This window comes from Caretta caretta, chromosome 10 (assembly GCF_965140235.1).
Source record: "Caretta caretta isolate rCarCar2 chromosome 10, rCarCar1.hap1, whole genome shotgun sequence".
NCBI lineage: Eukaryota > Metazoa > Chordata > Testudines > Cheloniidae > Caretta > Caretta caretta.
The window spans coordinates 40,330,162-40,402,250 of NC_134215.1; the positions used below are offsets into that span (position 1 = coordinate 40,330,162).

Sequence of the window (72,089 nt, forward strand, 5' to 3'; positions counted from 1 at the left end):
AATACACCCATCACTGCTACTCAGATAAAGAAGGCAACTCGCGTTAATGGACCTGGTGATGCATGGAAAATCGCGACCAACCTCTTCTGTCTCACCCGACCTGATTACCTACATGTCCAGGAGGATGGAGTTATCGATCCAGTCTGGTTGTTTGTTGTGGGGAGACATGTCATTATCCCACCACCACTGAGATCACAGATGTCCGGTCACTGTGGAATAGTGCACACGAAGGAAATTGCACGAAGCTATTTTTGGTGGCCTGGATTGGACAGTGCTATAGAAGAGAAGGCAGGAGCTTGTATGTCATGCCAGGGTGTCAGGAATGCACCCCAGTGGGCGCCCCTACACCCATGGGACTGGCCTGAAAACCCATGTCAACGTATTCATGTTGACTTCACTGGTCCCCTTGAAGGAAGCATGTTCTTGGCGGTGGTAGATGCCCATTCTAAATGGCCAGAAGTCTCTATTATCCAAAAACTACGGGGACTCTTTAGTTGTTTTGGTCTGCCAGAACAACTTGTGAGCGACAACGGACCACAGTTTGTCTCTCAGGCGTTTCAAAATTTTATGAAGGCAAATGGGATACACCACATCACTTCACCACCATATGCACCATCCACCAATGGATTAGCTGAAAGATTTTTGTAGACAATGAAACAAGCTTTGAAATCAGCAAGGGGACAACACTCCATTCAAAAGCGTCTGGACACCTTACTTTCCTACAGAAACACACCTCATGCTACGACCAAGGCATCCCCAGCCTTTCTAATGCTGGGACGACAGCTGCACACTTTGATCTGCTGAAACCTTCTGAACCCAGACAAATTGTGCAACATCAGCAGCAATATCAAGTCAGCAGACGTGCACCCAGAGCAAAAGACCGAACCTTTAGCTCGGGATAGCCAGTTTTGACTTGGAATTATACTTCTGGAGCTAAATGGGTCCTTGCCATGATCATCGGTCAAATAGGACCTGTTTTCTACACAGTCCGGACTGCAGAGACTCTCACCTGGAGGTGACATGTGTATCAGCTGTTGCCAGGTCATGCCAGTCCTCAGGACACATCTTTCGTTGAGTTGTCTGACTTCACCTCTTCTGGCGAGGCACCAAATCAAGAATCACCCTGTTCCTGACTGTTCTGCTCCATTGCTGCCGGCGGCTGAGATACCCCCTTGCCCGGAACAAGCTGTTACCACCTCCTCACCCGTTCGTGCTACAAACCCTGAGCCCATCGTCAGGCCTGCGCCCAAGGTACTTTTGGGTGCAACAACACCAGAAGTTCGCCGTAATCCACCTAGAGGCAGAAGACTTCCTCAATGGCTGGATCTTTAGCTTGGGTGAACCTGCAGTTATGGGGCAAAATAATCCCCGGGGTTTAGCCCGGAATGGAGGCAGGCTACCCTCCTTCTCTAGTTTAGTGTTTGTTTTATTTAGGGGATGTTCTTATTCGGGGGGAGGAATATGTTGTGTATTTGGTTGTCGTGGTAATAGCATCTTGTTGTTGCTATGGCAACTGAGTTAGATTATTAGGGGATAGCTCAGCCAGTTTTGGCTGGTTTGCTTAGTTCAGTGTGTGGAAATATGTGGCTGCTTTTATGGCTCAGCTCTCTGTGTCTCAAGTGATTTCTTCCTAAAACTGTTGCCCGCAAGGATATACCACTTGGGGGGTCCATATTTAAATGCAAGTAGACTAATGAGTAGCAAATACTCTTGTTTGCACCTGGTTAATTTTCTGACTACATGTCTTGGGATGAAAAACAGCCAGTTCCTTAAAAAAACAAGCAATCATGAATGAAATAGCAAGATGTAGGCATGGTGGGTGCAAACTGCTCTTTGGAATTCATACCAATGTTCACCAAGACTGTTTTGCAGGGTTCAATTAGCTCTACTTAAAAGGATTTGCTATAAGTTCTATCCCCACTGCCCTGCCCAAGCTGCACTGGTCTGCTTTGAGATGGATGCAGCAGTTTCTGGGTAGGGTTTTGTGTGTGTTTGTTGAGTGGGCAGCTTTGAGGCTGTGTTCCCATTGCCATGGCAATGTACACTGGGTAGCAAGACAGTGGACATGCTGCAAGCTCCGTGCCCCCTGTCTAAGCCAAGAGTAGAATTCCAGTATGACCCACACCAGCCTTCTTTATGAGGCAATTCATGTAACTTTGCTGTCCAGGGTGGGCCCTAAAGGTTTCTTAGATGGAACCTAAAGTAACAATAGGCCCCAAGCCTTACCCAACACTTAACCCAACTTTTTTGAACTTGAGGTTTTACATTTTCCTTTTTACATTTCCTCCAGGCCCCTGCGCATCCTGCTTTCTGGCGGGGATCGAAAGCAAAATGAGGACTCTGCTCAACAGATTTACGGCCTAGTGGAAACCACATCTTGGGAGAGATTCTCAGCATATTTCTAGACTGCAGTGGTTCTGCTGTACTTGTGGCTGTTTACTCATATCAGCCCTCTCAAGCTTTGCCTATCTCTGCTCTGCAGGCACGCTGAGACCAGGGGGATTGGTACCAGCTGCTCATGCTCAAATAAATTGGTTCGTCTCTAAGGTGCCACAAGTACTCCTTTTCTTTTTGCGAATACAGACTAACACGGCTGTTACTCTGAAACATGTGCACAGTGTGTCTGTGTACCACTGCCCTCTAGTGGATGGCATCAGAACTGCTTTGAGTGAGTATTATCATGGCTCTGCCTAGTGGCTGGAGGCACAGATCTGATGAAAGCCCTACTATAGCAAATGAAGAGTCTCCTTTAGTTTAGGGAGTAGAGGCCTGTGTATATTGTGCAGGAGAAGCTGAGTCCTCTCACTGCTTATGGTTGTGAAGTCCAGGCATCCATGGGGTACGTCAGAGGTGACAGACTTTTGGCTGGAGGAAAGAAGAGAGGTTGACTGCACCAGTGCCGCCCAGAGGATTCAGGGAGCCTGGAGCAAAGCATTTTCAGGGGCTCCATCCATAAAAAAAGTTAGTTTTGCCACCCCGAGCGGCGAAGAAAAAAAAAAGAAAAACCCAAGTCATGCCACCGAAGAAAGAAGAGGACAGGAGTACCCACCGCTGAATTGCCACAGAAGACTGAAGCGGAGCGATCGAGCTGCTGCCAAAGTGCCGCCGACGAGGAAGAGAGGGACTGAAAGACCCGCTGCTGAATTGCTGCCGAAATTGCGCCTGACCTGTCTGCGGGGCCCGGGGCTTGGAGCAAATTGCCCCACTTGCCCCCACCCTGGGTGGCCCTGGACTGCGCCCAATGATCCATGGAGAGAGCAAAAATGAAGAAGAGTGGGGTCTCCTGATACCTTTACCCCACTCCCCTCCTCGGGAAACGAAGCTAAGATTTCTCCCTCCTGTGTTCTGCCTAGGAGGGGAGATGGAGGAAGTGGAGAGCGCTGGGGCATGGGTGGAAACAGGAGGAGCAGCAGGATGAATTATGGGGCAATCTCTTTTTTCCAGGTTGGGGATTAATTTAGGTCTGGGGGAGGGTGCGGGGGGAGGGATGGGCATGGCCGGATTGGAGCCTGTTGAGATTGCACTGGGTCTGTGCAACATCTCCAGAGTGGTCCTAGAGCCATGCAAGATGCATGGTGGCACAAAGCATCCATCAGGTGACTCTGCTGCGGAAGCAGCATGGAGATCAAGCTCACATGATGCCAGCAATCAATTCCTTCTGGCTCCAGTGCTGACAGCAACATGCAGCTCCCAGGTGGCTCTGTTCCAGTTCTCACTACTTTGCTCAAGACTACCCGGAGACAGGCCCAAAACAAAACCCAGAGCCAAACTCTCCTGAACTTTGGGAAGGTTGAGACCTGGAGCCAAACATTGCTGCTTGAGCCTACCTCTAAACGTAATGCAGAGGAGCCTCTCCAGAGTCACTGATAAGTGGATTCCTCATTTTCATTCCTGATCCAGCACGGAGGGGAAGGGGGGAGTGTGGAAGCGGGGGCCATCCATGTCACATCAGGCAGATGGTTAAGAACTCAGCCCAGGGTAGCTCTAGTCCTTTAACAGCTCTGCTAGTCATTGCCATATATTATAGTATCAGATACAATGGCAAAGAGCGCTTGGTACGTCAATAATAATGCTAATTTCCTGCATCATAGTGATTGAAAAAGGATTTTATTTCATTGGTTGGCTCACAAATATAGCTGCACTGTATAACCTGTAATAGCTTTAAACCTTTCACTGATCACATATGGGTTCATTAGGCTACTCAATACTGTTGTGGCGCAAGACCAGAAGCCTCGGTCCTGATTCACAAAGCCTGGGTTCAGATCCAAAGTTCAGGGGGGACAGGGTATTATTTGGCTCCGAGGCTTCGTTCTGAGGCCCACCCTCTCCTCCGTTATGGAGCCTGGGGAACTATAACAGCATATGCAGCTGCAGCTGTCCCTGCAATAGTATTACTTAGGGTGTATCTACACTGCAAGAGCTGTGCACAGCCTAGCATAACCTACCTAGCTCGAATCCAGTGCAGGTAACAACAACCAGAAAGACAGTGCAGCGTGGGCTAGGAAGCTGAGTACATACCCAGGGCTCATGCTGGGGCTGTACACCTGCCCTGTGCTGTTTTCATTGCTATTGTTAGCCATTCTAGCTGGATTCATGCTAACCCCGTAGACTGGCCCTGCACAGCTTTTGTGGTATAGACATATCCTGGGGGTACTTAATGTAGTACCCCTTAGCGTAGTCACACTGAATTTACTCACGCCAGCCTTGGAGTGGGAAGGACCTAGCTGCCTGGGAGCACAGGGTACCTGAAGCAGAGCAATGCTGGGGAAGGGCAACAGGAGCTGGAGAGCTCCAGTTGCGGCCTTGTTAAAGGTGTAGCCGGGGATAGGCAGAGGCAGATGGTCCAACCCCCTTGCCAATGATGAGTGGCCATTACAGACTGAAGTTTGTCCCAGAGAAAGGGGGCTAAATGACGACTGGCAGTAGTCACTGAGGCAAGGTGGGCATAGAGGGAGGGGGTTCCCCTGGGAGGGGAGACCCAGAGTGTGGGGGCACTGCTGCAGGGCAGCACTGCAAGGAAAGGGGCACCGGGGACTGGGAGGGACATGGGGCCTGGGGCAGGAGGGACACTGGCCAGCAGGAGGCACTCTGAGTGCTGGAATTGAGCTAATTCCCGGGTGACCAGCAGGAGGTGCCACGCTGGTGAGTCAGCGACTTGCTACAGGATTACTCTGGAAAACACGCACAGCCAGCCTTTCAGGTACAACAATGAAGAAGTCAGACGGGGCTGATGACCCATCAGCAAAAAAATGGACTGTGGAATGTTTAATCTTCCTGTAGGCATTTTGACCAGCCTGTAAGCAATGGCTGCTATAACACTGCAAGGTCATGTGACCAGACTACATGTCTCTGGACTCCAGATGTTAGTATTTTTCCACAGATTGGGCTGGGAACCAAGTTTTAAAACAAAGGGTTCCCACCATATGCGAAAGCTATATAAGGCAATGGAGTGACCTCATCTCATATGCGAAAGCTATATAAGGCAATGGAGTGACTTCCCACACGAGAAGACTCCTGGAAACATCCGAGGAACAAAAACTGAACTGGAGGAAGTGCTGGACCCAGGCTAAAGGGATTTCTAGCCTGTGTATGAAGACCTGAGAAACCCAAGATGTAAAGCTAATGCAGCTTGTGCCTTAAGAATCTACAAGTCTGTACCATCAGTTAGGGTGAGAATCTGCTATTCATATCCAATCTCTCTAGGATAATAAGTTTAGGTTGCATTTTTGTTTATTTGCTAGATCCACTGTGATCTGTTTGCTATCCCTTATAATCAGTTAAAATCTATCTTTTGTAATTAATAAATTTATTTTACGTTTTAATCTAAACCAGTGAGTTTGGAATGAAGTGCATAGGAATTTTAGCTCAGATAGGCTGTTGTATATTCCTCTCCACATTGAGGGGGAAGTGGAGAAATCTATGAGCTTATGCTGTAGTTCCCTGTGCAGCGCAAGACAGTATAATTTTGGGTTTATGCTCCAGAGGGGGGTGGTGACTGGGGAGCTGAGAGTTACTTTGGTTTTAGCCTTTCTACTGTTGGTTTGTGCAGTGGCTAGTCAGAGACCCTGCATGTAACTGCAGCTGGGTGTGTTCCTACCTCTGTATATGCTGGTGGAAATGTAAGACCAGGAGCATATCTGCAGCTTGTCACAGCAGTACAGTGTGAGAGAGAGCCCAGGCTTGTGGGTCAGAAGGCTCAGTGGTACCCCAGTTCCAGGTGGCACCCTGTGGGAAGCCTGTCACAATCCCCCTGTCCTGTTGGTGTTTGGATTCACAACGCTGTAGGGGAAAGTTTAACACTAATTTTTAAAAAATTATAAAACAACCTGATGTGATTATTATTTTTCTTTTAAATTATAAACTAAGATATTTCCAGTCATATTAGGTATTTTTTAATCCCTTCCGGCTTTTTAAACAAAATATAAATATTCAGTTGACAGCATCCCTTTAAACTGAATAAAAATTAAAACTCCCTGACAGATTCTGATCTCACGTTCACCAGTGTAAATCAGGAGTAACCCCTCTGACTGTTTTATATGGCTAAATGCAGTGCCCTCTGACTGTGATGTCAGTACTGAGTGACGTTGCATTGCTTTACTTAAGTTGTAAATTCTTTGGACAGGGACCAGTTTGTTGTTCTGTATCTGAACAGCACCTAGCACAATGGGGCCTGGGTCAATGACTTGTAACATTACAGGTACTGAAAGAAGATTTTAGCCCTAGAGATTTGGCTAAACGTTGGGTGTCCTAAAACAGAACAATTTGGGCTTGATTTCAGAAGCCCTGAATACCCACTATTCCAGCTGAAGGCAATGGGAACTGCAGGTGCTCAGTACCTCTGACAATCAGATCCTAGAAGTCTTAGACTGGGCACTCAGGAACGTAGACAAAACCAGAGGTCGCATTTGAAACTTTTCACCTTAATTCCTATTTGGAGTGTGTTGGTGTCAGATTATACAAAATAAAATACACCCAGATTACAGCTGTATTCTTACTGTGAGGCTGGGGGCTAGGATTTGTAATGTCACTAGCAAACCTGCACAAAAATACAGCCCCATATTGTACAGCAGGGCACAGTTTAGACTATAGAGCTATCTACCGATATAGCATGTAATCTACAGATATTGGTAGTGCCTAGTACAGTAATAACCCTTGTTTTATTTCACCTAAATCATCAGCAAACTCCACGTGGAAACAGAGAAAAGCCCCAAAGATTGAAGAAAAGTTAAGTATAAAAATATTTAAAATAATCACTCTCATTTCCCTCATGTTCTTAAAATTGAGAAATACTTTTTTTGTCTCCAGGGGCTGCTGGAATGGACAAACGTCTGATGCCCCACTGTATCATGCACCTCAGAAGCTGACATCTCAAATGCCATCTTGAAAGCATTGAATTTGGATTGGGAGGTGGGGGTCAGGTGTCATGCACCCCTCCCTGTGTGGATCACGACCTGCAAGAGGAAAATAAGAGCACTCAGCAGGCAGACTGGTTGGAAAATGCTCATTATTTTTAGGAAGGGGAAAAAAAAAAGTCCTGTGTCATCTCTGTCCCCCGACCCCTTATTATGGCAAACATGCATTTGGTAAAAATTTTCAATCTTTGAAAACCAAAAACTAAACTGAAAAACTAAAATGTTTACTGAAAGTGTGCACAGAAAATCTGCAATAATAATGACCAAAATGAATATTTTAATTTTTGGTCAAAAAGCTAATTTCCACTAAAAAAAGTTTCAGTGGAAAAATGGTAGTAACTTTATTGTGGCTTGTTATGTGAAGGGAGGGGTAGCCCAGCTAAGGTTCAGCTGCCAACTAGCACACCCACCATGGCCCAGATCCTGAGAGGGAGTTAGGCACCAGAAAGCTACAGAGCAATCTGGAAATCCCAGATCCCATACAATACAGCCTGGTCTTCCCTGGGATCTGGAGGACCTATGGATGAAACTCTGGCCCCCCCTAAAATCAATGGCAAAGCTCCTATTGATGTTAATGGGGCAAGGATTTCAGCCTGTGAGTTTAATTGAGATTCACAACTCATAGAATGCCGGCAAGGCATCCTGTCCCACTGTGGCATGGAGCACTGACGAGGGAAACAGCTCCCAGGACCCGTAGCAGTGCCTGGCAGGAATCCCGCAGACATCTCACGGGAATGGTGTTGATGAGACCACAGCCTAACACTGAATAAGGGAGCAGAGCAAGTTGTTTTTTGTTCTGTGGCAAAGGGCTGCTTGGGGAGCAGATTATTCTGAAGGTGGCAGCTGGACACAGAACAACTCCATTTCAGGTGCCAACTGTTGCTCCACTGGACCAGGGATTCTCAAACTGTGGCTTGGGACCCCATTTTAATGGGGTCGCCAAGACTGGTGTTGGCCCTAGGCCCCAGCAAGTCTGAAGGACAAGCCCCACCACCCAGGGCTAAGGTTACATGTTCCCTGCCCAGGGCAGAAGCCATTGAGTTTCAGCTTTGCCCCCGCAACGGGGGGCAATGGGGCTCAGGCGGCAGGGCTCGGGTGGGCTCAGTCTTCGGTCCCCCCTCCTGGGGTCATGTAGTAATTTTTGTTGTCAGAAGGGGGTCATGATGCAATGAAGTTTGAGAACTGCTGCACTAGACCCTCAGGTCTAGTTCTGGAAAGACCCTTTCCCCACCCCTGATTCAAGTACCATTTCTGCATTTCCCATGTCCCTCCCCAACAGCAGCTCCCTGGCAGCTCCATCCTTACATTTCCCTTTTGATCTGTAAGTCTACACCACCAAGAAGTGATGGAGGCAGAAAAAGAAAGAGGTGAGATGCCTGGATACCACAGCAATGGAAGAACCCAGGCAAACACACAAGGAGTGGGAGAGTTTCACCAGTGCTCTTACTGGGCAATTTTGCAGTTTGTAGTGGCAACGTAGCGTCCAGTATAGTGAATATTGCACCTCACAACATTGTTGGTGAAGTCAGACTCCAGCACCAGGTACTTGGGGTTCACTTGAACCTGAGAAAACAAGACAAAGACCACATCAGGAAACAGTTCCTCTGATAGTCAGTGGAGAGAGAGAGAGCGAGCGAGAGAGATGTAATTGTGTGTTAGACCCCTTGTGTCTAACTTGTCTATTTAGCTTGTAAATCAGGACAAGGACTAGCTACTACTCTGTGGCTGTACAGCACCTAGTGCAATGGGGCCCAGTTCTTGGCGAGTCCCTGGGCTTTACTGTAAACACATGATAATGTACAACTAGAATTTTTTTCAATGAAAAATGCACATTATTTACGGGGTTGGTGTGGGTGTTATTCCTTTTAGGGAACTAAACTATCATGGGCAGTTTTGCTATTCTACTTTTATGGTTTCTTCTACAGGTAAAACACCTCCACTTTCTTCCAAGAAAACAGTTTGTTATCCTGATGCAACCATCTTGCTTCACTGTAGCAAATGGTCAAAAAAAGAAAGCTGTAAACAAAGAGAGTCAAATTCAGCGCTGGTGTAATTGGGCTTAGCTTCCCTTGAACCGAATGGCATTGTGCCCACTCGTAGCAGGGCTTAATTTGGTCCTAAAAATGTGTTTGAGTATGAGTACACAATGGCTTTCTTTCCATCTGTTCTTGGGGTTACCAGCTATTGTTTCATTTTCATACCTCTCCCCCACTCCCACTGTTACTTCTAATTGCCAATGTGTAGCTTGTGACTGGGCCCTCCGTGCAGCTGCTTCTGTCCTCAAACAAATGTCTGATCAGCCATATTATTCACATGCTTTGAGGATGGATGTTCACAACCAAGGGGACTAGCAATGGGGCCGTGGACACACACAAACCAAAATCCAGCACTAAATTCACCATGGATTTCACGAGTAACTGCCTAGCTCTATCCATGGCAATGGCTCGTACAGAGAAGCTCTACATACAGGGAAACCAACCTTTAGGATGTAATTTCCAGGCTGAACGTCTGTTATGTCAATCCACTGGCAATCAATGTCGGCATTGTAGGTGTCATAGCAACCGGGACTCAAGCCCTGACAAAAGGAAAGAGCAGTGCTCACAATTCATAGGGCCCACACGGAGCCATCAGTTCATCTAGTCTGACCTCCTGCATAACACAGGGTATGGACTTTGCTTTTTATCTTTAGCATTTCTCATTTTTCCTTTTCTGTTGTTCCCTCTCTTTCTTTATATAGAAATATGTTCAGGAATTACCCACACTGCTCAATTCTGTGCAGGTGGCCTGTCTAGTCTGCAACTTTTACTATTGCAAAACACATGTTTTTCTCCCAGGAGCTGTATTGCAGAGTCCATTCCATGTGGGCAAAGGAATCTAGTTCAGGTTTTTCTCCTTCCCAAGGTCTGCATGCAGAGTCCATTCCTGGTGGACACAATCATCCAGTTCAGGCATTTTGAATGCGAAGGGAACAAGCAGTCTGAGGACTGTCCAGCAAATGTAATGCCTGTGATGGCTATATGAAAATACTGGAGTGGATTGCTGTGCCCATCTGGAATAACTATTTTACTTCATTTCAGGAAAAATTGGTGCATCTGTGTTTTGCTCAGCCCTATATATCTGAGCATCAGAAAGATTCAAGCGTGGAGTGCAGACTAATCCTATATAGATATATACATACAAAAGCACTACCGAATGCTCAGCCAAAGATGTTGCTGCCCTGGGTGCCTCTCCTTTCCCTGCGCTGGGCAAGCCCAGGAAACAGAGGAGCCAGAACCGGGGAAGTGGGGCCTGGCTGGTACACTTTTCACCGGGGTGGACTCCGACCCTTCCCCTCCTCTCCCCCCCAAGCCAGCCCCCCCACAGCCAGGCTAGCGTGGAGGGAGCCCACCTAGGGAGCCCAGGCAGCAGCTGTGCGGAGACTGGGTCCCTCCACCTGCTCGGAGTGTGGGGGGCTGCTGAGGGCATCCCTGGCCCGTGTCCCCCGCCCAGGGCAGGTGGAGGGACCCAGGCTCCGCACAGCTGCCCGCCTGGCTCTTATTATGGCTGGGCTACGATTCCGAGCCCCCCTCCCTCCTGGGCTGGAGCCAGGTTGGGGAGAGCTGCATGGGCAGCTGTGGGGAGTGTGGGTCCCTCTACCTGCCCCGGGCGGGGAGCCCGGGACACAGGCAGGGGGCTGCTTTCGCTCCCCGGCGCCCCTCTGGCTTCGCAGGGGGTGGGATCGACCTCCCCGCCCTTTGGGGAGGGCTCCAGTGCCTGTGCCAGGAAATCAATAGGACATGCCCACCTGAGCCTGCTTGATATTCCAGAGGGAGGTGTAACCCCTGCACTGGCATGATGCCCTGAGTGAGGGAGATTCCTGACCAGGTCCAGACACTCACTAATCCCTTCCGCAGCTCCCATAGGTGACTCTTCCTGCCCACTCACAGCTGGGTGTCCTGGGAGACTGGGATGGTCGGGGAAGAAAGCCCTGCACTAAATTGCAGCCAGACGGTAGAGTGGCCCTGAATTCGTTGGACACATCTCCTCCTCCTCTCACCTGGGTATGTGAAGTGCAGGCATAGCGCTTCAGGTTCCCAAAGTCGCAGGTGGTGTCCTCCAGGCAGAAGCTAGCCTTGTGGCCCTCGGCCACCTTTCTCCCTGTGGCCGCATCCAGCAGGTCGTAGTGGCTGAACTCGTCCATGCTGTGGTAGTGCCTGGGGGAAACCCAGGGCAGAAGCATGTACCACAGCGATATTCACAGATATATGCTGGGTGGGTGCAGGGGCACCAGAGCAGCCCAGGAGTGCGCGGGGGCAGGGAAAGTGGCAGGATCCCAGATCCTCCCCACCCCACATTTAGAAAATGCTGGGGCTCTGAGCGATGGAGTGTGCGGCTTCTTGAAAGCCACCTGCTCCCACAATGCATAGGTCACAACATTAGAAGCCCAAACTTCTCTTTGCCCGTGGCACTCAGTTCAGGGGTCCGTGATGATGTGGCCTGACCCTTTGGGATCAGCACAGGATACTCACTCTGAGCAGCATGGAGACAGGAGGAGGAGCTGGCAGGGAAATGGTTTTGGGTTTGTGGGGTGGGATAAATAAATATTGCAGAGAAAGGATGAAAGAAAAGAGGAGCAGAGGAAAAAAGAAAGAAAAAAAGGATTGGAGTGAGGGAATGAGAAAATGGAGAGAGGAAAGTAAGGTGGGAATGGAGGAGGCAAGTCCATTGATCTATAGCCAGGGGTGGCTCTAATCCTCAGCATATTGACCTAGATCCCAGTTCAGCAAAACGCTGAAGCATGTACTCAAGCTACTTTACTGAACCGAGCCTCACCCTGAACCAGCCTGGGTGGCTCCCCACGGCTGGATACCAGCCTCTGCCCACCAAAGGAGGGTCCCCTTGGCAAGGCCCTGTCACCCAGAGATGGACTAGTAAGTTGCTGAGGAGTGCCAAGTTCTCCTCAACTTACTGGTGGCAGCTGTGCCACTCCCAGTTGTGGCGGGGGCGGTTGGGCAGGAAGTCTGCTGTGCCCTGGTTCTTCACCCGCTGCGGGAACCTCAGCAGCACCCGGATGTCGTAGTCGGTGGCCTCGGGGGTGTAGGCAGTGCTGAAGGGGTTAAAAGGAAGGAAATGGGGGAGATGGGTGAAAGTCACTTCACCCTGAAAACAGCTGGTGACATCTGAGCACTGGATGGGCTGAGGGATGGAGCTTCTACTTGGAGCAGAGGGAATTTTTTTCAGTGAATAGATTTTTTTGCTGAAAAATGCATTTTATTTTATTTTTTAGCTCAGAAACTGTTCCTGAATTCGGGTTAAAGCTGATGTATCCCTTCTGGGTTTGATTTTAAGTCAAAACTTTTCGTTTCAGCTATTCAGTTTGAAGCAGCATTTTCTTTTCCAATGTGGCTGGTTAAAAAAAACAAAGGGGTGGTGGTGGTGAAAACACACGAAGTTGGCTGAATCAGAACACAAAACTTGAAAGCAGATTACCGGTAATTTCAAAACAACTGCAACATTCCAAAATTAGATTTTCCAAGTTTTTGATTTAATGAAATGTTTTGAAAAACATGGTTTTTGTTTTAATTGAACCCGTCTTTTCTTCAGCCAAACAAAAAAATTCATTATTTGCTCAGTTCAGCTTGTCATAACCTGCCCCTGGGAGGGAGGGCAGGGGAGGGGGAGGGAAAGGCTCTGCTACCCCATTGGAGGAGAAGGGTTATACAGAGCGTGACAAGGCTGAGGCATCAATTGCTTAATTGTTGGGTTTAAGTGGTGCTAAGAGTCCAGCTGAGAACAGCTGCCCAGCTCCAAGTGGGCCCTTCACACAAAGTTCATTTTGAGCACAGGAACTGATTGCAATTCTATGTGCGCTCTAAACTTTACAGTGCAGGGAAGCTGAGATGAGTCATTGCAAGGGGAACAAAAATACATCACGTAAAATAACCCAGCCCCTCATTAATATATGAGCCGCATCTGCTAATACTGTGCATTCCAAGGCACATCTGCTTAATTAAGGCCAGATTCTGATACCCTTACTCCTGTCAAACATCACCTTACTACACTGGTGTTAATGGCACTATGTACAGAGTAAGATACTACCCAATGTGACCAGCTGTATCAGAATCTGGTCCTCACCAAGCAAAGGCAATGTTTCATTATATTCAGCACAGCACTGCCTTAAGCAGCTACAGAAATGCCAAGTAAATTCCAGAGACTATTAGTGATGGTGGCATCTATCTATTTATCTATCTATGCATCCAATGAAGTGAGCTGTAGCTCATGAAAGCTTATGTTCAAATAAATTTGTTAGTCTCTAAGGTGCCACAAGTCCTCCTGTTCTTTTTGCGTATACAGACTAACACGGCTGCTACTCTGAAACCTCTAATTTAATAGAATATCAATCACCAATATATTCAGTGTATGAACTAGAAAGAACAGTTACACGAATCTTCACATTCCATTGTATCCACAGTGAATGAAGGTAGATTTTCATGGGCACAAATGATTTTTTTCTATTAAAAATGGTTTTCATTGAAATTTTTTGTCCCTTCTCAGAAATCTGGACATGTGCAGAAAAGGGCTGTACAACAGTAAAACAACAATCCTCAGATTCATTCTCTCCTAGACTTCCTGTTTAGTGCTTTTGCTGGCCAAATTTGCGCACCTCTGAGTTAACACCGGAAGCTTTCCAAATTCAACCAGATTTTTGGCTGGCCCATCATTAATACCAAGGTAGCGACAACAGTATCATGAACTCCAAACATTCAAAAATCATGAGATTGTTTAAAAATCATGAGATTGAAAAAATTGGATTATTTTTCTTTGCCTTCAGGTTTCTGAGCCTTTAAGTTGTCCAGCTTTTCTCTGCAACCACAAGGGTTAGAAACTTCTTTTATATAGGAAAGTTCAGATTCTTCCCTAATCTCCTGACTCCAGGAACTGGGGCTTCAGGGAGAACCCCAAATAGTACAATACTCATGTATAATCACAAGAGTTGGCAACATGGAGTCACGCATCTCCTTACCTGGCGAGGCACTTTTCCTCAGCGGCACAGCGGAGAGAATAGAGGTGAGCTCTCTGGATGTAGGTGGAGGCCTGGACATAGTTTGGATCAGGTACTAAGTCAGGGAGGCCTGTAAAAGATAGAGACGCAGCCTGAGAAAAGCCTGAAAATACATCAGCCACTTAAAGACTAACAGGAGCTGCTCGCGATGTGCGTCTGACACAGCAGTATTCTCAGACTTGGAGGCAGCTGCTCCTAATCTCATTGGGAAAGCTTGCCTTGGTGACTGCCATGTTTTTTTAATTTCAGCTAAAGATGGAAATCCTCTTCACTTCCCCCCTCCCACCTCCGTTTCATTGGCAAATCAAACTTACATTTTCAAAGGCAGCCTGCTTCATCCAGCCTCCTGGAACTGATTAAATGAAAGATTCCATTGGCTGGGTTACCCATCAGATTTGCAGTGGATTGTGGCTTCTTTTTCCTTCCAAACCAGCGGAGATAGCAATTACCTTAGTACCAACCTGGCTGGGAGACAGCACCAGAAATGAGTTCTTCCTATTTAATTATTTATTTTTTAAAGTGAATTTAGTGGGCATGAAAGATTAACAGCCTTGGTAACATGCCAGGGAATCCACAGACAAGTGATAGCACAGAAATCAGTAATGGAAGCTTTTGATCTATTCACTCCTTTTGGCTAGACCACACCACCTCCCTGGGTGAATCTGAAAAGGAAAAGAGGCTGCCAAGAAGCTGTGCATTCTAGATCTGGGTGCTGTGATGGTTACAGGTGGTACTGACAGGGCTTTTCCAGGGAACTAATGCTCTCTGCATTAGACAATCTGATTGCTTAAATTTTCTCTCAATGTTCCACTGAACTCAGAATGTGTCATACTCAGAAAGGGGAGGGCATAATCTTGGCCCCAGGGATTTCACGAGGACATTACAAACACAAGTTTCAGAAATTCTGATCAGGGAAAGGATCTGGGGATAGGCTTGCGGTGAAACACACTTGGGCAATATACAAAACTTGGTGGCAGAATGCTAACATAACTTACACTGATTAAACTTTATAGTGTAGACATGGCCTGTGAAACCAACATCTCACAAACTGGATCCTGGGACTTAGTGAGAGGAGAATGATCATTACAACTCTACAAAAGGGCTAGTCCAGGATGTTGCTGCCTTGCTGGAGTATGGGGCACCGTAACTCTAGTTGAGATATAACGGGAGAGAGATTAATATTTGGCAAAAGTATAGAAGGTGGCAAATAGGGAGCTAATCTAGTTATGAGAAGAGGTGAAGGGCCAATATTTACCTTCCTTCGCACTGAAAGGGGTGTATGATGCAGGTAAGCAACTGATTTCATGTTCTTTCCACAGGTACTAATGCGGAGAGTGAACTAGAGGATACATCTGAGGGAAGGGAACAGAAGGAGACTCCGTCAATTGGAAGGCATGAGATGCACTGTCCTAGGGATGGGGGTTCCATGACCACTGCTCCCAAGAGAAGGAGGCGGGTGGTGGTGATCGGGGAGTCTCTCCTCAGGGGGACTGAGTCATCTATCTGGCACGCCGACCGGGAAAACCGAGAAGTCTGCTGCTTGCCAGGAGCTAGGATTCACGATGTGAGAGAGAGACTGCCGAGACTCATCAAGCCCTCAGATCGCTACCCCTTCCTGCTTCTCCACGTGGGCATCAATGATACTGCCAAGAATGACCTTGAGCAGATCACTGCAGACTACGTGGCTCTGGGAAGAAGGATAAAGGAGTTTGAGGGGCAAGTGGTGTTCTCGTCCATCCTCCCGTGGAAGGAAAAGGCCTGGGTAGAGACCGTTGAATCGTGGAAGTCAACAAATGGCTATGCAGGTGGTGTCAGAGAGAAGGCTTTGGATTCTTTGACCATGGGATGGTGTTCCAAGAAGGAGGAGTGCTAGGCAGAGACGGGCTCCACCTAACGAAGAGAGGGAAGAGAATCTTGGCAAGCAGGCTGGCTAACCTAGTGAGGAGGGTTATAAACTAGGTTCACCAGGAGAAGGAGACCAAAGCCCTGAGGTAAGTGGGGAAGTGGGATACCGGGAGGAAGCATGAGCAGGAGAGTGCGAGAGGGGAGGGCTCCTGCCTCATACTAAGAAAGCAGGACAAACAGCAAGTTATCTCAAGTGCCTATACACAAATGCAAGAAGCCTGGGAAACAAGCAGGGAGAACTGGAAGTCCTGGCACAGTCAAGGAATTATGATGTGATTGGAATAACAGAGACTTGGTGGGATAACTCACATGACTGGAGTACTGTCATGGATGGATATAAACTGTTCAGGAAGGACAGGAAGGGCAGAAAAGGTGGGGGAGTTGCACTGTATGTAAGAGAGCAGTATGACTGCTCAGAACTCCGGTATGAAACTGCAGAAAAACCTGAGAGTCTCTGGATTAAGTATAGAAGTGTGAGCAACAAGGGTGATGTCATGGTGGGAGTCTGCTATAGACCACCGGACCAGGGGGATGAGGTGGACGAGGCTTTCTTCTGGCAACTAACGGAAGTTACTAGATCGCAAGCCCTGGTTCTCATGGGAGACTTCAATCACCCTGATATCTGCTGGGAGAGTAATACAGCGGTGCACAGACAATCCAGGAAGTTTTTGGGAAGTATAGGGGACAATGTCCTGTTGTCAGTGCTGGAGGAACCAACTAGGGGCAGAGCTCTTCTTGACCTGCTGCTCACAAACCGGGAAGAATTAGTAGGGGAAGCAAAAGTGGATGGGAACCTGGGAGGCAGTGACCATGAAATGGTCGAGTTCAGGATCCTGACACAAGGAAGAAAGGAGAGCAGCAGAATACGGACCCTGGACTTCAGAAAAGCAGACTTTGACAACCTCAGGGAATTGATGGGCAGGATCCCCTGGGAGAATAACATGAGGGGGAAAGGAGTCCAGGAGAGCTGGCTGTATTTTAAAGAATCCTTATTGAGGTTAGAGGGACAAACCATCCTGAAGTGTAGAAAGAATAGTAAATATGGCAGTTGACCAGCTTGGCTTCACAGTGAAATCCTTGCTGATCTTAAACATAAAAAAGAAGCTTACGAGAAGTGGAAGATGGGACAGATGACCAGGGAAGAGTATAAAAATATTGCTCGGGCACGCAGGAGTGAAATCAGGAATGCCAAATCACACCTGGAGTTGCAGCTAGCAAGAGATGTTAAGAGTAACAAGAAGGGTTTCTTCAGGTATGTTCGCAACAAGAAGAAAGTCAAGGAAAGTGTGTGTCTTTTACTGAATGAGGGAGGCAACCTAGTGACAGAGGATGTGGAAAAAGTGAATGTACTCAATGCTTTTTTTGCCCCTGTCTTCATGAACAAGGTCAGCTCCCAGACTACTGCACTGGGCAGCACAGCATGGGGAGGAGGTGACCAGCCCTCTGAGAAGAAAGAAGTGGTTCGGGAATATTTAGAAAAGCTGGACGAGCACAAGTCCATGGGGCCGGATGCGCTGCATCCAAGAGTGCTAAAGGAGTTGGCGGATGTGATTGCAGAGCCATTGGCCATTATCTTTGAAAACTCATGGCGATCGGTGGAGGTCCCGGACGACTGGAAAAAGGCTAATGTAGTGCCCATCTTTAAAGAAGGGAAGAAGGAGGATCCGGGGAACTACAGGCCAATCAGCCTCACCTCAGTCCCTGGAAAAATCATGGAGCAGGTCCTCAAGGAATCAATTCTGAAGTGCTTAGAGGAGAGGAAAGTGATCAGGAACAGTCAGCATGGATTCATCAAGGGCAAGTCATGCCTGACTAATCTAATTGCCTTCTATGATGAGATAACTGGCTCTGTGGATGAGGGGAAAGCCGTGGACGTGTTGTTCCTTGACTTTAGCAAAGTTTTTGACATGGTCTCCCACAGTATTCTTGCCAGCAAGTTAAAGAAGTATGGGCTGGATGAATGGACGATAAGGTGGATAGAAAGCTGGCTAGATTGTCGGGCTCAACGGGTAGTGATCAATGGCTCCATGTCTAGTTGGCAGCCGGTATCAAGTGGAGTGCCCCAAGGGTCGGTCCTGGGGCCGGTTTTGTTCAATATCTTCATTAATGATCTGGAGGATGGTGTGGATTGCACCCTCAGCAAGTTTGCAGATGACACTAAACTGGGAGGAGAGGTAGATACGCTGGAGGGAGGGATAGCTCAGTGGTTTGAGCATTGGCCTGCTAAACCCAGTGTTGTGAGTTCAATCCTTGAGGGGGCCATTTAGGGATCTGGGGCAAAAATTGGGGATTGGTTCTGCTTTGAGCAGGGGGTTGGACTAGATAACCTCCTGAGGTCCCTTCCAACCCTGAGATTCTATGATTCTATGAGGGTAGGGATGGGATACAGAGGGACCTAGACAAATTGGAGGATTGGGCCAAAAGAAATCTGATGAGGTTCAACAAGGACAAGTGCAGAGTCCTGCACTTAGGACAGATGAATCCCATGGACCGCTATGGACTAGGGACCGAATGTCTAGGCAGCAGTTCTGCAGAAAAGGACCTAAGGGTTCTAAAAAGAAAAGGAGTACTTGTGGCACCTTAGAGACTAACCAAGTTATTTGAGCGTAAGCTTTCATGAGCTACAGCTCACTTCATCGGATGCATTCTGTTGAAAGTACAGAAGACGTTTTTATACACACAAACCATGAAAAAATGGGTGATTATCACTACCAAAGATTTTCTCTCTCCTCACCCCACTCTCCTGCTGGTAATAGCTTATGTAAAATGATCACTCTCCTTACAATGTGTATGATAATCAAGGTGGGCCATTTCCAGCACAAATCCAGGGTTTAACAAAAACGTCTGGGCGGGGGGGGGGGGGGGAGGAAAAAACAAGGGAAAATAGGTTACCTTGCATAATGACTTAGCCACTCCCAGTCTCTATTCAAGCCTGAGTTAATTGTATCCAATTTCCAAATGAATTCCAATTCAGCAGTCTCTCGCTGGAGTCTGGATTTGAAGTTTTTCTGTTGTAATATCGCAAGTTTCATGTCTGTAATCGCGTAACCAGAGAGATTGAAGTGTTCTCCAACTGGTTTATGAATGTTATAATTCTTGACATCTGATTTGTGTTCATTTATTCTTTTACGTAGAGACTGTCCAGTTTGACCAATGTACACGGCAGAGGGGCATTGCTGGCACATGATGGCATATATCACATTGGTAGATGTGCAGGTGAACGAGCCTCTGATAGTGTGGCTGATGTTATTAGGCCCTGTGATGGTGCCCCCTGAATAGATATGTGGGCACAGTTGACAACGGGCTTTGTTGCAAGGATAGGTTCCTGGATTAGTGGTTCTGTTGTGTGGTATGTGGTTGCTGGTGAGTATTCGCTTCAGGTTGGGGGGCTGTCTGTAGGCAAGGACTGGCCTGTCTCCCAAGATTTGTGAGAGTGATGGGTCATCCTTCACGATAGGTTGTAGATCCTTGATAATGCGTTGGAGGGGTTTTAGTTGGGGGCTGAAGGTGACGGCTAGTGGCGTTCTGTTATTTTCTTTGTTAGGCCTGTCCTGTAGTAGGTGACTTCTGGGAACTCTTCTGGCTCTATCAATCTGTTTCTTCACTTCCGCAGGTGGGTATTGTAGTTGTAAGAATGCTTGATAGAGATCTTGTAGGTGTTTGTCTCTGTCTGAGGGGTTGGAGCAAATGCGGTTGTATCGCAGAACTTGGCTGTAGACAATGGATGGTGTGGTGTGGTCAGGGTGAAGTCTGGAGGCATGTAGGTAGGAATAGCGGTCAGTAGGTTTCCGGTATGGGGTGGTGTTTATGTGACCATCGTTTATTAGCACTGTAGTGTCCAGGAAGTGGATCTCTTGTGTGGACTGGACCAGGCTGAGGTTGATGGTGGGATGGAAATTGTTGAAATCATGGTGGAATTCCTCAAGGGCTCCTTTTCCATGGGTCCAGATGATGAAGATGTCATCAATATAGCGCAAGTAGAGTAGGGGCATTAGGGGATGAGAGCTGAGGAAGCGTTGCGGGTACCCATAGCAGTGCCGCTGATTTGAAGGTATACATTGTCCCCAAATGTAAAATAGTTATGGGCAAGGAGAAAGTCACAAAGTTCAGCCACCAGGTTAGCCGTGACATTATCAGGGATAGTGTTCTTGACGGCTTGTAGTCCATCTTTGTGTGGAATGTTGGTGTAGAGGGCTTCTACATCCATAGTGGCCAGGATGGTGCTATCAGGAAGATCACCGATGGATTGTAGTTTCCTCAGGAAGTCAGTGGTGTCTCGAAGGTAGCTGAGAGTGCTGGTAGCGTAGGGCCTGAGGAGGGAGTCTACATATCCAGACAATCCTGCTGTCAGGGTGCCAATGCCTGAGATGATGGGGCGCCCAGGATTTCCAGGTTTATGGATCTTGGCTATGTAGACTCCCTCCTCAGGCCCTACGCTACCAGCACTTCCCCCCCTTCCCCTCCTTCCTCAGACGTTCTTGTTAAACCCTGGATTTGTGCTGGAAATGGCCCACCTTGATTATCATACACATTGTAAGGAGAGTGATCACTTTACATAAGCTATTACCAGCAGGAGAGTGGGGTGGAGGGAGAGAAAACCTTTTGTAGTGATAATCACCCATTTTTTCATGGTTTGTGTGTATAAAAACGTCTTCTGTACTTTCCACAATATGCATCTGATGAAGTGAGCTGTAGCTCACGAAAGCTTACGCTCAAATAAATTGGTTAGTCTCTGAGGTGCCACAAGTACTCCTTTTCTTTTTGCAAATACAGACTAACACGGCTGTTACTCTGAAACCTAAGGGTTCTAGTGGACGAGAAGCTGGATATGAGTCAACAGTGTGCCATTGTTGCCAAGAAGACCAATGGCATTTTGGGATGTATAAGTCGGGGCATTGCCAGCAGATCGAGGGACGTGATCGTTCCCCTCTATTCGGCATTGGTGAGGCCTCATCTGGAGTACTGTGTCCAGTTTTGGGCCCCACACTACGAAAAGGATGTGGAAAAATTGGAAAGTGTCCAGTGGAGGGCAACAAAAATGATTAGGGGACTGGAACACATGACTTCTGAGGAGAGGCTGAGGGAACTGGGATTGTTTAGTCTGTGGAAGAGAAGAATGAGGGGGGATTTGATAGCTACTTTCAACTAGCTGAAAGGGGGTTCCAAAGAGGATGGATCTAGACTATTCTCAGTGGTAGCAGATGACAGAATGAGGAGTAATGGTCTCAAGTTGCAGTGGGGGAGGTTTAGGTTGGATATTAGGAAAAACTTTTTCACTAGGAGGGTGGTGAAACACTGGAATGCGTTACCTAGGGAGGTGGTGTGTCATAAATATAAAGGGAAGGGTAAACCCCTTTAAAATCCCTCCTGGCCAGAGGAAAAATCCTCTCACCTGTAAAGGGTTAAGAAGCTAGGATAACCTCGCTGACACCTGAACAAAATGACCAATGAGGAGACAAGATACTTTCAAAAGCTGGAAGGAGGGAGAAAAACAAAGGGTCTGTGTCTGTCTGTGTGATGCTTTTGCCGGGGACAGAACAGGAATGGAGTCTTAGAATTTAGTAAGTACTCTAGCTAGATATGCGTTACATTATGATTTCTTTAAATGGCTGAGAAATTAAGCTGTGCTGAATGGAATGGATATTCCTGTCTGTGTGTCTTTTTGTAACCTAAGGTTTTGCATAGAGGGATTCTCTATGTTTTGAATCTAATTACCCTGTGAGGTATTTACCATCCTGATTTTACAGAGGTGATTCTTTTTATTGTTACTTCTTTTTTACTGTTTCTTCTATTAAAATTCTTCTTGTAAGACCTGAATGCTTTTTGTATTGTTCTTAAGATCCAAGGGTTTGGGTCTGTGGTCACCTATGCAAATTGGTGAGGATTTTTATCAAACCTTCCCCAGGAAGTGTGGTGCAAGGGTTGGGAGGATTTTGGGGGGAAAGACGTTTCCAAACAATGCTTTCCTAATAAAATAAACCCCGATAAACATTTGGTGGTGGCAGTGGAAGTCCAAGGGCAAAGGGTAAAACAGTTTGTATCTTGGGGAAGTTTTAACCTAAGCTGGTAAAAGTAAGCTTAGGAGGTTTTCATGCAGGTCCCCACATCTGTACCCTAGAGTTCAGAGTGGGGAAGGAACCTTGACATGGTGGAATCTCCTTCCTTTGAAGTTTTTAAGGTCAGGCTTGACAAAGCCCTGGCTGGGATGATTTAGTTGTGGATTAGTTATGCTCTGAGCAGGGGGTTGGACTAGATGACCTCCTGAGATCCCTTCCAACCCTGATATTCTATGATTCTATGTTTCCACAGCTAAACAGGAAAGAGAAGGTGGTCCATAGGTGCTGACTCCGTGGGTGCTGCAGGGCTGGAGCACCCACGGAAAAAAATTAGTGGATGCTTAGCAGTCAACGGCAGCTAGCTCCTCCCCTTCCCCTCCCACCCAGTGCCTCCTGCGTGCTGAAGATCAGCTGTTCCATGGCATGCAGGAGGTGCTGGGTGGAGCGGGAGGAGCAGGGATGGGAAGAGGCAGTGGTCGGGTGGCAGTGGGGGCATGGGGAAAGGGGTGGAGTGGGGCGGGGCTTGGGGTGGATCAGGGGTTGAGGTGGATCAAGGGTTGAGCACCTCCAGGGCAAGGAGGAAGCCAGAGCCTGTGGGTGGTGCCATCAAAAGGTCAATTGCAGAAATCAGAGCTGCAAAGTCTGTAGGTGGCCAGCCAATGCAGGCTTCTCCTGCATTTTTAAGTATATCAGAAGCAGGAAGTCTGCTAAACAACACATGGGTCCACTGGACGATTGAGATGCTAAAGGAGCACTCAAGGACAATAAGGTCATTGCGGAGAAACTAAATGAATTCTTTGCTTCAGTCTTCATGGCTGAAGATGTGAGGGAGATTCCCAAACCTGAGCCATTCTTTTTAGGTGACAGAGCTGAGGAACTGTTCCATATTGAGGTGTCATTAGAGGAGATTTTGGAAGAAACTGATAAATTAAATAGTAATAAGTCACCAGGACCAGATGGCATTCACCCAAGAGTTCTGAAGGAACTCATATGTGAAATTGCAGAACTTCTAACTGTGGTATGCAAACTTTAAATCATTTAAATCAGCTTCCATACCAAATGACTGGAGGATAGATAATGTGACATTTTTTTAAAAGAGCTCCAGAGGTGATCCCAGCAATTACAGCCTGACTTCAGTACCGGGCAAACTGGTTGAAACTATTGTAAAGAACAGAATTGTCAGCCACATAGATGAACATAATTTGTTGTGGAAGAGTTAACATGGTTTTTGTAAAGGGAAATCATGCCTCACCAATCTACTAGAATTCTTTGAGGGGATCAACAAGTATGTGGACAGGGGGGATCCAGTGGATATAGTTTACTTAGATTTTCAGAAAGTCTTTGACAAGGTCCCTCACCAAAGGCTCTTAAGCAAAGTAAGCTGTCATGGGATAAGAGGGAAGGTCCTCTCATGGAATGGTAACTGGTTAAAAGATAGGAAACAAAGGGTAGGAATAAATAGTTTTCAGAATGGAGAGAGGTAAATAGTAGTGTCCCCCAGGGGTGTGTACTGGGACCAGTCCTATTTAACATATTCATAAATGATCTGGAAAAAGGGGTAAACATTGAAGTGGCAAAATTTGCAGATGATACAAAACTACTCAAGATAGTTAAGCCCAAAGCAGACTGAAAGAGTTACAAAAGGATCTCACAAAACTAGGTGACTGGGCAACAAAATGGCAGATGAAATTCAATGTTGATAAGTGCAAAGTAATTCATGTTGGAAAACATAATCCCAACTATACGTATAAAATGATGGGGGTCTAAATTTGTTGTTACCATTCAAGAAAGAGATCTTGGAGTTACTGTGGATAGTTCTCTAAAATGTGCAGCAGCAGTCAAAAAAGCTAACAGAATGTTGGAAATCATTTAGAAAAGGATAGATAATAAGACAGAAAATATCATATTGCCTCTATATAAATCCATGATGTGCCCACATTTTGAACACTGTGTGCAGATGTGGTCGTCCCATCTCAAAAAAGATATATTGGAATGGAAAAGGTTCAGAAAAAGGCAACAAAAATGATTAGGGGTATGGAACAGCTTCCGTATGAGGAGAGATTAATAAAACTGGGACTTTTCAGCTTGGAAAAGAGATGACTAAGGGGGGATATGATAGGGGTCTATGAAATCATGACTGGTGTGGAGAAAGTAAATAAGGAAGTGTTATTTACTTCTTCTCATAACACAAGAACTAGGGGTCACCAAATGAAATTAATAGGCAGCAGGTTTAAAAACAAACAAAAAGAAGTATTTTTTTACACAACACACAGTCAGCCTGTGGAACTCTGCCAGAGGATGTTGTGATCGCCAAGGCTATAACAGGATTCAAAAAAGAATTAGATAAATTAATGGAGGATAGGTCCATCAATGACTAATAGCCAGAATGGGCAGGGATGGCATCCCAACCCTATTTTTCAGAAGTTGGGAATGGGTGACAAGGAATGGATCACTTGATGATTACCTATTCTATTAATTCCCTCTGGGGCACCTGACATTGGCCACTGTCAGAAGACAGGATACTGAGCTAGATGGACCTTTGGTCTGACATGGTATGGCTGTTCTTATGTTCCTCTAACATAGTCTCCAGTGCTTTGTGCAGCCCCCTTTGCACAGTCCAAGGGCTGGGGGGCCCACTCCTTCCCTTGTGACGTTACATCCCAGCCAAAGATTCTAAAGCAAGGGGATGCAGCTGAAGGGGAGAAAGGCTCCTTTGGGAGAATTGCTTTTACAGAGGGGGCAATTATCCCAGGGAATGGACTTCAACCAGGAGCACAACCAGGGAAAAGGCTCAGAAGACAGTGGGAGAGACACTGAGAGCAGGGCCAAGTTCAGACCATGGGGGGCTCTAGACAAACCCCACATGGTGTCCTTGTGGCCCTATCCCTGATTCATGACCCTCCCTCCCACTCCTTTGGGAGGCTGCAGGAGTCAGAATTAAGATGAATGGGGCAGTCCACACCTCTTGGAACTATAGTTTCAGGCTGTCTGTAGACTCAGGCAGGCATCAATTACATCCAGTTCACCTTGTCAAGCTTTCTTTGCGTCCATGAGGGCTAATCATATTTGTGTTAGCTGAGAGCTCTGCTCTCAGGCTGTGACTCCAGGAGCTGGGACGCTAGGCACGGGCCAGACTGTCCTGAGCCAGACATCAAAACACGTTGCACACGCATTGCAGCTAGTGAGGCAAGTGTACAGAGCAGGAATGGGATGCCTGGGCTGCTTTCCATTCTGGATTGTTGTTATTTTGTCTCCTGGCCCTTCATGCTCCTCCAGCACATTCCCATCAGACTCTCCTGTTTCCAGCTTCCAAAGTGAGGCAAAGAAAGTGCTCAGCGCCAGCCTCCCCAACGTTGCCAAGGGATGTCTTCCCATCTTGCTTTAGAAGAGTAGATTAGCTCACAGAGGCTTAGCATCAGCTTATCCTGATTCTTGTGCCGTATCCCCAGACCAGCCTCATGCCTCAGGAAGGAGGCCCGTGCTGGAAGATGAAGCCTCATAGCAGAAGCAGAAGGAGGCAAGATGTTGACAATGGCCAGGAGAGGGCCAGGTTAGGAAATAGGGCTGGGGGGAGGCTGAGTCATTACAGAGCTCAGCTGGAAGTAGAGCCTCAGTCTTCAGAGCCCCTGAAGGGCAGTGGGAAGAAAATGATGTGATCCCATTACTATGAATGGGGGGGTGAGTTTGGCCTAATGGTTGGACCTGGGGGGAGCTGGGTCTCTTCCATTTGCACCTCTGCCCTCAGTCCCAGTGTGCCAATGACTGGGGAGATTGCTTCACCTTGCTGTGCTGCAGTTCCACTAACCTCCCTCATGAGGCTGGACAAGTTTGCACTTATAAAAGGCTTTTAGATCCTGCTTCAGGGTGACTATGGTCTAGAGGGCTGGGCTTCAGGGGATCTGGGTGCTATTCCTCAGCTCTGCCACTGACTCCCTGTGGGATCTTGGGCAAGTCTCATCTATGTGCTGTGCCTCAGTTTCCCTCTCTGTTGAATGGGGATAATGCTGCACACCCCTGTTTGCGAACCACCATCACCCCTATGGGTGACAAGCTCCAGCTGTTATTTAAATACCTGGGTACACTGTGCTGTACAAGTGGAAGGATTACCACTTATCCCCAGAATCAGCGCTGATGCCCCAGCAGACCAATCCCCAAGCTCTACAGCCCCCGTCTCCCCCTTTCTTCTGTATTTCAGAGTGCAATCAGACCTCATGGTTATGGCATAGTCCTCCTCCTTTGATTACAATTTGTAATGGATCTGCAGCCCAGCTTCCCACAGCAGAGCAGCTCAGGTGAGTTTCAGACAATCTGGGATGCTTGTGCAAAGTGAGCTTTATGTGGCTTACCCTTTGCCTGTGTTGCAACAAGCCTTCCTCTGTGCTGCCAGAGGTTTGCTGAATTCCAGAGACTTCAGCTCTGCTCCAGCTCCCGCTGGAGTCAGTGGGAACCTTTCCATCAGTTTCAACGGGAACTGGATCAGGTCCTGAGTGGTTTTTTTTCTTCCAGAGAACAATGCCTTCTTGTTTCTTGAACTGCTTTCCCTGGAGAAATCACGTCACTAGATTGGATCTTGTTTCCTGCCTCTATGCTTGGTCATTTCTGGTGATGTAATGCACAGGGGGATTTGAACACAAAGACAAGGAGAAGGCGTCAGGGGAAACAACTGTTTTTTCGAAAGAAACTGTTCACTAAAAAGAAAAGAAAAGAAGAACACCCCAGGCTGATCAGCCATGCTTCAGGGAAGGAATTCAGAACTGGGCCCCATCCTTCTTCCTTGATGATTTGTGCCTACATTATAGAAAGGAACATTGCCAGGGGATTGGTCATTATTTATAAAAATGTTTCCTTTTCACTGATGTTTATAATAAATCTTGGGAACTTGAGACAGCAATCAGATTCCTTTACCAACATGGATCTTCCCTTCCCACAAGTTTCTGCACTGCCTTGTTATTGTAGGGCTGCTCAAAAGCACTGGGCGGAGCACAGTGGTTTGTTATTGTAGGGCTGCTTATATGTGCAGGGCTGCACTCCCTGATTTGTTATTCTAATCACTCAATAGTACTGTACTGTGCATGCTGGTTGGCAATCGAAGTGGGGGCTCACTAATTCTGGGTTGCGCATACTGGTTAGTTATTGTAGGGTTGCTTTCAATCGCTGGGTTGCATGACCTGCTCAATCAATGGGAGTTCTGTCTGAGGAAGCACTGAGAAAGAATGGCAAGATTTGGTCTTTATGTCAAGAATCCTCAACATATTTGAATAATAACTGATTATAAAACATTCTTGATTGTGGCTTAAGCAACTATCAAGTGTACCTGCTAAAGAACCACAATTGTGCTTGAGGACAGCATTAATGGATGTACAAGTCTTACAAGTATCATTAAACTAAGTTCTTCTGTTCCTTTCCCATCAAGAAGCTAGGCTTTTTCTTTCTTTCTTTCTTTCTTTCTTTCTTTCTTTCTTTCTTTCTTTCTTTCTTTCTTTCTTTCTTTCTTTCTTAATTCAGTGCTGGTAAAAGGAGGCAGATTGACAGCCTCACCACACGTAGCTCGAAGAAAGTGGAAATATTTCATGAACAATTTATCAACATTTCCCCACCCTTTTTTGAAAACTGAAATTTTGAAAATTCCTCAAAAAACAAACAAAACAATCAAACAAACAGGCCTCCGCTGCCAACCAAACCCAATCTGACCAGCCCCATAGTTAGTTGAAAAATAGGGGAAATTTTTCATCAACATTATCCAGATTTTTTTTGTTTTGAAATTTCACATCAACATCCAAAAAATGTTGACTGAAAAAACTTGTTCTTCGTCCCTTTCCTATGGCTTCATTACAACAATAGATGGAGTTTTACATCGAGATAGTGACAAGAATGCTGTTTGGGGCGCAGAACAGAGGGCTGGGAGTCAGAACCACTGGGTTATGTTTCTGGCTCTTGCCACTGACTTGCTGTATGATAAGTTCCTTTCTTATAGTTTATCCTTCCATAAAATGGGTATGGTGGTTACTGCACAAATGTTGGGAAAGGAGCTGTACAAGTGTAATGTATTATTGCAAGACACCTCTAACAAGTGATGTGTTTGAAATGAAACCTGGCAGAGGACGGAGGGAGGAGACAGCAGAATATGGAACCATTTGCTTTAGATCACAAGTTCAAACCCATTTGTCAGAGGGCAAGTGACTCCATCATCAAACCACCCCTGCAATGTGAGCAGATTATTGCTCTTGTCTCAGGGGAAGGCCAAGAATTGATTGGGCCACACGAGCTGAACTGCACTCTCCCACCTTGAGCCCCAGGTCAGGCCTGAGGTACACAAGGCTGAAGGCAAAGTGAGCTGAGCTTTGCATTTCTGCTGCAGGGGCTGTGGCCAAGGAGAGCCTTAGGTCCCCAGTGGGATCCAAGTGAACTTGAGTAAAACTGAGATCTTGTTGGCGATGCAGCCCCTTCCCCCTTTTAGCTCTATAAGTCGAACCAGCTGGACTCAGGGTTGGAGGCAGCAGAGCTCATTAAGCCTGGAGCTTTATGTTTCTGACATGTAAGTGCTTCAGTGCCGAGATACTACAGTGATGGGCATCCTTTAAGGATCCGATCCATTGCCTACTGAAGGCAGTGGAAAGACTCCAGTTTGCTTCAATAAAAGTTGGCCCTAAATTCTTGATATAAACAGACAGTCGAAAGCCGAAGGAATCAGTGAACCATGAAAGTTGGAAAGAAAGAGAGTAATGGAAAGTGACCTCGCTTCATAAGATAGGAAGGAAGTGGAGATGCAGGATTCTAGTTGGTTAAAAAATCCCAGTGATTTTTGTAGGAATTTTTGGAAAAAAACAAACCCCCTTTTTTCCCCTCCTGAAATTTCCTATGAACATTGCCTGGGGTTTTTTCAACAAGAAGAAACCTCAAACCCCAAAACATTTGTTTTTTGAAAAATCATTTTGGGGTTAAAAATCAGTTTCTGGTAACAATTTTTCATTGCAAAAGGGAATAATTTGATCAGAATTAATATTTTCTGCAAAAATGTTCATTTTTGGCTAAAAAGCCTTTTTGGTTGAAAAAAAATGCCCTGCAGCATCCATGGTCAGCCTCAGCCTCCCAGCAAACTGATCTGCCATGGAATGTTGCTGTTACCAGCAGGCAGGGTGGCCCAAGGAATGGGGACAGTCTCCCTCTCATTCCCTTCCCCTCCAGGTGCCATAAGGTGTGCCATAAGTGCCATCATTAAAAGCCATCTCAGCTGACAAAGGCAAACCGCCTGTTCTCCAGTCACTCCGGCTGCAAAGCCCCGACTTTCCACTTGTTCTTTTCTTCATCTGGGTTCATGACCATGCCCACAAGCCAGGTACCAGTGATGCTTTGATAAGTACTCAGCAGCTAACTTGAACCTTTTGCAACTGGAGCCAATGCCATCCCAAGGGCTAAATGGCTCCAGTCATAATGATCAAAGGTATTCCATGGCTGTAATGTCTGTGCACATCCCAGTCTTTCATACATTTATCCTCACAGCAGCCTGCGGAGGTGGGTTTTGATTTAAAAATAAATCTATTGTTTTTTTCTGGCCAAAACTGCTCACCAAATTCAACCCAAATTTGCATCTAGTTTCAGGCGATCCACAATTGCATTTTTGATGAACAAACTATTAATTCAAAAACCTTCACCCAGCTCTATCAGGCAGTTTAAAACATCAAAAAGTCTGGTTCCACTGGATCAAAGGTTGCCCCAAATATGGCATGTCCTGATCTTTGCCCAGGGATGTCTTGTGTAAGCTCATGGCTACTGGACCTTGTTTCCAACCCATCAAGCCAAGAATTTTTAATAAAAAACAAAGTCTCAGATAATCAAATTAAAAAAAACATGAAAAACATAAGAGGACCCAAAAATGCCACCATGTCTAACCAGCAGAGTAAAAGAGGCTGTGAGAGTTAAAACAGCAACCTTTAAAACTGGAAAGTCAAATCCTACTGAGGAAAATTAAAAGGAGCATAAACTCTGGCCAGTCAAGTGTCAAAGTACAATAAGGCAGACGAAGAAAGATTTGAAGAGCAACAACAAAAAAAACTAACAGATTTTTTTAAAGTACATCAGAAGCAGGAAGCTGCTAAACAATCAGTGGGGCCACTGGACGATAGAAGAGCTACAGGAGCGCTCAAGGAAGAGAAGGCCATTGCAGAGAAGCAAAATGAATTTTTTGCATCAGTCTTCACTGCCAAGGATGTGGGGAACCACCCCCACATGCAAGCCATTCTTGTAGGTGACAAATCCAAGGAACTGTCCCAGACAAAGGTGTCAACAGAGGAGCGTTTGGAACAAACTGATAAATTAAACAGTAATAAGTCACCAAGACCAGATGGTATTCACCCAAGAGTTTTTATATCTATATATTTATATATATAGATATAGATGTATACAGGCAGTCCTTGTACTTATGACACAATATCCTGAAAATTGCGTCTTAAGTTGAAACGTCGTAAGTCAGAACCGCAAGCCACTCCACTGCGAGACCGACCATCATAAAGTTGAAACCAATTGTCATAAGTCTAATCAGGGTGTCAATTCAGAAGTATTGGAAGTGCCGTTCATTGTAAGTCGAATATCATAAATTCAAGGACTGCCTCTGAGTGTGTGTGTGTGTCTGTGTGTGTGTGTGTGTATTAGGGCTGTCGATTAATTGCAGTTAACTCATGAGATTATCTCAAAAAAATTAATTGTGATTAAAAAAACTAATCGCAATTAATTGCAGTTTTAATCGCACTGTTAAAAACAGAACACCAATTGAAATGTATTAAATATTTTGGATGTTTTTCTACATTTTCATATATATTGTATTCTGTGTTGTAATTGAAATCAAAGTGTATATTATTTTTATTACAAATATTTGCACTGTAAAAATGATAAACAAAAGAAATAGTAATGCACAGTGGAAAAAATAATTCCAACTATACATACAAAAATGAGTTTAAATTAGCTGTTAACAGTCAAGAAAGATCGTGGAGTCGTAGACAGTTCTCTGAAAATATTTGCTCAGTGTGCATCTGCAGTCAAAAAAGCTAAGTGAATGTTAGGAACCATTAGGAAAGGGATAGATTATGGGATAGAAAATATCATGCCACTATATTAATACATGCTTTGCCCACACATGGAATAATGTGTGCAGTTCTGGTGGTCCTGTCTCAAAAAAGATAAAACTGGAAAAGGTACAGAGGAGGGCAACAAAAATGATTGGGGTATGGAACAGCTTCTGTATGAGGCAAGAACAGGACTACTCCACTTAGAAAAGAGATGACTAAGATTGGATACGTCAGAAGTCTATAAAATCATGAATGCAGTGGAGAATGCACAGTCAATCTGTGGAAGTCATTCCTAGAGGATGTTGTGAGGTCAAAAGGTGTAACCGAGTTCCAAAAAGAACCAGATAATTGCATAGTCAGAACCTTGCACAAAAGTGTTAGCTCCCTCTGGACAGTGAGGGTCCCCGCAAGACCCACGCACAGCAAGTGCAACTATCACACCGCAGACACCAATCATGAGGGAGGCCTGCTGCGAAACCTGCCCACCAGCTGGCAGACACAGCATGGGGGGAATCAATCTTATCTATTGTGCCCATAGCACACACACAGCAGTGTATTGGTGGGCAGAGTGTGGCTGGGGAGCAGTGTGCATGGAGGCAGCCAGCCATGGGAGGGGTCTCACAGGGTAGCCTGCCGAGCCACATGGATGGTGCTCACTGTGGACCAATAACAGCAGTCCCTTCATACACGCTTCAACTGAAGTTGTGCCTGAATGAGGGCTGCAGGATTGAGCCACCCTACTGATAACTACACATGTCTAGAGCTAGAGACCAGGAAGACTGGGTTCAATTCCCAGCTCTGCCAGTGACCCATGTGTGATGTTGGGCAAGTCCCTTCACCTCCTTGTGCCTCAGTTTCCGCACCTGTAAAGGGGGATAGTGGCAGGGTCAGCCTTTGGGGTGGACCACCCAGGCAACTGCCCAGGGGCGTGATGGTCAAGGGGGTGCTGTGCAGCAGCACAGAGGTTTGCATTGCCAGTGTAAAGTCAGAAACTGCTCCCGGCTGGCAGGGGAGTGCCGTGTGGAAGGGCGCCCAGATTTCTCCCTGCTTCCGCCTGGTGGAGGACAAGCAGAGATGCACAGATACTGCTCACCCCCAACCTCCAACGTTCCTCCATGCACCCCTAGGGGGCTGTGAGTGGGGGAGCAAGGAGCAGCACCAAGTACTTATGCAGCCTAGGTGGGAAAAGTGACCTGGATGCAGGGGGCCCTGATGTCGGGCCTCATTCCCCCCCCCACCCCAATCCCCTAGGGGTGTGCGGAGGAGCAGTGTGGTGGGGGTGGAGAGAGCGAGCAGCAATGCCAGCTGCTCCATGCATCTGGGTCAGTTTCCCGACCTGGGCACAGGAGAGGGGTGCAGGGCTTAGGGGCAAAAGGGGCACATGCAGGAATTGGGGCACAAGAGAGAGGCAGGGGTTGGGGGTGCAGGTGGGAGGGTAGTGCAGGGGTTGGGGACACAGGTGAGGAGCCATGGGGGTCAGGGGCAATGGGAGGCACTGCGCCCACAGGGGTCAGGAGCGCCAAAATGCTAGTTCGCGCAGGGTGCCATTTTCCCTGAGGCCGGCCCTTGATAAGAGTACTGAGCACCTTTGTAAATTGATGTGAGATTACTGATGAAAAGAGCTAGGTATTATTATTAGTTTCCAAAGAGGGAAGGGTTTGGAGGGTTTGGAGCGGGGGACCCCCAGGATTCTATTTTCAGCACTGCTGCCATTTTACTGGGTGACTTTGGGCATGTCACTTACTCTGTCAGTGCCTCAGTTTCCCCACCTATAAAATCGGAATAGTAACATGGACCTACCTCATGCATGGTTTATTCACCAATTTTGCAAACTGCTTTGAGATCCTCACATGGAAAGAAATTTGAAAGTCTATAAGTAATTACACACACACACACAGAGTGGAACACAGGTACTTCTGAACTGGAACATGGCCACTCTTCTCTATTAGGAACACTACCCAACAGTTTATAGGAGGAGACTAACTTCTCTAATTGAAGCTGCTCAGGGACTTTCAGCTCAGCCAGAATGTAATTACTTAGCCTGAAAGCTGGCCAGGACACTGGGGCTAACACCTCCTGTGAAAAGTGTCATAGGAACTTTAATGCCCACAAGTGGTCAGGCCCTGGAGTTTATGGATTAGCAGAAGGACACAGGACCCCCACCTGCTGAGGGAGCAGAGGAGGGAGGGGGCCTGTTATTCCACCGGTACCCTGAACTCATATGTGCTGGTAAATGTGAAGAAAAATCCCAGCCCTCCAAACCAAGCCGCCCACAGAGTGAACACAAATCCCTGTGGGAAACCAAGACAGCTATGCTGGGTTGAGTGGTTGCTAGGTGACCTGAGTACATATATGGAAAGAAACATGAAAATAAATCTAATCAGAGACATGTGGAGGCAAGGGGAGGAAAGTGGTTCTGCTGCAGAAACTGCTCAGAGCAGAATGGCCAGGCCTCTTGGAGACAGCCCTCTCCTTGGAGGGAGCTGAGGAGGCCAGGCAATGGAATGCCCCCTTCAGTACCCCGCCAGGCAGAAGGTAACATCTTCTTTAGATGTTTTATAAGGGGTGGTTGCCCCTTGCCCTATTCTGTTCCCTAACTCAGATGGAGAGATTGGCCAGAGGCACAAAGTTCAGGCCCAAACATATTCAAGCTAGCTTTACTCCAGTTACCATGGTACTGGAGCAGGGCCGTCCTTAGGATTTATGGGCCCCTATGCAGTATTATTAAACTGGTGCCCCTATGCCCAACGGCAGCCCGAGCTTGCAGCCCGGCGGGGTGGATGGGTGGGTAAGTGAGGGGACGAGGCACCAAAGGATAACAAAGACGCCCAGCCGGCCTCACGGTGGTGGAGCATCACAGGTTTTTTGATATGCCCTGAAGTTAGTCAGACATTTATTTGCAAAAACTTTGTAGTAAGGGTGAGTCAGCTGTCTTGCTGAATACAACATTAAATATTATGGAATACATGATGCAGCTCTTCTCTGTTTTACATTTTCTTAATCAGTATTTCTAAGCTGATTTTATATTTTAAATGTATTCTTAAGCCTTCATAAAGTAATCATTCCAGATTACTACATATTTAACTCACTGAAACAAAGACATTATTTTAAATTAATCAGTCACAGAGGTTTAGTGTGTTCATAACAAAGTTCATTGCTTTTAGAAAAAGGGAACACTAATTTGCCTTGTGTGATCTCCATAACAATAGACATGTTTATGAAATTTCACCAACTTTAAAAAATATGTTTCCAAAGATTTTAGGCATAACAAAGGATTTTATATCTTACTAAGGTACTGATTTTGCTGGAGGGTTCTCTTAGTTCACCAGATAGTCAAAAGTAAAGAAAGGGAAACTCTTTGTCCAGCTACCTGGAAGAAAAGGGGTGTTGTCCCTTTAAGGCTCTGTTCAGTGGAGATGGGGGTGGGTGGGTGAAGGGAGAAAGGGATGGACAAAAAGGACAGGAAGACTTTGGAAGCAAGTTTTTTTTAGTATAGTAATTAAAATGTGTATTTTAGATAAGGGTGGTCTTTTGAAGGATTTATTTAAAAAACTGTATGTCTGAAGTGCCAAGTATTTAAGGCTAAAGATGATTGTGCATCTAAAAATCTATGCAAGGATTTTTTAGAGATGTGATTTTACAATCTTCACAAACACACTAATTAAATATTTTTAAAGCAAATTTTAAACTAAGGTCCTGTAGACTGACATGTTCTGAGTAAATATTATAGTAATGCACAACTGTTTTTGTCAGTAAATTCAGAAACTGACAGTATATACCTGGGGTTTGGCAAATGCTTGTTAAATGGCTTCATTACCCCTTGAATGGCTGTTCAACAGTTTCAGTGTTCTGCTAATAGGTCTGGCAGGCTGGAAGGCTTTTTCATTTTTAACTACTAGATCCCCTCCCGAAGAAGCCAGCTGCAGGAACCTGTAGGAAGGGTCAGAACAGGGATAGGAAAGTCAGATGGGTGGACACTAAGACCCAGTGGTGCCCCAAATTTTCAGGTGCCCTATGCAGCTGAGTATGTTGTGTATGCCTCAGGACAGCCCTGTACTGGAGCAGGGAAGCTGCATCAGTTGCACCCAAGTGCTGCTGCAGCTTCGCTGCTCCAATGCCTGACCTAGCTAGCTCAAAACTAGTTCTGGTACACCCACATGAGCTGCAATCACACCCCAGAATCGCACTGCTGATGTACCCTTAGAAGTTGAAATGTAATGGCCCTGGAGCGCTCTGGTCCCAGGTCCCATATGGGAGCAGATGCCAAGCGCCCTGCAAGAACCACAGGGTTTTGTCTACCTGGTTTTGGGGGAAGGAGAAGGGAACTGAGGGAAGATTGGGATTTTGTTTGGCTCATGGAATGGGTGCATCTGTGACATCAAAATCAAACAATCCTGTCACCAGTACAGTCCCCTTGGTTCTCCTGGCCAACCAGTCCACTGACAGAGAGTTTTCCTGGGATGACTAGTATCTTATAAAAAAAATACCCTTGAGAGAGGGGGCAGTGTTGCCAATTCTCACAATTTTATCCCAAGTCTCATGATAATTGGTGTTTGTTTTAAATCTTCTTCTTCTGGAATCATGTGATGATGATGCTTTAATTTTTTTAAAGTAAGTTTCTAGTCCTTGTGGTTGGAGAGAGAAGCCTGAGGACAACCAGAAAGCAAAGCAAAAGAACACCAGATTTATCAAGGATTTTTTTAATCTCGCAAGTTTTAGGGCCTGACTCGCAATTTTTGAACACTCAGGGTTGACCAATGAAGATCCTTGTTATTGTTTCAATTCCCTGAGTCACACGTTCCCTGTGGATCTTTGTCTGGATTGCTTAAGTACAGAAAAGCAAAACATGGAAGTGGGTTTCCAATGAAAAGGTTTTAAACTAGATCAAGAGGAGATAAGAACAGAAGGAGGCAAGAGACAGAGACAAATGGCAGCAGATGGAGCGAAAGAGAGAGAAAGAGAAGACTTAAATATAACAAAATATGCAATGGAGAAAGTGAAGTAAGTGCTGGAAATAAATATTAAGGTAAAAGGAAGGAGAAAGAGAATGGATGGGGAAGAGGAAAGAATTGACGCCAGAGAGCATGTTAACAGCAGAGAGAGAGAGAGAGAGAGAGAAACAAATGGTAGTGTAAATGGAGCAAAGAGCATGGGGGTTGTGTTTATTTTAGAAAGTTCACATGTGTTTAGTATTGCAAGTTGACAAGAATATATACACACTCAGCTCCCCTTTGCTTCTGCAGCCCCTGGAGCCAGGCCAGAAGGAAATGAGGTCAAGCTCATAAAATTAGCCCTTTGTTCAGTGCTGCTTGCATGAAACATGGACTTGGAGGGATCTGATCACAAGCACATGCTCAAGGCCAGCTATGCCCGTGAACGCTGGCACTTTCCAGGCACAGAATCTCAGCTCAGAATTTCTGAGCTGAAGACACCCACTCAAGGTGGAGTTCCAACCAGACAGCCCCACTCCTGCCACCCAGGGAGTTCATGGCATTTTGGGAAGGAGGGAGGGAAAGGTACAGTGGAAAGACTTGCTGGGTCTCCAACACTGATATCCAATCGAATGGTTGGACACCACAGGGGTGCTTAGAAGGTTTCTCAAACATCCATCCAGTTGTTTGCTGGTTGCATTGGGGTCCTTGAATTAAATGTGCTTTGGATCAGGTCCACAGCATTGCAGTATCATCACCTGACATTTGGGCCACATGGCTCCTACTGTTGCATCATGCTGCTGGGCCCCTAAAGCTCTGCCCACAGGCAGAAGGAGATCGGGCTGAAGTTTAGATTCTATAACTTCAATTAACTTTGTAACCAACAGCAGAAGCCAGGCCTGAGCTTCTCAAGTTCAGCTCCTCCTGGAGCCTCTCATCTCTGTCCCAATTCTGCCTCCTCCCTCTGCCCAGTACTGACCACCCAGCTGGACTTTTACAAGTTTACAGTAGGTCCCTGTGGAGATTTTTGGACAACATGATCAGTAGAGCTGGTTGATCGGGCCTCCTGTGACCCTTCCCCTCAGCAGTAGATCACAGGTATGTTTACTCCTCATTGACTTTTGCCTTGAACGTCATGTCCCAATCACTAGAGCTGGACACAATTTATCAGCTGAGACTTTGTTTTATGGCTGAAAAACACATGTTTGTGTTGACCAAAACATTTTTGCAAATTACAGTTGAATTTGCCAAGCTGGTTGTTGGGGGGAAAAAACAGAAAGAAAAAAAAATGCTGAAAAATCCTAAATGTTTTGTTTTGATATTTTTTAAATGAAACATTTTGATTTTTACACTTGGAATTCTGTTTTATTTAGGATTTCACTGCATTTTTATTAATAGGTTAAAAAACCCCAAACCAAAACAAAATGTTTCAGGTCAAATTAAATGTTTTGTTTGATCTAAATTAAGCTTTTATTTTTTTATTTTGTTGTTTCACCGAAAATAATTATTTTGGGTTGACTCAAGGATTTTTTCCCCGATTTTTTGGCTTCGCCACTCATCCAAAAATTCAGTTATTCACACAACTCTACCCTGAAGGGTCAGAGTGAATCTCAGTGACTCAGAGAGATTCACTTGCTTTATAGCTGAACCATAAACTGGCCTGGGCTCACTTGAAATCCAGACTGCATTGACTCCAAAGGTTTTTTAGACTCTCAGTGAATCTGAATGTAGTCATTGCTGTAGGAATGAAACCACAGATTTGCCCCAGTTTCACCTGGTTTCAGAATTCATTGTGAACATTTTGGACATCTCTGGCAATCATGAATGGGAACCTTTCCTGAAACTCTTCTCTTTGAGAGACCCTTGTGTTGACTAATATATGCTGGCTAGCATATAAATATAGGTTTCAGAGTAGCAGCCGTGTTAGTCTGTATTCGCAAAAAGAAAAGGAGTACTTGTGGCACCTTAGAGACTAACAAATTTATTTGAGCATAAGCTTTCGTGAGCTACAGCTTACATTCACAAATGCATCCGATGAAGTGAGTTGTAGCTCACGAAAGCTTATGCTCAAATAAATTTGTTAGTCTCTAAGGTGCCACAAGTATTCCTTTTCTTTATATCCTTTTCTTTAAAATATATCATATTAATAACATCTATTATCCACACCATATATATTAGTATCCATTAAGCACTAGTAACATTAAGCACAGTGATATAACCTAAACTGACCCATACCATAAGCTTGTTTACTTATAAGTATACTAAGTATCCCATAACTGCTTGTATTTGCTGAAGTAAACATATGGCATAAGCAGATAGGAAACTTGTCAAAATCAAGAGACATTCGTTTTATATCTTAGTACACTTAGGAAGTTCCTTCATGGACCGGTACCTGGAATGCTAGTATTCACAACAAAGATAAGGAAGGAACAGAAGAACCAATTAGGGAACTGGGACAACTGATGGGTTGGATTTTAGTGATGCGTAAAGAGATGGTCTGAAGTAAATAGGATGAAATTCAATAAGGACAAATGCAAAGTACTTCACTTAGGAAGGAACAATTAGTTGCACCCATACAAAATGGGAAATGACTGCGTAGGAAGGAGTACTGCGGAAAGAGATCTGGGGGTCATAAGCTAAATATGAGTCAACAGTGTAACACTCTTGCAAAAAAAGCGAACATCATTCTGGGATGTTTTACAGGAGTGTTGTAAGCAAGACACGAGAAGTAATTCTTCTGCTTTACTCCATGCTGATTATGCCTCAACTGGAATATTGTGTCCAGTTCTGGGTGCCACATTTCAGGAAAGATGTGGACAAATCGGAGAAAGTCCAGAGAAGAGCAACAAAAATGATTAAAGGTCTAAAAAACATGACCTATGAGGGAAGATTGAAAAAACTGGGTTTGTTTAGTCTGGAAAAGAGAAGACTGAGAGAGGACATGATAATTGTTTTCAAGTACATAAAAGATTGTTATAAGGAGGAGGGAGAAGAATTTTTTTTCTTAACCTCTGAGGATAGGACAAGAAGCAATGGGCTTAAATTGCAGCAAGGGAGGATTAGGTTGGACATTAGGAAAAAATTCCTAACTGTCAGGGTGCTTAAGCACTGGAATAAATTGCCTAGGGAGGTTGTGGAATCGCCATCATTGGAGACTTTTAAGAGCAGGTTAGACAAACACCTGTCAGGAATGGTCTAGATAATACTTAGTCCAGCCATGAGTGCAGGGGACCGGACTAGATGACCTCTCGAGGTCCTTTCCAGTTCTATGATTCTATGATTCTATGTGTAACTTGTAAAATTATATAAATAATACCAGCTGAAACATGTAACTTGGGGAGCACACCTTCTGTGTTAAGTGACTGTAACATCACTGCATGGGGCAGCTTGGAGACTGGTATTATATAGACAGAACCTTTTTCTCACACCATATTAATAAACCTTACTGACACTGGTTATTTGGTCTTTGTATATACTTCATAATGAACCAAATCATGGTCAAGCCATTGACTACACAACTGATCAGCACTTGTCACCCTACCTTCTTTCACTTCACAGGTAAAACTATTTAGATAAGCTCCTACTTACTTTGTGATTCTAGCCAATCACTTTGCCTCCCTATGACTCAATTTCCATGTCTGTAGGATGGGGCTAATAAAATGTAAACACCTTGGTTAAAGTGAGCTGCTGTGAGATCTCTGGATGAAAAACACTCTTCTATAAGTACCAAAGAGTATTAATTATGAGTTGTATTTGAGCATTGCTAGCTAGAGTGCCATACTAAAGTGGATGCTATTGTGGTATTGCTAGCATGGGACTGTGATTTCCTGATGATGGAGTGAGTCATTAAGGAGTTGATTGCAAAGAGGAAAGGTTCAGTTTACACTTAAATATCTTAGCAATCAACAAGGACTGAAAATAACAGCTGAAAGTTGAATGGTGTTTGGTTTTGGCATGAACAAGTGCCAAAGTGTGGTAGGGACGGGATCACCGAGTCTTGTCAGTTGCCTTTTAAGATGCTTTTGTTGTGTGAGTGGCAGGAGGAAGAGAGGATGTCCATACAGTGCACAAAACTCAGCTCACACAATCTAATGATCTGGCTGCTTCACTAACAGGCGATGTAACCAGCTCAGTTATGGGCTTGGAATTTCGTAAATTCCTTCCAGGCCATGAGCTGCGACTTGGGCAGGTTGACTGAATGTTTAAAGAGATTAGAAATGGCAATTAACATTTGATTCTATTTTAAAGGTGATTTTACCAATTAAGAAACCTGCCTCAATGACTGCCCTGTGGACTAGAGGTCTCTGTTTATAATCAAAGCACAGGGACAGCCTTGGCTCTTGGCTAACTGACCTGAAAGGGCCAGTTATAGGGGAGAAAGAGGAGAGAGCAGCTGGACTGCTAGTCCGGAGACATCAGAGTTTTATCCCGGGTTCCACCACTGAGCTGCTATGTGACCTCAGGTGAATTATTTTTCTTTTCCTCCTAGACTTTTGGGCATGGACTGTCTCTGTGTCCATACAGGACCTAGCTCAGTGGGGCTGGGATCTCAACTGCGGCCTTTGGATCCTACACTAAGATAAATAATAACTATTATTACTATTTCTTTTGACCGATGATCTATATTAAAAAAACACCCAAGCCAGACAGTAAGCACTTTTCCCAGGAACTAAAACACAGCTGCATGGAAGATAAAAACAGCAGTTTCTCTTCTGCTCCAGACCAGAAAACAGCCAACCAGAAATAACCCCAAACCCAAGCAACACCAGCCCCTCACTCCCCCAAGGCCTGGGTAATTGGACGGGTCAGCAGCATGCCCTGAAGGTCAATGGGCTGTTTTGGATCAAGTGGTGGAGATGTTACAAAGTCGAGGGCCCTTCCCCAGAGAACACTCTGCCAGCAGCTCCTTCCCTTGTACAGGGTCCAGTTGAGCCCCTCTGTTTACTGCAGCTGGGGCTCTGACACACAGAGAAAGGGGATTCAGACAGACAGGTCCCAGGCCATCTAGGGTTTTACAGCACCACCAATGCCACCGAGGGAGGCCAACAGGAAGCCAGAGTAGATCACGGAGTACAGGAGTGAAAATGAAGCCCTGTGGGCCTCCAGTGGGAGTTCAAACAGTCACCCAAATCCCCCTTGGGGAGTGCTCAGCAAGGAAAGAACAGACACCAAGAGCAGCCCCCTCCTCTCCTGCTAGAGCTTCCAAATGAACCAGCAACACCTCGTGATCAACGGCACTGATGGCAGCTGACTTGACAGATCGATTGATCTTAGTGTGGACACCTGATCCTCAGCCCTTGTCCAGAGGACTCCATATAATCTTTGGCCTCTCTGCTGAGAATGCCAATGAGAGGGCCAATTAATGCCAATTGTGAGACCAGTTTTCATGAAGGAACTGGACTGAGACCCACCAATTAATTACATATAGTCCCCCAAACCACTACTGATGGCTACAGTTCTTGATCTCTACCATCCATAGCTGGCCCCAAACAGGTGTCCTAGGTTTCTGTAGCCCATTACCAAACTCCTAGATCGTCTGCACTGAGACATCCCAGCCACATCTTGCTGCACTGCCAGCATGGAACCTGTAGCCTTGTGCTGAGCAGCAGCAGCACACACAGAGCCATCATACTCATCCAGCCTACACCAGCATGTAGGGCTCCCCAGGGGAACTGAGCGTGGAGCCTGGAGAGGTGTCTTTGTTCTTGTGTATCAGCCAGCCCATTCTGGACGTGCTTATCTCAGTAACCACTAGGGAGCTGGCCAGGCTAAAGGAGTCACAGGGGTCAGAGGGGTTGGTGAGCCGGGGTTTCCATGGGTTTATCCAAATCATTTTTTTGGGGGGGAGGGGAGTTAAATTCCACAGGTTTCCTGTCACACACGCTAGCCTTTGTTTTGAGTTCCAACTCAAAACAAAAATATGCAAAGCAAACTCAGCCAAAAGCTATAACACTGGCCTATTTTGGGGTCAAAATCATGTGAAACCACTGAGTGTCACTGTTCTGACCTTGATGATGCTCATCACACCAGACCCTCCTGCACAATGCAGTGCTAAACTGTGCAACCTAGCCTGTATCCTATCTCCTGTACAACTGCAGAGCAGTCCACAGTGCAGAATACAGGCAAGAAACGGGACATAATTACAAATCGGTTCGTAGCTGGAGTGCACTGCAAATGATGTCTCACGATGCAGTGCTTCTGAGCCAAGGAGCACAGTGCACATCACCCCCGCGATGCAGTGCTGCTGGACCCCAGGAGCACAGCACAGCTCAGCCCCCGTGATGCAGTGACGCTTGGGCCCAATCTCAGGTTCGCCGCCCAGTTCGCCCTGATCTATATAAGGTGTTAACAGGCATAGGTGCCAACTCCATGGGTGCTCTGGGGCTGGGGAAAAATTGGTGGGTGCAGACTCCCCGCCCTGCCCCCCCTCACCCCAGCTCACCTCCGCCTCCTCCCTAGCTCTCAGTGCTTGCTGCCACAAAACAGCTGTTTCACGGCAGCAAGCACTGGGAGGGAGAGGGGAGGAGGGGGAACGCAGCACGCTCGGGGAAGAGGCGGGGCTGGGGCCGGAATTTGGGGAAGGAATCCAATAGGGGCAGGGAGGGGGCAGAGTTGGGGTGGGGACTTTGGGGAAGGGGTCGGAATGGGGGTGGGGCAGGGGCGGGAGGAGGCGGGGCAGGGTGGAGTCGGGGCGGGGCTGGGGTGAGGGTGGGGGTCGAGCACCCACTGGCACTGGGAAAATTTGTCGCCTATGTTAACAGGGTGTCAATCAACCTAGTGTATAATGGCACCTTCCCCACATATGTCCCCACCCACTACCTGAATACACAGGAATGCCTCCCTCTGTCCATCATCTGGCTCTGCTCAGACCCTGTGGTCCCATCCTCATTACTCAGGCAGCTGAACTGCAGGAGATGCCTTGGGCCGCTGTGAGCAACTGGGCTGCTTTGTGATTCAGGGAACAGAAGGGAGTTGACGCAGGTGTAGGGGAGTCTCTGCTCCCAAAGGGCTCTGCCTTCTGGCGTGTCCCTGAAAAGGCCGTGGGTAAACAGGCCATAGTGTGTGTCTAACTCAGGTACTGTGCAGCACTCCAGCCTCCCCATCCACACACCCATAGCTCCCAGGGCCAAGGACTCACCCCGTCCGTTCTGAGGAGGTCTGTAAACACTGCCCACGCTGACCCGGGCTTGGTTGTCGGATATCACTTGTGGGGCTTCCGGGCTCCTCACAGGGAGGTAGGGTTCAGGTCGCGGAGCCCCATAGGGATCCAAGTTCCGGAAAGGTGGCTGGGGTTCCACGTTGTGGGGTGGGACATAGGGCTCCAGTGGCATGTTACCGTAAGGGGGGTATTGCCCCAATCGTGGGTCAGTTCCATACCCAGGGCTGGCCCCCAAAGGGGACCCCGGGCTGAGCTGTAAATTGTCCATAGTGGGGACCCCTTGTCCCATTGGCTGCTGGTTTCGACTTGCTGAATAAGGATCTTGGAAGCCTTGCTCCGCAGTGGCGCTAGTGTCATGATACAAGCTGTGGGAGTACCTCCTATCCAGGCCATCAGCAGGCTGAGGCTGGGGGGGCACTGCGACATAGGGCCTCTCTGGAGCAGGATAGTAGCCTTGGGCTCGGTAGGGATTCTGGTCCTCCCCATATTCCTCATACCGTGCCCTGGACTGGAAGGGGTATAGGACACCGACACCAGCAGCAGCTGATGCAACAGCGCCCCCTCCGTTTCCTGTGCTGCGGTAGTACAGGTAGCCTTCGTCATAGCCCCGAGACACCTGGGCATCGTAGGGCTCATGCTGGTTCCCAAAAGGGGGCTGGGGGAAGGGGAACTGTGAGTAGGAGGGCTGCCCAAAGGAGGAGTGTGAGAATGAAGAAGAGGCCGCGACGGTGGCAGCGGAGGAGCTGGTCTGTCGTTGCCGGCTGGTGGATGGCCTGATCCTCTGGGAGCTGGTGCTGTCTCCGACAGGACCTTCCCGCCAGTTCTCTGGGACTTGCCCAAAGCCGAATGGGTGCCGTGTCTGGCCCCGGATGGTGTCGGAGCCCACCCTGACTGGCAAGGTGGGTGCTTGCCTCCTGAGGTTCCCCTGCCCCCTTCTGCTTTGACTCCTGGGGGTGTCAGCTAGCAGGACCCTGGTGCTGCCATCCGCCGGCTCCTGGCCGGCGGGCACGTACTCAGACCCTGTATTCAAGAGGCTGTACACCCTGCCATTGTTCTCCCACTGGATCATCTGCCTCCACCGATTGCCGTCTGTGTTGCTGCTCTGTGGCTGCTGCCCATGGACCAGCAGAAAGATCCCGCAGCCCATCACAGCCCACCAGTCGCACAAGCCACAGGCCGTCATTGTGACCAAAGAGGAGCGGATGATTTAATGGCTAGTATTTGCAAAACCAAACCAAAGAGGCAGCCTGGATGGCCTCTGCCAGCTGTTCCTCTCTCCAGAGCCTCTACGCTGCTTCCTGATGTGAACAGCTCTAACTCTGTCCATTCCTGGCCTGTTCTAAACTGCACAGCTCTCCCGCAGGCTGCATGGCCAGGCCAACATATGTGGAATTGACTTGGGAGATGAAAGGAGGAAAAGAGCCGCTTTTGGTCTCAAGGCTTCAGTAAAGTTTGCAGGGCTTCTCCGTGAATGGTTTTCACATTGCTGCTATGTTCCGAGCAGGGATGTTCCTCTCTCTCTCTCTCTCTGGGCTGGATGGATTTACTCCTCCTGATCTCAATGAATAAGCAACAGGCTGTGAAAAGTTTGGAGAGGTTTGAGGACAGCTCGTGTGACGTTCCTCCACTGGGTCCTAGAGCCCATCAGTTTCCAGTAATTCAGCAGCACTTCACAATTTCCCCAAGGCTATTTTATATATGGTGTTTGAGTAAAACAGCCCCAAGATGGAACACTATTTATGAGCAACAAGTGTCCGTACAGTTCAGTGCAACCGTTGTTTCTTCCTGAAACAGCCAGTTTGAATAAAGCTGACTGTTTTAACAGCAATGCGCGCTTTTTGCCCAGAAATCTCAAAGCTCTTTACATCAGAATCCTCCTGTTACTGATGGAGTAAGTGAGATACTCGGCCAGGTAGAGTGACCCAAAGGTCACAAGAATGAGTTAGTGACAGATCTGGAGGCAGACCCTACCTTTCCTGTCTTGCAGGACCCCATTTTTTCCCATGAAATGGGAGAAAAGTTCAGACTGCAAAATTCAGACCTGGCTACTGATACCCAGCAAGTCTGGGGCTGTGTAGATCCAGGGCCCATCTCAAAATGAAATGCATTCCTGGATTTCAGAGGTTTTAAGGCCAGAAAGGAACATTCTGATCTAATCCAACCTCCTGCATAGCCCAGGCCAGAAAACCTCACTCAGTGTTTCCCACATTGAGCCTAGTTGACCATGAGTGTATCTTTTAAGAAGACATCCAATCTTAATTTAATATACATGAAACATCCCTAATATAGATGGAGAATTTACCACAGCCCTTGGTAGTCTGTTCCAATGGTTAGATTCACTAGGATTTTTTACTCCAATCCTTTTCATAGTTTTGACCCTTCAGTTTGATGTCTTCTCTCTGAGACCCCCTGAATTTTTTAACCGCTGTCTTAGCCACAGAGTGTGGGTCATGTTTTCAAACTGGTTTGTATCTCTCAGATTGTGCCTGCAGGTTTTTGCATTAGAGCTGGTTGAACAAACAAAATGTCTGTCCCACAGAAAATTCTATGACATTTGAATTTGGTTTTGTCCTTGTGACGGGATGGACTAGTGTGAGGCCCCCTGCTGGAGGCCTTTTGGCCCTGCCACACCCTGCCCCAGAAAAGGGCAGTAGAGAGGCCCTCTGAGCTGCCTACAATGGCTGTGTGGGATGCAGCCAGTCAGGGCCCAGCAGACTAGTATAAGAAGAGCTGCAGGGCCAGAGTGAGTTCAGTGCCTTACTAGAGCTGGAGGAGTGTGGATAGCTGAGATACCTGCAGGACCTTAGCTAAGGTAATGCTGCCAGAAGCCAGGGAGAGCAAGAAGGAGCCCTGACCTGGTTGTGGGGATTCCATCAGGACAAGGCCCTGAGGTAAGGGTGAAGATGGCACAGGGTTGTGGGGAAGTGGCCCAGGTAGTTGTAGAAGCAGTGCAGTATATTTAAAGCTTAAAGGAACATTGTAGATGGCTGCTATCTATAAGGTCCCTGGGCTGGGACCTGGAGTGGAGGGTAGGCCCAGGTCCCCCCACACCAGCCACTGGGAAAATGGTGTGGTCATTGAAGTACCCCAGTATTAGGGGGCTTATTCCTTCACCCACTTACTTCCCTGGTCCTTCAGGTATTGTTGCTCTCTCTTCATGCAAGAAGTCCAAAGGTGCAAACAATTTGATGTTTATTGGGGTGAACGTCAAGCAAGCATGATTCCAGTTTCCTTCCTTAGTGTCCCCCTTCCCTGCTCTGACACCACAGAGCCTTATCTCTGTCCCTGTTCCCATTCCCCCACTTAGCAAAACATGACTCCAATTTCCCCACCCCCATTCCCTGTTCCCATTCTCCCCACACACATACTCACTCCCTGATTGACTGCAGACTATATAGTAAAACTTGAGTTCTGCTTAGCTATACCTTAACCAAACATTTTACTGAAATTTAACTAACCAATCCTAACATATTGTAACATGATTATGTAACCAATTTTATCCCACCACCTTAATTAGTTTACACCCAGCAAAATTTATTATACAGCAGACAGGAACAATCACAGAACCAGACAGATTATGCAGAAAAACAATAGCAAAGTGGGAACTATAATGACAAAACAATACAGAAGTGAGGATTTCACCTCCCAGCTATTGATAAGTGAGTTCTTGCCAGACAGGATGCTATCAAACTAAGTTTCCTTTTACATCTTCTAGGCACTTCCCTTTCCCTGGAGGTGATCGGCATTATCAGGACAGGATTGTATTCCTAACAGCCCAATTGCACCTTATTTCAATGTGACTAGGTTGGAATGTGAGGATGTGACTGATCACTTCCCAGTTTATGGCTGCCACTGCTGCTTTGCCAAAGGCCTTAGCCTAAGAACAGGGCCTCAGACTGTCACAGTAAGAGAAGGCCCTTACACTGGCAGACAGTGATTTTGATTCTTTTATACCTCTAGAACTAGCCAAGTGATAAGAATACATCTAAATTCTTAAAGTCTAGGCCTGAATATCTATATCCTAACACTCCACCCCTTTTTTTTCTTTTGGGATCCTCCTGCCCAGGTATCCCTGGAAAAGCATAGGACATATGGCGACAGTGGGGTGGGAGGAGGTATTGTTTCATATTCTCTGTGTATATATAAAGTCTGCTGCAGTTTCCACGGTATACATCTGATGAAGTGAGCTGTAGCTCATGAAAGCTCATGCTCAAATAAATTGGTTAGTCTCTAAGGTGCTACAAGTACTCCTTTTCTTATAGCACATATGGCGACACATTTCCTGATAGGGCCAGGCATCAAGGTGGAAGGTATCAATATTCCATTTGTCCCACTGCCCCTTGTGTAGTATAGTACCCTGCACCTTCTCTCGTACGGGCATACCTATTCCAATTAGAAAAGGAGTACTTGTGGCACCTTAGAGACTAAATAAATTGGTTAGTCTCTAAGGTGCCACAAGTACTCCTTTTCTTTTTGCGAATACAGACTAACACGGCTGTTCCTCTGAAACCTATTCCAATTAGTGTTTCAGACTTCCCATTATAGTGGGCCTGAGAAGGTTGGGTCTGGGTTGCCTAGTACACTGTAGGGTTTGGAGGGCTTATTACAGTACTTATAGCATATCTCCATATGCAACATAACACAAGTACAGTTAACAATACAAAATCCACAACAACACTGAGTCCTGACCACTGCAGCATGATCCAACATCCGAGCCACCACAACACTGCCTCCCCTCCTTCGACAGGGTCATGATCTTGTGTCCAGTTGCAACAAGCTTCTCCTACAGGTTTTGTGTGCTTTTGTCCATATCATAAGTCCATTGAAGGTTCACAGAGAAATGGGATATTGTTCAAACCAGCTTGACCACTTGGTATGGAATCAGGCAGTATGCCCTGGTTTGATTATTCACAGCAATAAGATTCACAGATCCATTTGTGCACCAAAGTCCAGATAGCAGCATAGATAGCAGGGGGTTGGACTAGATGACCTCCTGAGGTCCCTTCCAACCCTGATATTCTATGTGTGTAGTTATGGGCCAGTGTAATTGTGCCCCCAGTAGTATGTACATTCCCAGCAAAACACCTTATACACAGTACGCCCAATTGTCCACCCCTTGCATAGGCCATTGATCCTGCTCCTCCATAGTCATAGGAGAGGGGCACATCCCAACATCTTCTGTTGATTTACACTATTTTACACACCCCTCCATTGATTCCCAGTGAGCTCCTGCCCTTCTCATTATTTCCATAGGGCTTGTGGGGACCACCTTAGTTACCATTCCATTTCCAGGTACCACAGTAGCTATTACACAGGTGCTGGCCTCCTAGTTGAGCATTTTGTATTCCCATACACATCTCCCTCCCCACCCCCAAGGTCAGCCTTTTGAAGCCATCCCCCACCCATGTCATGAAGTTTTTTGTTCATTAAAACAACAATGCTAGCAACAAGACACACACCACAGACAAACACAAAACACAGATCCATGGTATTCTGGGTTATTTTTCCTGCTGGCGCCAGCTTGCTTGTAGAGTGTCTGAAAAACAAAAGAAACAACTTCCACCCCCCGGTGGGGACAGATTATTGCTTTAATAATAATACCACTTTCTTTTACAAATTTCCTTCTAATTGCAGGAAAAACAGAAGAATTACCTCAAGGCTGTCCTTATTTTGTTCTATAGTCAGGGTAATGAATTATCCCACTCACGGGTCACTTATGAAATTCATGAGGTGGTGTACCTCAGTTTCCCCTCCTGTACAACACACCAAGTTTGCAATAGTTTCTCTGCTGTACCAAGCATTAAGTTTCTCAGGTAATAGCTGAGACACAGCTTCAGATTTTAGCACTGTACACACACCTTAAGGTTAACCTGTTCCCCTTATTTTCAGGCTTGACTTGTTTTTTCACCTCCATTTCCTGGAGGGCCATAATCTGAGTCTTCTAGTAACTCGTTTGCTGACCCGATGTATTCATTATCTGCAGCTCCTTTGTGCCCATCAGCTAGGTAATTTGCATTTACACAGAGGCTTACTAGCTTGCTTTTGGATCCAAAGCTGTTAGCAGCTCATTAAAAGGGAAACATTTTACTTACACCAGAGTTCTGATTACTTTCCACTTTCATCTCCTGCTCCAAATCACAGATCTGAAAAAGAAAGCACAACCTATTGTGGCTCCTTTTGGAGCCCTAGCAGGGTTTTATTTAAGTACCATGTTTTATTTGCATTTCTTTTACCCCTTCTCCTATATACACTGCACACATCCTGGGAAAATGCACATTCCTTCCATATAGTTTAACTTCCATAACATTATATTAGCCATATTAATTTTACACAAGGTGTAACTGCCTCCCCCATTCCCACAGTTTTCATACACACCCACCAAAGTGACAGTCCGATCCCCCAGAGCCACCCCGAGGCTCAGTGTTCCCATCATTCCTCCCTTTCTCCTTTTCTTATGCACACACAATTCTCTTTTGCCTAACATTTCTTGCACTGCGATTACTCTTTTTCACAACTGTACCTGATTACACTCCCATCTTGTACAACTAGACACAAGTAGGGGCGGCCAAGTTAAGTTCCAATAGAAACCCCTTACATTCCTTTAGTGATTTTGATTACATTACCCAATAGTCAAATTATTTGGATCAGATTCTCTCTCCACCTGCTGCTGTCAGCAGTCCCTTATAGACGATTTCTGTGGAAAAGGGCCCATTTTCCTTCAGACTAGCTGTAAAGGCTTCTGGGGACAGAAGCATAGTGGTGGTAGTAGCCACTCTACCTGACCCCTTTGGATAATTTAATTACCAAGCTTCCATCCAATGTAACTGTATGTGCAACTCTGTGCAGTCACATTTATATAACTGGGTTTTATCATTAAACAAAAACTTCCTTCTTGTAACACCACAACAGTTACCCTTTTAACATCTTCACAACAGTTACCTTTTACCATTTCCACAATTCCCAAATGTTTACTTTCCTGAAAACCCTGTATTATCAATTTTTGCAAAAGCTATTTGTAACTTTTCACTCACTTCTTTAAATCATTTACTCCTACATATAGTTCTTTAAGGTAGTGTAATTTGTCTGTAACAACTTAGCCACCAAGTACAATTATTGCCACACAGCTGCCTTAACCTGTGCTGTCTTTACCTTGAGACTGTTCAAAGAGGCAGTAAAACATTTGTCTCCATGGATGCCCATGGATCTTTTACTCCAAAAATTCTAGTGGAATACAGCAGACCTCAGTCATACTTTATCCAAAATAACCAAAAACATTTCACATAAGTATCCAAAGTACCCGCCATTAAAACTTCAGAAAAACAAAAGTGTGAGGGGGGGAGAGGTGGAAAGAAACCAATTAAGCCTGTCAGGTCAGTTTAAAGTGTAGGCTACCAGCAGCAAGTTAAGTAAACCGAGGAAAAGAAGAAAAGGATATAGTTAGCTCTGAGCCAAGAGTAGGCTCCCTGGGTTGAAACGGTTGGGAACCCTTATCCCCAGGTTCTCATTCTGGTTCTGGGAGAAGAGTGGGGGTTGTTACCTGCTCCTGCAAACCCTGCCATTTTGCACTTTGAAAATTTTTTTTTCTTCCCCTTCTTTCTCTCCACTCCCCCAGGACCAAGTCCCAGCTCCAGTCTCTAAAGGTAGTTTGTTAACTCTGCTTTTGACTTTAAACCCTGTTGTGCCAAATCTTTAACCACCCCTAACTAATTTACAACCCTTCAGCAGCCCTTGTTGAAGCAGCACCAAACTTGAAAGATTACTGGCAGCTTCCCATAATGCTGCCCTTAGTTCAAACCTCTCACAAGCGGACTGTAGTGTCTCCTTTCCCTGGAAGGCATTCCGTCCCCATGGGCAGAGACCTTCTTCCACTACCCATATACCAAGGAGGGTGGGCTCCTCAGCCACCCCCCATTCCTCTGGGTCCCCTAACACTTCCTCCATTTCCTTTTTAATCTCATCCCAGGTTGACCCCTGCACCTGGAATGGGCCCTAGTTCTTCCTTATTCATTTATCCAAAAAATCCTTTACCCTGGCTTGCCAGAACCCACAACTACCATCACAAGAGTTCGCGATACCCCCTCCAAGCAGCTGCACGGACTGTTGGGGAGGGGGACTTACAGGCTGCCACTCACCTATCCGATGCAATGCATCTGATTTACCAGCACCAAGATGTTAGGGTAAGCCCCCTCCTTCACCCACTTACTTCCCTGGTCCTTCTCACATGAACCAAGAGCAAAAATACCTGAAGTCCAAAGGTGCAAACAATTCAATGTTTATTGGGGTGAACTTCCAGCAAGCATGATTCCAGTTTCCTTCCTTAGTGTCCTGCTTCCCACCTCTGACACCACAGAGCCTTACCTGTGTCCCTGTTCCCATTCCCCCCCTTAACAAAACACAATTCCAATTCCCCATCCCTGTTCCCATTCCCGCCCCCCTCACTTCCTGATTGACTGCAGACTATATATTGTTCTGCTTAGCTATACCTTAACCAATCATTTTACTGAAATTTAACTAACCAATCCTAACATTGTAACATGATTATGTAACCAATTATATCCCACCACCTTAATTAGTTTACACCCAGCAAAATTAATTATACAACAGACAGGAACAATCACAGAACCAGACAGATTATGCAGAAAAACAATAGCAAAGTGGGAACTATAATGACAAAACAATACAGAAGTGAGGATTTCACTTCCCAGCTATTGATAAGTGAGTTCTTGCCAGACAGGATGCTATCAAACTAAGTTTCCTTTTACATTTTCTAAGCACTTCCCTTTCTCTGGAGGCGATAGGCACTATCAGGACAGGATTGTATTCCTAACAGCCCGATTGCACCTTATTTCAATGTGACTAGGTTGGAATGTGAGGATGTGACTGGTCACTTCCCAGTTTATGGCTGCCTCTGCTGCTTTGCCAAAGGCCTTAGCCTAAGAACAGGGCCTCAGACTGTCACAGTAAGAGAAGGCCCTTACACCAGCAGACAGTGATTTTGATTCTTTCTTTTATACCTCTAGAATTAGCCAAGTGATAAGAATACACCTAAATTCTTAGAGTATAGGTCTTTACAGTCAGGCCTGAATATTTATATCCTAACACCCAGAAGGGGGACTGAACTCTAGTGGCATAGCTGATGAGGTGGGGCCAGAAAGGCCCGGAGAGGGTGAAGACACTGCCTCTGGGGAAGGAGCCCTGGGGCACTGCTCAATTTTGGAGCAGGGACAAACAGACATCACAGAAGGAACTGAGAGGCCGCTGTTGGACTTATACCCCAAAAGGGATTTGCTTTGTTTTTATCTCAGATTGTATATGACTTGGCTGGAGAGCTGAGTCGGTGAAGACCCACCACAAACAGGTAGAGAGTGCAGGCACTCAGCCAGGGGTGCTTATGAGAGGTTCATAGACTTTAAGGTCAGAAGGGACCATTATGATCATCTAGTCTGACCTCCTGCACAACGCAGCCTACAGAATCTCACCCACCCACTCCTACAATAAACCTCTCATCTATGTCTGAGCTATTGAAATCCTCAAATCATGGTTTAAAGACATCAAGGTGCAGAGAATCCTCCAACAAGTGACCCGTGCCCCACACTGCAGGGGAAGGCAAAAAAGCCACAGTGCCTCTGCCAATCTGCCCTGGAGGAAAAGTCCTTCCTGACCCCAAATATGGCAGTCAGCTGAACCCTGAGCATGTGGGCAAGATTCACCAGCCAGATACCCAGAAAAGAATTCTTTGTAGTAACTCAGCTCCCACCCCATATAACATCCCATCACAGGCCATTAGGCCTATTTACCACTAATAGTCCAAGATCAATTAATTGCCAAAATCATGTTATCCTATTACACCATCTCCTGCATAAACTTATCGAGTTTAATCTTGAAGCCTGATAAGTCTTTTGCCCCCACTGCTTTCCTTGGAAGTCTGTTCCAGAACTTCACTCCTCTGATGGTTAGAAACCTTCTTCTAATGTCAAGTCTAAACTTCCTGATGGCCAGTTTATATCCATTTGTTCTTGTGTTCACATTGGTACTGAGCTTAAATAATTCCTCTCCCTCCCTGGTACCTATCCCTGTGATATATATAAAGAGAGCAATCATATCTCCCCTCAACCTTCTTTTGGTTAGGCTAAACAAGCCAAGCTCCTTGAGTCTCCTTTCAAAGACAGGTTTTCCATTCCTGGGATCATCCTAGTAGCCCTTCTCTGTACCTGTTCCAATTTGAATTCATCCTTCTTAAACATGGGAGACCAGAACTGCACACAATATTCCAGATGAGGTCTCGCCAGTGCCTTGTATAACAGTACGAACACCTCCTTATCTTTACTGGAAATACCTCGCCTGATGCATCCCAAGACTGCATTAGCTTTTTTTATTGCCATATCACATTGGTGGCTCAGTCATCCTGTGGCCAACCAATACTCCAAGGTCCTTCTCCTCCTCTGTTACTTCCAATTGATGCGTCCCCAGTTTATAACTAAAATTTGTGTTAATCCCTAAATGCATGACCTTACACTTCTCACTATTAAATTTCATCCTATTACTATTACTCCAGTTTACAAGGTCGTCCAGATCTTTCTGTATGATATCCAGGTCCTTCTCTGAATTGGCAACACCTCCCAGCTTTGTATCATCTGCAAACTTTATTAGCACACTCCCACTTTTTGTGCCAAGATCAGTAATAAAAAGATTGGTCCCAAAACTGATCCCTGAGGAACTCCACTGGTAACCTCCCTCCAGTCTCACAGTTCACCTTTCAGTGTGACCTGCTGTCGTCTCCCTTTTAACCAATTCCTTATCCACTTTTCAATTTTCCTATTGATCCCCATCTTTTCCAATTTAACTAATAATTCTCCATGTGGCACTGTATCAAACGCCTTACTGAAATCAAGGTAAACTAGATCCACTGTGTTTCCTTTGTCTAAAAAATCTGTTACTTTCTCAAAGAAGGAGATCAGGTTGGTTTGGCACGATCTACCTTTTATAAAACCATGTTGTATTTTGTCCCATTTACCATTGACCTCAATGTCCTTAACTACTTTCTCCTTTGAAAGTATTTCCAAGACCTTGCATGCTACAGATGTCAAACTAACAGGCCTGTTACCCGGATCATTTTTTTCCTTTCTTAAAAATAGGAACTGTTAGCAATTCTCCAATCATACAGTACAAACCCTGAATTTACAGAGTCATTAAAAATTCTTGCTAATGGGCTTGTAATTTAATTTGCTGGTTCCTTTAATATTCTCAGATGAGGATTATCTGGACACCCTGATTTAGTCCCATTAATCTATTGAGGTGAATGTGACCCGTTATAGTCCTAAATCAGGATTAAAAAGTTGAAATCTCAGACTTTTGTTGTGACATTAAATATTCCCGAAATGAAATATTTTGGGAATATTTAATCTTCTTGAAATACTTAGTTTTGATTTTATCATTTCCTCTCTTGTATCTGTAACAAGGTGTTTCAAGCTAATTTTCCTTTAATTTGCCATGGAACGTTCAATGAAATTTAATGTGTTATCAACATTTTGATTGCACTGAATCAGCATTTTTCCATTGGAAAACTAGAGCTCATTTGGAGGTTTTTTAATGAAACTCTTTTGGCCAGAAAATACCAATTCATTGAAATTAAAATCATTTGTAGAAAATTGTTGGCTTTGTCAAATTTTGGAAACGCTAGTTTTGACATTGTCCTGTTTCAGCATTTTCTAAGTTCTGCTTTGTGTCTAAACTACTTTTTTGTTTAGAAACTTAAGCTTATTTATAGTAAAAATGTAAATACAATTTTAAAAAATCAAAACTGAAACATAACATTTGGAAATTATTGAAACAATGTTTCAGTTGATCAATGCTATTTCTTCCCAGATTTTCAATTTGCAAAAACTGTCAAAATTTTGATTTGTCCCAATTCAGGACAGAAAAAAATGCTGAAATCTCAAACTGTCACAGGAGAGGAAAACAATTTCCCATCTAGCTCTATGTAAAACTGTTCCATCAGAACATACTTAACCATACCCTCCCACTCCACACAATTATAAATGCAAGAGGACATTTGTGCGCACAAAGAATGGCCGGCTACAAGAATGTGAAGGTAACTCTCCTCAGATTTTAGCGTCTTTCTCAAAATTTGGACCCACATTTCCCGGAGCTGCTAAAAATGTTCTCTCAAAGTTTCCACGCTGAAAAGTTGTGGGGTTTTGTTTTTGTTTTTTCAAAAAGGAAACTTCACCAAAAATTATTGGCATAATCTAAAATTTTCAGTACAAAACTAGGGTTTCAGGAAATGGAAAAAGTAGAAAACAATTTAGCAATGGATATGAATAAGAATGTAGCAAAGATATTGATTAAAAATCATGCGAAATGGAAAATGGATGTTTGGAACACTGAGAAATGGGAACAACTCTGAAATTTAAAAATTTGTATCAAGATTATTTTCTCTTTTTTTTTTTAACCAGCTCTGTTCCCTAACTACTCCACTTCTGAGGGTGGGCTCAGAAATATTGTCATAACCAACTCTGGGGGATGGTTATGGGGAGGCAGTGGACACCAACACCCAGGAACCCTCCATGATGAATTCATGGCCACCTTCCCTAGTCTTAAGCCACCATTCTATTCTGATGTTCTCAATACTTTTGCCATTCTCTATCACGCCTCTCAACTGCCAACTTTTTGGGGACCCTCTGAAAGGTCTGGCAGCTTCAAGGGTTGCTTAATTTTTGAGGAAATAACCTGAGGTCTTTGGAAACTAAATTTGCAGGCATCTATCATGGAATCGAATGCCCTTCCAAATGGGCTTGTTTGTTGGAAGCTCGTGTGTAGTAATGGGCAGCAGCAGCAGGCCAGTCTCTTGCTGGCAGGCTAATCACAAGACAGGAAACTGAGTATGCTTGCTAGGTCTCAAAGACCTTCTCCCTGTTATGAGTCTTTCTAGTTGCTCCTTGAGGGCCTTCAACCAGGTGTGCAATGGACACCATTAATATTTCAGAGTGTATTGGTCTCGGTGCAACCACAAAGTCTCCTAAATTTCCACTGGACTCAATGGAATTTAAACATTTTTGTGATGAGCTTTGTGGTGAAAAACAGAAAAGCAAATTTGAAGAATGCCCTACTACTGTAGAGGCCAACGACAAACACAATAGACTTTCCTCAGCCAGTGCCCCAGTCAAAGGTATAAGGTAGCGCCTGCTGCAGCCAAAGTCCGAAACAAAGGTCTAAGTTGGCAGTAGCTTTGGCTGAGTTCCAAAAAGGAGGGGGAAATCCCTTGATCCCTGCTTAGCTCCAGCCTTCTACCTAGAAACCCTGATTCAGCCCCCTTGTTCTTATGGTGGTGGGGGGGGGTGAACTCCCTGGCAAATCCTTGCACCCAAGATAGGTACCTGGGCTCCCTTCAGCCAGCCCAAGAGTTAATCCCTTCCCTGCCAAACTGTGGAGAGGGTCAGTGCTCCCTGACACAAAGAATGTGGCTTAGTTTTCAGAGACCCAATCAGAGCTGGCAAGACCAGCAGTTAAGGGAATCTTGGTTTGTCAGTGACATGAGCAAATCTGATCTGGCAGTCAATGATAGAGAATGTATGCAAGACAGACTGAAGTCATTTTTCTCACTATAGCCACACTCCATTGGATTCTTACTTAATGTGTTCCTCTCAGCAACTAAGCTTGGATCCTAATTAAACAGTTTTCAAGAGACACTGTAAATGGAGAAGGTGTACACTGCATGGAAACATTGTACCCTTATTAATAGTACCTTTGATTAAAACAAGGGTGGGTTTACCTAGTGGCTACAGAAGTGTTCTGGGAGTCAGGGTTCCTGAATTCTCATCCCAGAAGTTCTCCCACTGATTTAATGACTATCTGTAAATTTGGGCAAGCCACTTTTAGAGCCCAAATTCTCAACAGAGCTCAGTTTTCATTTAGTCACCAGAATAAGGGGTGGGTTTTTCAAAAGAACTTGGTATGTTGGGTGCTGTGGGAAATCTAGCCCCAAATGTGGGCACTGAGCTGTTGAAAATCCAAACCTGAGTTCTTTTGAAACTCTGGCCTGCAGTCTCTGTGCCTCAGTTTATCCATTTTTAAAATGGGGATAATGCCTTTCCCAAATGGATGGTGTAGTATTGACAGTAATTGGTGCTTACGAGATCCCTTGGGATCCTAGGGAAGAAAGATGATATAAATGGGCAAAGTGTTTCCATTAGTACTGGTCAAACACCTAAAATGCATTGTGAAAATGTTAATTGAAATTCAAAAATATATTGCTCAGCTCTGGTTCCTCAAACAGAAATCCTGTTAAAAACCTCTTTGATTTCATATATGGAATGCAATATATTTTATTGCTAATCTTAAATTAATCTGAGAAGAAGATGGAAATATCTAGGCCATGCGTTAAGAAGGAAGCCAGAGCATCTGCCATGGCAGGCATGCAATTGGGCAGCTCGAGGAACATGCGAAAGAGGGCAAGTGAAAGAATCCCTCCATTGAACTGTACTCTGAGAGGGACAACTTATGGAGCATAACAATGTAGGACATGCACAAAGCATCCCACAATAGAGAAGGATGCAGGGCCAGGCTTTATACCGCAGTGATGAGTGTGGTATATAAGCCTATATAGAACAGAAATGAATTATGCTCTAAGCAACCTCTGGGAGCATGGCAAGGATTCAGAATTCCTCCATTAATTAGCTCTTTAGGTCTCTTTGTTCTGTGTTTGTACAGCACCTAGCACAATGGGGTGCTAGGCCATGCCTGGGGCTGCTGGGCACCAACATACTTCAAATAGTAAATATTATAATAATACCATTTGTTCTCCTTTCACTTGGCTTGGCCACTACTGGCCAGCAGTTCCCAGTGTAACCATAAACGCTGCAAAACTATGCCCAGGGCAAAAGGCCAGGAAAGGACCATTAGATCATCTAGTCTGACCTCCCGGGGCGCGCCGGGGCGGGCCGCTGGAGCAGCCCGGCCCCGGGGCGGGGCGGGCCGCTGGAGCAGCCCGGCCCCGGGGCGGGGCGGGCCCGGGGACAGCCACATTGGCCAGTGCTGGAGTATCTCTACAGCCAGCCCCAGCCCCTCAGGCAGTCCCTGGGCCAGCCACACCAGCTGCTGCTCTGGTGGTCCTGGGCAGCTGGTCTCGGGGACTGCCTGAGCAGCAGCCAATGCAGCTGGTTTAGGGACTCAGCGGTCTTGGAGTGGCCAGAGCAGCCTGGGGACGGCCAGAACAGTGGCAGGTCCCCCGGGACTCCCCCATCCCAGCAGCATCCAGAGAGGTGGCGGGCCCCCTGGGTCTCCCTCCCATTCTCCCCTCCCTGGCATAGCTACAGTGCAGAGCTGGAGGTGTCCTGCCATTGTGCCCACTGTGTTGTAGACAGGGCCTGATGCACACAAGTATCTTTACACAGGTAACCAGTTCCATGGTGCACCCTAAGTACAGATACTGCATGGAGAACACCACAGGCAGGCCACTGAGATTGCATGGACCCCTGTAGACTGTATCATAAACCACTGACACAGCAGCTTCTTTAAGTATTAAATCTCTTTAGTCAGGCAACACACATGTCTGCAGTGGTTCTGTGGTCCTGCATGGTGAGCAGTTGCCAACACCCAACAAGCAAATAGTAGACAGTCACACATTTCCTTTCAGAGTGGTAGCCATGTTAGTCTGTATCGGCAAAAAGAATGAGGAGTACTTGTGGCACCTTAGAGACTAATCAGTTTATTTGAGCATAAGCTTTTGTGGGCTAAAGCCCACTTCATCAGATGCATGTAGTGGAAAATACAGTAGGAAGATAGATTTATAGTACTCATTCTCTTTACACATTTCCTTGTTTAACAATCTGCCCACTCCATCTAGTGGATGATTTATTGTACTTGTAACATCTTCTCCCCCCCCACCACCCCCTTAGGTATTCACTTTACAATGTACAAAACCCGGCAATAGTAATTAGCAATGCATTTCAAATTACAAATAATAAAACAGGCACTCTGTCCCTATTACACTGTATAATCGTTCAAATATCTAGATGGATGTTTCTCCTGTATAGAATTTGCAAAAGGAAATTCTACAAGAATGGCCATACTGGGTCCATCTAGCCCAGTATCCTGTCTTCTGACAGTGGCCAGTGCTAGGTGACCCAGAGGGAATGAAGAGAACAGGTAATCAAGTGATCCATCCCCTGTCGTTCATTCCCAGCTTCTGGGAAACAGAGGCTAGGGACACCATTCCTGGCCAATAGCCATTGATGGACCTATCCTCCATGAATTTATCTAGTTCTTTTTTGAACCCTGTTAGGATGTTGTGAAGGCCAAAACCGTCTGGCATGGAGTTCCACAGGTTGACTGTGCATTGTGTGAAAATGACATGGATTTATATAGAGGCAATATGATATATTCTGTCTTATTATCTTTCCCTTTGTTAATGACTCCTAACATGCTGTTCACTTTTTTGACTGTTGCTGCACATTTAGTGGATGTTTTCAGAGAACTGTCCACAATGACTCCAAGATCTTTCTTGAGTGGTAACAGCTAATTTAGGCCCCATCATTTTATATGTATAGTTGGGATTGTTTTCTAATGTGCATTATTTTGCATTTATCAAACATTGAATTTCATCTGCCACTTTGTTGCCCAGTCACCCAGTTTTCAGAGATCCTTTTGTAGCTCTTCGTAGTCTGCCTGAGTAGTTTTGTATCTTCTGCAAATTTTTCACCTCACTGTTTACCCCTTTTTCCAGATCATTTATGAATGTTAAATAGTACTGGTCCCAGTTCAGACCCCTTGGGGACACTACTCTCCATTCTGAAAACTGACCATTTATTCCTACCCTTTGTCTCCTATCTTTTAACCAGTTACTGATCCATGAAAGGACCTTCCCTCTTATCCCATGACTACTTACTTTGCTTAAGAGCCTTTGGTGAGGGACCTTGTTGAAGACTTTCTGAAAATCTAAATACACTACATCCACTGGATCCTCCTTGTCCACATGCTTGTTGACTCCCTCAAAGAATTCTAGTAGATTGGTGAGGCAAGATTTTCCCTTTACAAAAACCATGTTGACTATTCCCCAATAAACTATGTTCATCTGTGTCTGACAGTTTTGTTCATTACTATAGTTTCAACCAGTTTGCTCAGTACTGAAGTCAGGCTTACCAGCCTGTAATTGCCAGGGTCACCTCTGGAGCCCTTTTTAGAAATTGGTGTTACATTATCTATCCTCCAGTCATTTGGTACAGAAGCTGATTTAAATGATAGGTTACAGACTACAATTAGTAGTGCTACAATTTCACATTTGAGTTCCTTCAGAACTCTTGGGTGAATACCATCTGGTCTTGGTGACTTATTGCTGTTTAGTTTATCAATTTGTTCCAAAACCGCCTCTAATGACACCTCAGTCTGGGATTATTTAGTCTGCAGAAGAGAAGAATGGGGGTAGGGTTTGATAGCTGCTGTCAACTACCTGAAAGGGGGTTCCAAAGAGGATGGATCTCAACTGTTCTCAGTGGTAGCAGATGACAGAACAAGGAGTAATGGTCTCAAGTTGCAGTAGGGGAGGTTTTAGGTTGTATATTAGGAAAAACTTTTTCACAAGGAGGGTGGTGAAACACTGGAATGGGTTACCTAGGGAGGAGGTGGAATCCATCTGATGAAGTGAGCTGTGGCTCACGAAAGCTCATGCTCAAATAAATTGGTTAGTCTCTAAGGTGCCACAAGTACTCCTTTTCTCCTTCCTTAGAGGTTTTTAAGGTCAGGCTTGACAAAACCCTGGCTGGGATGATTTAGTTGGGGATTGGTCCTGCTTTGAGCAGGGGGTTGGATTAGATGACCTCCTGAGGTCCCTTCCAACTCTGATATTCTATGATTTGTCACCTAAAAAGAATGGCTCAGAGTTGCGAATCTCCCTCACATTCTTATCCGTGAAGACCGATGCAAAGAATTCATTTAGTTTCTCTGCAATGGCCTTATCATCCTTGAGTGCTCCTTTAGTATCTCGATTGTCCAGTGGCCCCACTGGTTGTCTAGCAGGCGTCCGCCTTCTGATGTACTTAAATGTTTTGCTATTACTTTGAGTCTTTGGCTAGCTGTACTTCAAATTCTTTTTTGGCCTTCCTAATTATATTTTTACACTTCATTTGCCAGAGTTTATGCTCCTTTCTATTTTCTTCACTAAGATTTAACTTCCACTTTTTAAAGGATGCCTTTTTGGTTCTCACTGCTTCTTGTACTTTGTTTAGCCACAGTGGCTCTTTTTTTTCCTCTTACTATTCCACTGTTGCTGCTGCACTTTCAGGAATAACTTTTGGTTCAAACCTGTCATTCTGTGATGTGGTAACTTGATAATTTGTCCAAGGTTTTTCCATAGTAGCTAATCATGTGTCAGGCATAGGTGCCGACTCCGTGGGTGCTCCGGGGCTGCAGTACCCACGGGGAAAAATTGGTGGGTGGTCTGCACCTACTGGCAGCTTCCCACTCCCCAGCTCGCCTCTGCCTCTGATCCGCCTCCTCCCCTGAGCATGCTGCTGGGTCCTGCTTCTCCCCCCTCCCTCCAGTGCTTGTGCCATGAAACAGGTGTTTTGCGTGGCAAGCCAGGGAGGAGGGGGAACGCGGCACACTTGGGGGAGGAGTCGGGGCCAGAGCAGTGATTTGGGGAGGGATCCTATAGGGGCAGAGTTGGGGCAGGGGCGGGTGGGGGGGTGCAAGCACCCACTGGCGCCAACAAAAGTTGGCACCTGTGATGTCAGGCTGTTGCCTCCAGACTTCCAGAAACTAGCACTGAATCTAATTGAGCATTCTCCAGTGGCAGTTCTATTCTTGCTGTATTAACATCTCCTTTGTTCATCACAATCCTTTCTCAGTTGATTCACATGTCTGCATATGACCCTGCCATCCCCCAGAATTACCATGTTGGAGAATAGCATCCAGTTGGGATCAGGCCCAAAGTTTTTAGTATAGACAGCTTCTCCAACAGTAAAACTACTTTCTTTAGCATGTTTGTCATGTTGTTGCTATTGCTTCTATTGTTTTTTTTTTCAGAATTTTTCCCATTAAGTATTGATGCATAAGGTCTAACTTTGACCTTGGTTTCCTTCCCATTAACATCTCTGCTGCGGACAGAATTGCACTTGACTGCAGGTAATGAGACACTTTTGTATCTATAGTACCTCCTGGTATTTTTTTAATACCCTCTTTAAATGACTCAGTTGCCCATTTAGCAAACCCATTTGGTGGATAGTAAGGTGCTAATGTAATGTGTTGAACGCTCTTTTGTATCATAAATCTTTGGAATTACATGCTAGGGAAAGAACATCCATTCTCTTGTACAAGCATTTCCATGGATACTAAAACTGGTCTTTAATTTTTCTATGGTGGCTTCACTAGTGGATGCATTCATGGGATTAGACGTCTACTCATTTGGAACGTGCATACATTTGTACTGAAAACATTTTTTCTGTAGATGGTCCAGCATAATCACTATGTACTCTTGTCCAGGGCCTCTGGGGCCACTCCCAAGATGGAGCAGAGCCACAGTGAGCTTTTTGACTCTCTTGAAAAATAGCTATCAGTATCCCTCTTTGGCCACTGCAAGTAACTCTGGGCTAAAACTTGCATTTTAGTAGCACCCGGGTGTGTGTCTGATGCAGTTCATCCATTATTACTTCATGTCCTTGCTTTGGGATGATGACCCATGCTCCCCATAATACACACTCACCTTGCGCAGCAAGTTTATTGCATCACTTATAATAAGGGCTGCTTTGGTCAGGGACCATCCCCTTAGCACACATTTGTGAGTACTGGATCATTACCAATCTATGATTTTACCTGTCACTAGAGGTGCATCAAGAGTCCATTATTAACACACTCTCCATTTTTGTTTGTGTGTGTGTCTGGTAAAGGCAACTGGCTTAAAGCATCTGCATTTTCCATCTTCTTACCAGCTTTGTATACAATGGTGTATTCATAGGCTGTTAATGTCACTGCCCATCTCTGGATCCTGGGCAGGGCTGGCTCCAGGCACCAGTGAACCAAGCAGGTGCCTGGGGCGGCAAATGTAAAGGGGTGGGAGGAGGTCGGGCTCTGGGGCAGCAATCAGCCCTCAGTGGCTGTGGAATTTCAGCTGCTGCACCATCTCTTCTCCGGTTGCTGGCGGCAATTCGGCCGCACCATCACTCCGCTTTTTTTTTTTTTTTTTTTGCTGCCTGGGGCAGCAAAAATGCTGGAGCCGGCCCTGATCCTGGGTGATGCTATCCATGGCACAGCTTTCAGCTCATTAAACAATGACATCAGGGCTTGTGATTGATCCAAAGTTTTGGAATTGGGTACTGTTCTAATTGTGATAGTCTATTTACAGGCAACTTATAGTCACCACATATGTATATGGAGCCATCTGCCTTCAACACTGGTGCTATTGGTGCAGCCCATTGAGAAAATTTTACAGATTCAATCATACCAGTTGTCTGTAGTCTTTTTTTAAACTCAGTTTCATTCTTTGTTTCATGGCAAAGGGTACAGATCTGGGTTTGGAATAACAAAGTATGACATTTGAGTTTATATAAATTTTAGCAGTAGCACCTTTTAAAGTAAAGGAGTACTTTTGGCACCTTAGAGACTAACCAATTTATTTGAGCATAAGCTTTCGTGAGCTATGCATCCGATGAAGTGAGCTGTAGCTCACGAAAGCTTATGCTCAAATAAATTGGTTAGTCTCTAAGGTGCCACAAGTACTCCTTTTCTTTTTGCGAATACAGACTAACACGGCTGTTACTCTGAAACCTTTTAAAAGTGCCCAGTTCATCTTTAAATACTTCCTTATGTTTATTTAAAAGTTTCCTGAACTAGATCATCTTCTTATTTCAAGTGATGTACTTTTCCTTTCCAATCCAGTGAAAGGTCAGCCAATCACCCTCTACTGAGTAAGTTAGAGACCATGCCTGCAACTTCTAGTGACAGTAATGTCTTATTTGGCTCTAGTGGGAAATGTACATATTGGTGGCTTTCAGTATCTTTACTGCTTCTCCCGTGGATGTTTTTAATCTTATCCTACATTTCTGCAATGGAGACTGTTCACTATCCTTCCACAAGGTCTCATATGCTTCATAAGTCACATTATTGGTCAAGCTCAAATGGACTTTTTTTTTTCATTTACAGACAGCCCAATATGAATGGGACCTACTTTAGGAATATGTTTCAATTATATTATAGACAGTATAAGCTACTTCCTCAGCTGCTTTTTTCATGTATTTGAGGAGGAAAGTAGTGAAAGTACTGACTATGCGGCTATTTTTTATCATGGTTTTGTGTATCTGCTTTCTTAGTTTTGTTTTGACACACTCTTCAAATGTGCCCTGTCAAATCGCAGATGTGACATTTCTCATTTTTAAATCTGCAGCCCATTGGAGTGTTTGCTTCTCCAATTATACCACTCTTTGCTAGCTGACTGATCTGTTTCCCATGTTGCCATGCAATTTTGTACACCACTCCTTGTGTTTCCTATCTATTTCCATCTCCCCAGGTTCCTGTAGCTTATGTTTGTAACTCCTGTACTTTTTTTTTATAGTTGCAGACTCCATAGCCTGGGCCAATTTCAGAGCTGTTTCAAATGTTAACTGCAGTTGAGATAGTGCTCTCCTTAACATTTTGTCATTAATGCCACAAATTAATCTGTCTCTTAGCATTTGTGTCAGTCACACCATAATTACAATCTCGAGAGTTCTGCCACAAATTCTCCCCCCTGTCTTTTGAGATTTCCTCAACTGAGAGTGCAACTTAAATTGTTCTATTATTTCACTGGATGATGGGTTGAAATGTGTGTGTGTGTTTTTTTTTTTTACTAGCTCATCAAAAGTTTCATCTCCCAGCTTTTCAGGGGTTAACACGTTTCTCATTAAAATGTAAGTCTTGGCCCTTACACTGCTGAGTGATGACTTTCTTCTTACCCTCAGTTTCCTTTTTTGACCCAGCTCCAGTGTCCTTACATAACAGCGTGACCCATCACACCCAGATCACTCTGCTCTCACAGGTGGTTCAGAGCTCAAGGACCAAAGGGGCTCCGGACCCTTGTCTCTGACCGTGCTGACATCTGCAAAGGACATGGAGAACTGGGTTCAGGGTGAGAGCTCACAGGAGGAGTCAAGCCCAATACCTTCAGAGGAAAGAATTTATAAGCCACATTGGCACTCTTCCTTGTTCTTATTAGTAGTCATAGAATTGTACAGTTTAAGGGCAGAAGAGACCACCAGATCATCTAGACTGACCTCCCGTATCTCACAGGCCACCAACACCAGCCAGCACCCACACACTAAATCCTGCAACCAAGCTGAGACCAAAGTATCTCAGCCCACAGGAGACCAGACTATTATGCACCACAGGTGGGACAAGGTGCACCCAGGCAAGAGATCCCTGCCGTGGAGGGAAATGATAACCCAGATCAGTGATCCTTACCCACATGCTGCAGACAAAGGTGAAACCCACCCCCCAGGATAACTGCCAATCTCAGCTGGGGGAAAATTCCTTCCTGACCCCATATAGGGTGATCAGTTAGCCCTGAGCATGTGGGCAAGAACAAGCCTGCCAAGCACTAGAGAGAGAATGCAGGATAGCCTAGAGATCCAAACTGAGATCATCCAGTGGGAGAGCAAGGAGCAGAGTCCAGGTGTCCAGAGTCCCATTCCAATGCCCTATCCACTAGAGCGGTGTTTTCTCAATGACTGGGCTATAGACTGGTGCTGGTCCCTGAGATCTCGCTGACACAGTTTAGGAAGGCAGCAAGCTGGTCCCTGGTATCAAAAAGGATGAGAAACACTGGACTAGACCATGCTCCCTTTGTCTGCCTTAGTGTTTTTTTTTAAATCTTAACAAACAAAACCCAAGAAAACTCTATGCCAAAAAACTAGCATTAATGCAACATTATAGGTGACAGATCAGTCCCTCAAAGGGCAGGAAATGTAGCTAACCCCAACAGCCCACTATTAACGTTAACAAAGCCTCCAACACAAACTAGACTTTCTTACGTAGCCTCCCATGTAGTATGTTACCACTAGAGAACCAGGCTTCAGAACCAACTCTGCAAATTATTTTTTTGGTTGCAACACTTTTTCATGGGAAGGGGATCCTGGCAAGATGGGGGGTGTATGTGAGTGAATCCTGGTATGGTAAAAGTTGAAAGCCAGCTGGGGAAAGGGTTGGAAAGGTCTGTAATCTCTAGGGCACACTCCCGTTGCTTGCCTGTAGTGGAACCCATGATTCCACAATCTCACCATCCTTCTTCCATCAGCAAATATTTGTGAAACCCACTGGCAAACCATCTCTCAACCCCATCTAGTGATAGCTATACATAGAGATAACTGCCTGCTAGGGCTACTGGTTATTCTATTAGTGCTAGTGGTCAAGGACTGTGTGGAGGATCAAAAAAATCCCAGCCCCGCTGATCCCTGTGGGGGGGATCAATATGGTTCCATGTAGTGAAATTTTTGTTCTTTAAATGTGTAAGAAACTTAGGAAATTATATCCACCAAAACAACATTAAAAGTACATGGGGCCTGCAAAATCAAGTACCCAGAAGGTTACCTGTGTCATCTTGTGCACATGCATTATTAATAATTTAATTACATGATCACATACTAGTTTTTCCTCAGCAGTCAATGTATGCCCCCCTGCCTTATTTATGGTACACTATCCAAAACCTGCTATGAATACAGAGTTGCTAATCTTCTCATGGGATTTTCTAAGGTGCTCTCATTGTAGTATCTTTAATCCTGTAAAGATATTAATGAATGTATCTTCAGAACACTCCTTTGAGGTGAGGGGATGGTTTTATCCCCATTTTACACACAGGGATAAATAGATAAGTTCATGGAGGATAGGTCTATCAATGGCTATTATGCAGGATGGGCAGGAATGGTGTCCCTAGCCTCTGTTTGCCAGAAGTTGGGAATGGGCAACCGGGAATGGATCACTTGATTACCTGTTCTGTTCATTCCACCTGGGGCACCTGGCATTGGCCGCTATTGGAAGACAGGATACTGGGCTAGATGGACCATCTGTCTGACCCGCTCTGGCCGTTCTTATGGGAATCGAGGCTCAGACATTAAAGCCACAATTGCCAAAAGCATCTGCCAAGTTTGGGTGCCCTCCATTCAGAGCAGAGCTGCCGCTGATGTCCGCTGCAATGGTGAGTTCTCTACACCTCAGCAGATCAGGTCTCAGGTGTTTCCAGTTGGGCACCCAGAAAACAAGTAGACAGTAGCCACCAGTGAAAAGTCTAGTTGAAGTGACTTGCTCAGCATCACACAGGAATTCTGTGGCAGATGCAGAGATAGAATCCAGTTCTCCAGGGCAGCATTCAACTGTTGTAACTATGACACCAATTTTTCTCTTCCTATAGCCCCCTGCCTCAGTCACTACACACTTAGGTATTTATCTATCACCCTTCATATCCTCTCTCTTTCTCACCGTGCTGCTGTTTCTCTCAGAAATCTGTCTGTGCCTTTTTCCAAGAACAAAGGCAACAGCTGTCTTAGCTCTCACCCGTTCTCTCTGAGACTTGCTATTTCTCTGACATGCAATTTCAGAGAACACCAATCAATCTGTCTCCATTGCCATTTACTCCAGCCTTAGCTTTTAACCACTCAGGGTTGTTTTTATTAACAACACTGTTTGAGGTTACCTGGGATGGGAACCACCTTATCAAATGCAGGGGGACACTCAGAGACAGGTTCCTGGTGTGGTTATTGACTGGAATTTAGTACTTTATGCCCTTGGGAGGACATCCTGAACATATCAGATGCAAGAAAAGTTTAGCTCTGCAGAGCATTTGACTGTAACCTGAGTCCAAGTCAAGGATCTGACAACCTTAGCTTGTTAATCAGTGCTTTTCAAATATTTGCATTGAAAGAGAGAGAAGATATCCCTCCCCAAATGAGCCTTATTTTGCAAGGCCATCACTTCAGTTGCACCCAGCTGATCTGTATCTGTACCACCTGTGTGCTAGGGCACCTTTATCCTGGTAAAGTAGGTATCTAACACTATGCTTGGATTGGGGTGTCTTAGCAAAGAGGTGCCATGTTACTCAGGGTGACCTGAGCAAGGCAGGAGTTGATTCCAGGCCAGCTGGGCTGCTGCAGAGGAACATGATTACACCGCAGGAAAGAGTGTTGCTCTCAGAGAACCGCTGTGGCTGTTTTAGGAATGGCAAACAGGCTCTATCCTTTCCCCCAAACTTTGGGGTTCTGATCCGAATTGAATCTCCCCTTCTTTTGAGGTTAACCCACCATTGCTTGGGAGACTCCCTCCCAATTCCAAAGGGATCTGGTACTGAAGGTTCATATCCCTGGGAAGGAAAGTGAATCTTTTTTTTATCCAAATGGCAGTTGAAGTCTGGGGCAAGGCAATGCAAGCTCCCTCCGTGATGTCCCCTGCCAAGCAGGACTCATCCCTGTATGGGAGGGTTGTATTCTGCATTTCCCCTCCCAGTCTTTCCAGTGTCCAGTGGCTTAGCTTGAATCCCCCTGGATCACAGCTTGACACTGTGAGATAAACCCTGGTCCCTATGAAGTCAAGGGGGAAAAAACTCCACTTCAGTGGGGTGGGGATTTCACCTGGGGAAGCTAAGAGTTCAGGTTCCAGTCATGGACACCAAAGTGAGATGCCACAGTTGGGCACTTATTTCTCATGCTCTCTTTAGATCTCACCTCCCATCTCTGAGCAACCAGCTTCCACCTCCCACTTGTTACACTGTCAAACACCTTCATGTTTTCTCCCACGCTGCACCTCTTGCCAGGGAGGTGCTGCCCAGAAACATCACCAAACTACTTCCTTTTCCTCTTCAACTCCCACTTTGCTTTGATGCCTACAAAACCCCTGACCCTGGTTAGGCCACTGGTGCGCTGAGATCACTGCATATCTCCACTGTGTACCACACTGACGAGTATCATCCCCTTGTTTCTTTATATGCCCATGTCTGTCTGTGTCCATCTGATGGCTCTTGCCTCTTATTTAGATTGTAAACTTTGTTCTGTGTTTGTACAGCACCTCGCACTATGGGCTCCTGGGCCATGACAAGAGCCCAAAGGCACTACAGTAATAATGAAATAAAGATCACTTAAATTGCCATGCCAGAGCCCAGACACCTGCATTTTTACAGCACTGCCTGGGAGCATCTGAAAGGCCTTTATACACATTCACCCCCTCAGCCTCATAGTCCTCTCTGGGTGGTAAGGCCTGGCTTCCTTCCTGTCTCCATTTCACTGAGACTGAGCCTCTCCCCTGGGATCGCAGAGCCTGCCATTGCAGAGCAGGCGATAGACACCCCCCCCCCCCCCAGTCCTATGCCTAGCTGAGCTCCAGCTTTTAAGTACCAAAAAGGGCACGCTCGTGAGCTGGCTTTTCTTTAAGGGTTTCAGAAGAAACTGGTGCTTGAAACGCTGACCATGTTTTCCCCATCCCACAGCTCTCCCTTCCCAGCCCCAAAGCTGGGGACAAGGCATTCTGAAGCCAACCCAAGCCTGTTGGAAAGGGCTGGCCAGTGGTGTCCTAGCATTCAGGGGCAGGGGCTGAACAGGTCCCTGATACTGAACAGGGCTAATTCTAGGACCCTGAAGAATTCCTTGGCCTGCTGTTTCCCTGTTTGCTTTTTCTCCTTCATCTCTTCTTTGCCCCCCTTCCCTAACCCTTTCCCCTGGGGGCTGGAAATACCAGAGTTGATGTAACAGGCAGGGCAGCACTTGCCAGCAATGCAATCTTGGATAATCTTACAGGCTCCAGTGCCCCTCCCCCATTTTCCTACCACAATCAACATCCCATTCCCACTCCCCCGGTTTTGGGACAATACAGGCTGTTTCTCAGAGACTCCTTTCGTTTGCATTAGACCTGGGAGCCACCCTTTAGTGATTCATCTGTAGCACTGCCTGACAGCACCTGCAGCCACTGCTCAACAGCTGCAGGGAACAGGAGTCCCCCAGCCCATTAAAAAGGGGCTGTTGTAGGCATGTGTGTGTGTCCCAGAATTTGGTGCCCTGAGAGGGGTTGCAGGAGCCATGGGGGACTGAAGGACAGGATGGAGCTGCCAGGCCAGGCCAGGGTTCTGTTACAAAGCCAGGGAGTCAGAACTACGGGCATGCCTTTCTGAGATGACTGTTAGTATGGATGTACCCAAGAGAGGCATATGCCAGGGTGTGAGGCAAGGGGATCCACCGGCCGGGGAGCAGGTGTAGGGGTTCAGGTACAGTAATGTCCAGCTGCCTGGCTACCACTCATCAGATTAGCATCGGCACAGGCAGGTCAGATCAGGGCACAGGTCGGGTGTAGGGGGGGTAGTTTTTGAGAGAAACAGGGAAAAATCCTTCCCAGTCTGGGCTAACTTTGGTACAAGAAGAGGACGAGGAGTCTGTTGTGAAATAGCATCCTCCTCTCCCAACCCAACTTCCCCTGTCTCTGTGAGCAGGACATCCAAACGCTGAGGATGACTTGATCCTGTGATAATGAATGGGGCAGGAAGCTCCCTTTGCTGGAAAATTTTCAGCTGGCTGGAAAATCAGTTAGATGGAAAATCCATCTTGGTAGCTGTTCTCTACTTGCTTTACCTGTAAAGGGTTAAAAAGTCCCCCAGGTAAAGGAAAATAAAAAGTGAGCACCTGACCAAAAGAGTGAAGGAGAAGGCTAGAACTTTTTAAAATTGGGAAAGAAACTTTCCCTTTGTCTGTTGTTCTCTGGGCTGGAGGGACACAGAGCAGCAATGCTATAAGCAGGAATGTTGTCTAAGGTTTGAACCAGGTATGAAAAAGTATCTTCCATACCTAGAAAAAATAATTTGCATAAGGAATGTTTAGACAGACGCGATCTGGTTTATTTCTTATTTTGGCTTGTAGCTCTCCTCTATGCTAATCCCTGATGCTTTTGTTTGCTTGTAATCTTTAAAATGAACCCCCAAGAAAGCCAGTTTAGGTGCTTAATATTTGGAATTGCTCTTTTAAAATCATGCAAAAGCCTAAGTTCCAGATGTATTTTCTTACATTTTATTAAAAACAAAAAGGATCTTTTTTAAGGAGAGGATTGGATTTTTGGTGCCTAAGAGGTTTGTGCGTATGCTGTTTGATTAGCTGATGGCTACAGCTAATTTCCTTTTGTGTTTTTTTTTTTTCTCAGCTCTTCCCTGGAAGGGGGCATGAAAGGGCTTGAGGGTACCCCACTGGGAGGAATTCCCAAGTGTTCCTTCCTGGATCCATGGGTTTTTTTTTTTTTTTCATTTGGGTGGTGGCAGTGTTTACCAAGCCAAGGTCAGAAAAAAGCTTTAACCTTGGGAGTTTAATGCAAGCCTGGAGTGGCAAGTATTACTTTTTAGAATTCTTGTAGGCCCCTACCTTCTGCACTCGAAGTGCCAGAGTGAGGATTTAGCCTTGACAAATCCAGACTGGGATAGCACAGTAACGGGCATAACGGAGCCCTTTCCCCACCCAATCATAGAACATCAGGGTTGGAAGGGACCTCAGGAGGTCATCTAGTCCAACCCCCTGCTCAAAGCAGGACCAATCCCCAACTAAAT

General features: G+C 45.7%; 1 protein-coding gene across 1 annotated transcript; it reads right to left on the minus strand.

Annotated features, from left to right (window-relative positions):
- Positions 1-4,088: 4,088 nt before the first annotated feature.
- Positions 4,089-45,145, minus strand: LOXL1 (lysyl oxidase like 1). The gene is made up of 7 exons (XM_048867538.2): positions 43,547-45,145; positions 14,416-14,524; positions 12,361-12,498; positions 11,449-11,605; positions 9,892-9,987; positions 8,860-8,975; positions 4,089-7,451 (listed from the first exon to the last, which is right to left on the minus strand). Exons 1-7 carry the CDS (start codon positions 44,748-44,750, stop codon positions 7,445-7,447), a joined length of 1,827 nt encoding a protein of 608 aa, XP_048723495.2. The 5' UTR covers positions 44,751-45,145; the 3' UTR covers positions 4,089-7,444.
- Positions 45,146-72,089: the final 26,944 nt, after the last annotated feature.

Excerpts from the sequence above, each read along its gene's own strand:
- LOXL1 (XM_048867538.2), bottom strand. The coding sequence starts at position 44,750 with ATGACGGCCTGTGGCTTGTGCGACTGGTGGGCTGTGATGGGCTGCGGG. Across the intron at positions 12,499-14,415 it reads GAGGAAAAGTGCCTCGCCAG|CACTGCCTACACCCCCGAGG; the intron begins GTAAGGAGATGC and ends TAACCCCTTCAG. Across the intron at positions 11,606-12,360 it reads GAGTGGCACAGCTGCCACCA|GCACTACCACAGCATGGACG; the intron begins GTAAGTTGAGGA and ends GGTTTCCCCCAG.